This window comes from Anabrus simplex, chromosome 6, assembly GCF_040414725.1.
Source record: "Anabrus simplex isolate iqAnaSimp1 chromosome 6, ASM4041472v1, whole genome shotgun sequence".
NCBI classification, from domain to species: Eukaryota; Metazoa; Arthropoda; class Insecta; order Orthoptera; family Tettigoniidae; genus Anabrus; species Anabrus simplex.
Window position 1 is genome coordinate 97,135,469 of NC_090270.1, and position 59,253 is coordinate 97,194,721.

The 59,253-nt window shown below is 39.2% G+C and overlaps 1 protein-coding gene across 1 annotated transcript; it reads left to right on the top strand.

The window, feature by feature from the left end:
- Window positions 1-9,819: 9,819 nt before the first annotated feature.
- LOC136875471 (large ribosomal subunit protein mL62) lies at window positions 9,820-49,854 on the top strand. Its single transcript, XM_067149014.2, has 5 exons — window positions 9,820-10,099; window positions 10,176-10,221; window positions 21,212-21,354; window positions 32,554-32,723; window positions 49,667-49,854. The coding sequence occupies exons 1-5, from the start codon at window positions 9,950-9,952 to the stop codon at window positions 49,755-49,757; spliced, it is 600 nt and encodes a 199-aa protein (XP_067005115.2). The 5' UTR covers window positions 9,820-9,949; the 3' UTR covers window positions 49,758-49,854.
- Window positions 49,855-59,253: the final 9,399 nt, after the last annotated feature.

Consider the following 59,253-nt stretch of genomic DNA (forward strand, 5'->3'; position numbering starts at 1 on the left):
GTGACACCATCAGCATGTTAAATGTCAAAAACTGTTTCATTTAACATTGTGTCCACACTTAATAAACATGTTAAACTTGACATTCTTTGTTTATATACAGGTAGTTCATCATATCAATTTATGGTAATACATTTAGATGGTGTCTAGTATTTTTAAATAAGGACAATGGACTCAGATGAAGAGGAATTGGCCTTTGTTATTGCCACTGTTGCTTCTTGTTATGATTTAGAAATGCAGTTTTATTAGACACATTTTCTCCCCTCACTCTGCTCATTGCTTCAAAAGCAAACCACTTTGAAGTATAAACTTCGTCCGCTCCCGACTACCGAATGTTCTGAACTTTCTGCAATTCTCGACTGTACTGGGAGCGGAGGGACGCTAGTTTTTTTTTTCGATTTACTCGCGGGAACAATTATAGATATTTTCGAGTTCCTGGAAACTGTCGGCTTTCTTCGCTTTATATCTGTATTCCTCTGATGAGACATCCCACAAATAAGGCCTTTCTATTATATCATTAATTAAGTCCAGAGTAATCTCCTTGCTCTACTCCATTTCTGACTATACATTTTTTAGTATAGTGCAGAGAGAACGACACACGTGCGTGTACTGTATTTGTAGCTTATAACAAAGAGAAGGAGTGTTGCGGAGTGTTGTAATTATAATCCTACTACATGAGGAGCACGTCGTTTGCGTCGTTTAGGTTATGTGTTGGCATGGAAACGGCAAGGAATTTGCCGAAGCTGTGCCAACATCTCACGAACAACGAATTGACTTGACATGTTTTCCACTTGGAGCGGAAAACACGCCAACATGTTAAAAGTGTTAACCACAACATTCTCAGTTAACATGCAAAGTCAATTGGAAGGCACAATCACAATATACATGTTAATTGTAACATGTTAAATTTAACATGTTGGTGTTAAATGTTTATCAGTGGAGACCGGCCTTTAGGCGTCAGGCCTCAGAACTTGTAAATAGACTTTAAATCTTCAAATGAAATAAGTGTTAGTCGATTAATAAACACAAACTTGGACATCATCGTTTCATTTGGAATAAGGTATATACTCAGACTCGTGGAGAACCTGTGAGGACCTAGCTTAACTCAACAAGCTAACCACGAACTTGTTAAGCGACAAGCTGAACTGGGGGCCTGTGGCCGGGATTCGATACACGATCGCCACAAGATCTACGTGCTAGTTGGATAAAGTATTCAGACAACGATCCATAATCGCTTTTCGCTACTTGTCCGACAAGCCAGTATCTTCCCGCAAACTACTGAAGTCATCTATTCCATTTGAACCAGCCAGCTAGAAGGAAGTGGAACTAACTACCTCACTAGGGGCCTTTCGACCACAACCGACTACGCCAGCTTGAAGGAAGGAAGCTAGCCGACAACGCTCCAGAAGCGCCTTTCGACAGCAGCCAACCGCCATCGCTGTGCGTGCGTACCGACAACTCCGCAGAGGGGCCTTTCGATAGCACGACAACGCAGAAGGAAGACCAACAGACTACACAGCTCAAGGAGAATGCAGTCCATGCTGATCATCATTTCCTGCCTGTGAGTTACCTTTAAAGTACCTATTTGTAATGCCTGAATATTGCCAGTAATAACATCACACACGCAGAGGAGTCTAACGAATGTGACTATGTGCCACCAGTATATTTTCAGGAGGCACAGTCATTAGACTGTACTCAGGAAACTCGACACCGCGAATACGAGTTCGAATACGACACAATCGATTCATCACTACCTCAGAATAATTATGAAAACCAAGAACAAAGCCAGGATTTTCACTTGGTCCCGTCATCTCAAGCGAAGACCTAAATAACATAAGGAACGCTCCCAAACTGCCGTTTATCACTCTATTCGGATTCAAAATCTTGATAGACAGTGGTGCTTGTCATTCAATAATGAAATCATCAATAGCACATGAATACTTTGCAGAATATTTGTTCCGAGAACCATTCTGCATACAATCTGTTCATTCGGAAACAATGGGTGAAGGAAACATACAATTCCCTGTTTTTTCAGAATATGAAATTGACACGCCCGTAGATTTTCGAGTCATGAAATGGCACGAATATTTCGACGCGCTAATCGGAACAGCTGATTTTGTTAAACTAGGTGCAAAAATAGATTGTAAATCAAACCTGGTTACATTAGACAACAAAGACATACCATTCTATTTTCACTCGAACAACAAGCAAGTGAATTTGCAACCTTCATCAGACATGCAGAAGATTGCGATCCCTGTCAATATCGAACAAGGAGATGTATATATTCCAAGGTTTGAACATGAAGGGATATATTTTGCATGCAGAAAACTACCAGGTCATGTACCCTACTGAAGTACAGTTAAAACAAGAATTTAACAAACCATTGTTAGTTGAACCTTTAGAGAACATTACAATACAGCCACTGGAAATAAATTCTATCTCAGACCACGATACCCAAGAATATCTCCGCACACAACATATGAACGATCTAGAGAGAAGGGTCATATCAGAAATATGTTCTGAATTCTCGGATGTATTCTATTATCCCGGGTGCGATTTAAGATTCACTAACGCCGTAAAGCATTTTATTCGAACTACTGGTGAGGAACCGGTATATCAAAGAAATTACCGATATCCTCCCGCACTAAAGAAGGTATTAAGCGAAGAAGTTAAAAAAACTTACTAGCCAGGGAATAGTCACCAACAGCGAATCTCCATATTGTAATCCCGTGTGGGCCGTGTCCAAGAAGCCAGATGCTTCTGGACAGAAGAAATAAAGATTAGTCATAGATTTCAGCCAGCTGAATAAGAAAACCATTGAAGACAAATACACTCTCCCTAAAATAGAAGAAATTCTAGACAACCTAGGTCACTGCCAGAATTTCTCGACTTTAGATTGTGCCCAAGGATTCCATCAAATTGAAATGGATCCTAGATCTATAGAAAAATTGCTTTTACTATAGATAATCGGCATCGAATGTACCGCAGAATGCCATTCGGTCTCAAAAACGCTCCGGCCACCTTTCAGCGCGTAATGGACAATGGCCTACGCCCATTTCTTTTCAAATTCTGTCTGGTATATATGGATGACATCATCATATATAGCAAATCCGTAGAGGAACATAAACAACACCTGACCCTTGTAATGCAGAAATTACGAGAAGTAAATCTGAAAATACAGCCCGATAAGACTGACGCTTCACGACCAATAATCAAAGGTACCCAACACCTATGCTAGGGGTATCTACCATCAGAGGGAATGTAAATACACACGCAGAGGAGTCTATCGAATGTGACTATGTGCCACCAGAATATTTTCAGGAGGCACAGTCATTAGACTATACTCAGGAAACTCAACCCCACGAATACGAGTTCGAATACGACACTAAATCACACCTCCTCGTCTCCAAAAATTAATGAATATATTAAGAGACAAGGAAACCAGACGAAAATCTTAAATGAGAATAAATCTGACCCAGCAAACCCCATTTTCAAACACTTCTATCAAATAGGTAAAAAGGTATATGTCCTAGACACTCTAACCAGAAATCGGAAGTCCAAGAACATATATAATGAAGGCACAATAACCAAAATAGAAAAAACCGAGTATATTGTAAAATGAAAAATGGCAAGACCTATGTCAGAAATTTCCATGACATTAAACCTAGAAGGAAATCTCTTCCCTTTCCAGATTCCTACCAGGATATGCCACCATCTACACCGAACCCAGGATTTTATGCCGACCCCTTGGGATCTGTTTTGGTAATCGATAAGTACCATAAATTCATGGTTCATTTCAATCTTTACCTTAAAAAATTCATATAAAATTATTGATGATACTGTCTCTAGTCTTGTATTAAAAAGCAATAATACTTTTCCTCACTTTATATATGAGTTAACTGAAATAGCCAATGATACCAAAAAAGAATTAAATAAGCTAATACCTAATTCTTTGGAATGCCGTAATGCGTTTGCAAGCACTGAAGAAAATATGGGTGATTTAAGAAATGTACACATTTTGTTGAAACAATATGATGATGCAAATTTGCTTTACCCTGCATTATGGCAAGTATTGCTTATAGGGAAAGTTTGAATCTTTTTGAGGCTAAAATTATAGATTTTCTTTCTGTTAGTAGGTTTCAAGTTAAAACAGTGGCGGCTCGTTTGGGAGGCGCTAAGTCGCGCGCCCCCCACAGGGTTCCATTAAATTTGGGAATTTTAATCTTAAATGTTAACAAGCGAAATATTTTACTGTAAGATTATTTTTTTATTATCAAGGGTGCGAGTTGTACTGTACTGCGGCCCGATGCGCTGCTGGCCCTGCGCAAGAAGGCGCTCTCTAATAGCGGACCAAATACTCCGAGTCTCGCTTGACTGGCCTTGAGGGAGCCATTCAGGGGCACAGTAGAAATGTGCTGTCCTAACGGAGATTCCGGCGCGTTTCTGCCGCGGCCTATCGTTGCAGAAAACCTACCTGAAACTTTGGTGGTTTGATTTCTATTTTACAGGGGTCAGTTTGTGCCATTTCTCTCCTAAAACTAGGAACTATTTTACTGAGGCACTTACCTGAGTTAAATGTGCCGGTATATATTTAAAATAGTCTTGTATTTTTTCAGGGGCGGCCGTACCTTATGTGCTGAAGTGCAGTAGCACACTGTCTGTTGGAAAAATAAATTAGTTTAAAACTATTATCTACAATCAAATACAGAGCATTGAAAAAGACGTCAGCCAAAGAATAAGAAATTATTGAACCCCTCACAACCAGGTAACTACTGGTGCGCTCCACGCCAGGTGCTATGTGGTCACAGGTCAGCGAGAGCTAAGCTTTTAGCCAGAAACCAGGAGCTCTGCCTTTTGCGCATGCGTGCCCAACGTTTTCGATACAGAGAGATCGGCTGTGGAAACAACAGCCGCCAAGACATCACTTCACAGCGATTCTTTCGTTTGACCACAGACAGGCAGCACTAGCACTAGTCACACTTGCATTACGACCAATATGAGAAGGTGGCAGCTGGCACCCTCTTTACTCAGCGATAGTATCTATGAGGGGATTGCTCAATGCAAACAGGAAAACAAAATACTGTCGAGCTGTTCCCGCCAGGTCTTTTAATACCAAAGAGGATAGAATACCACCGACTTGCCTATTCCATAGCCACATTTATAAATCGATGAACTATAAAAATTGTACTTTTTATGTTGTCAAAATAAGGACATGATATTGTTATTTTCTTTAATTAAAAATGTCTAGTTTATAAATGTCACTATAAAAACATAACATGTAATTTTGCATTACGCCGTTGCTGGTTTTATTTCAATGATGTTGGTGGCATTGGGAAGTTCTGTTTTTGCGCGCTCACACCAAGTGTTTGAGTTCGTGAATATTTTGCCATTGCAGGTGTTATTGTGTGTTTAATTATATAGTTTTATAGTTTTTCTATGAGGAATGTGTATATGTGTTGGGGTTGTTTGCGTGTTTGTTCAGTGTGGAAAACTAAGTGGAGAGCCTCTTGAAAACCTCATACCGGTATGTTTCTAAATATTTTTAATTTCTGGAGTGCGGATGGGTTACAGCACACAGCCGATTTTCTGCACCTGCCGCCACTGTATTTTTTAGGATTATTAACTACGAAACGAGTAACGACTGTAAGTACTGTCTCCCCGCACTTCACTCATGTTGGCCATACTCACTGGAGAGCGTGACGTTTTGCTTTGTGTTAATGAATGATCTCCTGAGGTGACTGTGAAAAGGTGAAATTAGGAGAAAGGTTGTGATTTATATGTAGGCGTAGTGTTATGTTTGCACTTCGTACAGTTTGATTTCCGTCGAACATATTAAAGAACTAACGTTTTCTTCTCTTTCTATCGAGAAGAAAGTCGAACAGAAGGAGTGTGGTAGACCGACACCAGACCTCTCGTTGAAAAGACCGGAGACCAAGAAAAATGAAAATGGGGCTTCCCAAAGACAAATTAATTCTCCTTACGGATATAACAAGAACCCGCGGATATGTGGAAGTGATACCTCAGAAACCTTTTACTGCTTTCCTTGCCTGCTATTCTCCCGTTCTAGGAAAGGAGATAAATGGATCACCACAGGGGTGATATCAATAGTACCATGGATTTTGAAATGCTTGGTAAAATCAATGCCGTGTCTTGTTTAAGTGAGGTGGTGGTGGTGATTATTGTTTTAAGAGAAAGTACAACTGGGCAACCATCCTCTATATAACACTAATCAGAGAGAAAAAATGGAAGGGGTCCGATACTTCGAAAAATGAAGATATCGGCCAAAGAAAGATAAGGGCCACGAAGGGCGTGAAAATTAAAGACTCCCTAGCCCTCGCAAACCTAATAGCGTCGGGGTCGGAAAAGAACAAGAGTTGACCAAGGGAGGTCGGATAGGATAGATGAAAGTAGGAGGCTGGCACAAGTAAGTGGAAGCAATGCCAGGACTCAGCTGAGTGCCTCGTGGTCGCCAACCCACGCTCCAAAGTTCAGAGCCCCTACGGTCCCTTTTAGTTGCCTCTTACGACAGGCAGGGGATACCGTGGGTGTTATTCTTCTGCCCCACCCACAGGGGGATTGTTTAAGTGATCACTACAGCGAAACTATTCGTAAACATAATTCGCTCGTGGACAAGAAAAGGCAAATAATAATAATAATAATATTAATAATAATAATAATAATCACAATCAAAATAATTACATATGCATTGCTACCGTAAGTGTTCGAAGTGTATATCTTGATAACATGGTTTTAAGAACTTGAGATATTTGTGGAATTATGAAACTAAGGCCCCACCACTGCTGATATCCACGAGCCGCCACTGAGTTAAAAGGAAAATTGTCCAGCTCTTAAATGTAAATTCACTGAATCATGTGTGTAAGGAATGTGCCGATATTTTTGTTGACAAGTGTTTTAATATGATGATACAATGCTTTTAAATGAGAAAAAAAGAAGAATCTAGCCGTGAACGTTCAGGCAGGAATTCTAAAGCTAAAAAGTAATGCATAGATGAAAGATCAAGCCCTTTCACAGCAGCCCGTTTCACATCTCGATTATATGTCTAATTTCAGTCTTTAAATAAAAACCTGTTAAATAATTCTTCATTCATTTATCCAAAATTGTTTTAACAACTTTGAAGTTAATATCTTAGTAACTCTTTCTAAACGTAATTTATTTATCCATTTCCGTATATACATTTCCATTGATATTTGAATTTAGAGCGAATTTTCAGGTCAAGCCACTAGGAGCGCCACTTGAGAATTGTCTCCCACTTTAACAAGGCTAAATCCGGAATTGTCGCATATTGTCTCTACTGTATTTGGTTTAATCAAACCGTCGCCTACGTTATAATACAAGGCCTGGAAGTAGAGCCCGTAAAACGCTATGGAAGTGGTTACACTGATGTTCAATGCTGGGCCGCTAGGATTGCTATCTTGCCCCCTGTCTACCAGGCTCGCGCCTTTAAACGTGTTCATTAACTGAGTTGGTTGTGAATGTATTATGTATTTGCCTGATGTTAAGCATTCGCAGTTCCAGTCATGGTTTATTCACGAAAAATTAAAGGTAGTGGAATTTCGTTTCACAAGTTTCTAGTGAATGTTCAATGTTCGAAACATTATACAGAGGAAGTATTACGTATGAGATACGACTTCAAGCTGATCGAAGTAGGCCTCTGTTCCTACGTTTTGATACGAGTTACGTCATAAGAATCAGACGATCCCAAAATTTGTCACTGGACTTTTTTAAAACTATGCTACCGTGACCGGCAATCATTTGAGAGGTATCTTCAAACTCAGAAATCTTAAATTAGGAAACCAACGAGGAAAATCATTTGCCCAACAAATTTCACGAAAATGAATGTAACAAGAGCTAAAAATATTGTATTTTCCCCTGAAACAATCTCTGGTTTGAAAAGCATGGAGGTGGTTTTATCCCGAGAGCATAAAATACAGTTTAAAAGAAGCCATTTGTTTTATGGAGCATTTTATTAAATTGTTCAATGCGCATAACGTCTGCAACACCTCACATGGGACATATTCAGGAACGAGAACAAACGAGCACCTTTTAACCGGGCGAGTTGGTCGTACGGTTAGGGGCGCGCGGCTGTGAGCTTGCATCCGGGAGATAGTGGGTTCGAATCCCACTGTCGGCAGCGCTGAAGTTGGTTTTCCGTGGTTTCCGATTTTGACGCCAGGCAAATGCTGGGGCTGTACCTTAATTAAGGCCATGGCCGCTTCCTTCCAACTCCTAGGCCTTTCCTATCCCATCGTCGCCATAATACCTATCTGTGTCGGTGCGATGTAAAGTCAGTAGCAAAAAAGAGCATCTTTTAATACTGAAGATGAACTCCTCAGTTGGTTAATTAATGATTTCCTGTCATATATTAAGAAACTTAAAATGCATTCAGAGAAAAAAAGAATCGTGAGAGAAATGTATCAGGCACTTGTCTTGACTACCCAGTCCACTGTGGCCTGCGTAAAGTATCTCATAATTATACATCTGTTTAATGCATTGACGAGGTAGCCTACCTAACGAGCTATGACATCGAGCTCTTCTTCAGCTACCTAAGACGCCAAGCGGAATACAATGACATTATGGTTCGTGTGGCAAAAGAAAAAACAGACTGTAAAGGCTGCTTAGAACATATCTGTTCTCCAGCTACTCAAAGTCCAACATTGTGTCTTATTCGTTTTCAAGATCGAGGAGCCCTCAGATACCGATAGTGTCGTCTGTGGCACTTCTGCAGTGAACGACGGAATTTTTCAATTCCGCTACGCGGTACTTGTCCCCAAGAGTGTTAGGTACTAAAGGTGTGTATTTATTTTTTCGAAAGACATGTTCAACAGTGAAATTAAGTGTGGAAAGTGTAAAGGCGACATACCACCTCTTTTTCTAATATGAACATTTCTGAGACCTCTGTTAGACAACATTGTTTTGAGCCACACAAGTAGAAGAGAGAAAGTTTTGAAGCCAACCGCTTTATAAATAAAGTACTGTCAATACTAGCAAAAACATTCAGTTCTTTTTATTTAGGATATACTTTACTTATTGACATACATGGCCATGCGAATACAGGGGACAAGACCGCGATCCTAGCGGCTGAATGTTGAACTAGGAAGCAACCCGTTTCCACGAGTGCATTTCAAGGCCTTGTATTATAGCGTAGGCAACGAATCAAACCCACAGATCACACCTAGAACAACACATCGGTATCGGCGGTTAACTGCTGCACTATACAATAAAATAAGCTTATTATATATTAAGCCAGTTTAAATATGGGTCGCGCAGGTCAAAAGTTTAGGAAGTACTATAAAAATATCTTTGTAACTGGTAGATTATGTATGCAAACACAATATTTACTTACATTTTCTTGTCACAAGGGAAACGGAAGAAAGACCGCGAATCCTTCTGCACTTCATAGTTATTGCAGCCAAACACAGCGCATATCTTTCCACTCATATTGACAGGAGATATAAGGGAATGACACACGCTACTATTTACTTATGTCATCTTAATGCAAACGCATAAATAACGCCAAAAACTTCGCAAACAAATACACGTTCTCTTATGACAGAATCAGTAACTCCAATTTACTCCGCTAGATAGGGTTTGTAATCGCTGTTCCTGGATTTCTCGCAGACTATCGCGTATTGTCTCTACTGTATTTGATATTATTAGACCAATGTGCATCAATTACTTCATAACAACATGTATTATACTTATCACTTATTATTTCCCCAAAAACATAAAGTAGGGAATTTAATATGGTTGTAAGTGAAAGTTGCAATTTATGTTCAAACTTTCACAATTGGCAACCTTGCTTACTTCGCTTGGACCCTTGCAGGAAACCATAACCCCAACCATATTGACATGAAAACATGAAGAATACAGTATTTTGTAAATAGTGCGGTTGTTCCATAACTTCAGCACATTCTCTCTGAACATTAGGACCATGAACACTTTACGACATGTATATTTTCGTGCAGTCTCCACAAGCAGGATCGTTAGTTTATGTAATACCAGACACTCCTCATACAACAGTTCTCTTAGTTTAAAGAATTTATACCCTAGTAGCAGTTTATTAATCACGACGCCTTCAAAGGTTAGTATAATTCCCATGAGGGTAGTTGAGGAATATTAATGACAAGTGTTAGCTGACTTTCTCTTCTTTCTTCTAGGTTCCAGAATCTTCAGGTGGAAACTATTCAGGATACATACCTATAGGTAAAATACTTGAATTTTACAAATAAACAAGATGAAGTAGGCTAACACAGTATAATACGCGAACCGATTCAGCACTAGGGAGCTCAGGTATCAAGAAAAGGTTCGCGCACTATAAGGTTACGGGTGCACACCATGACAATTTGAAACTACGTGATTTTCTTACTTTCAGCTCAGGTGGCAGCCTTGTGGCATACACATCTCCGTCAGAGACATTATAAATCTTAGTCTTCATAACAGCCTACCCAAGTTGACCATTAGCAGTATAGAAAATCATGGGAATTATGACATTTACAGTGTCTCTGTTTGTATTCTTCTATTTAAGCAAGAATACTTCTAGGGGTTAGCGGTTGCAGTGCAGGTTTCAGCCTACAAGTGGCCGCGGCTGGTCTGGTCGACAGCTCTGCACTCCGACCGACCAAGTGAGCAGAGGAGTTGTGACCATAGCTTTACGCCTTTGCATTCGGTAGACAGACAGGAGCTAGTCCCCATAAGCGGCTGTCAGCTGACAAACCTGTTATGCTGGCATAGCTATGCGCACCTTGGGTGGCGGATAGGGGCGTCCTAACCAGCTTGCCGGCAGACTTGAGCGAAATAAAATAGTTCTTGTGGACCAAACACACATCCCCCTGTGGGTGGGGGATGCAGACGAAGAATACACCCACGATATCCCCTGTCTGTCATAAGAGGCGACCAAGGTATGATCAAATTAGAACCATGAGACTGCTTGTAATTAGTACCAACGCACAGGTAACAACATGGATCGCCTTTACTTGCGAGTAGTACCACTATGTTATGTACAAAATTGGTTTGTGATTGGTAGCAACAGAGTGTGAATCAGGATGGGGTTTACAGTACCCATGATTAGTACCACTACATGAGGAACAGCATGGGCTTACGTTGCCTGTAAATAGCACCATTATGTGAGAAATACCACGGTTCTGGGCTGGGCATTGCCTGTGATTAGTACCCACTGTGAGGAACACCACGGGATAGTATGAGTCCCTGCGTTTAGTGCACCTATGTGAGGAACACCATAGGTTTGCGTTGCCTGTAATTGGTGCCGCAAGGTGAGAAACACCATAGGTTTGCATTACATGTGCGGGTTACATTACCTGTGAGTAGTACCATAATGTTTGGAATACCGCAAGTCTGCGCTACTTTTGATTAGTACCGCAACATAACAAATACCATAGTTCTACTGTACTAGTGTTTTGCACCAGTATGAGGGGCCGATGACCTGGATTTTGGACCTTTTTAGACAACAAGCATCATCGATTCAGGTTTGTGCTTTAGAAGCAGTCCGTTGGTTTGTAATACTATTGTTTCACAATAATTTCTGGGAATGTGGTGATCGGGACCACTGATTGATTTAAATTCATATTCATTCATCCATACGTCATCACGTTTTGAATTCTGTTCAGATGATTTTGGACCTTTAAATTGTCATTACATTTCGACATTTCGTACCATTAGGGGCCGATGATCTAGATGTTAGGCCCCTTTGAACAACAAACATCATCATCAACATCGGAACATTTTCACCGTGTGACGTCTCCCTGGTCTGAGGGATGGCGTTACCATCTAGAAGGCCCACTCTCCCCTAGGGACGGAATGAAAATGTTTTAGTTGTAGTAGTAGTAGCAGTAGTAGTAGTAGTAGTAGTAGTAGTAGTAGTAGTAGTAGTGTGGGTTGATGGGTCCCAAACAAGTGTAAAGGAAGGATTTATCCTCTGTGTTACTTCAGGTATCGTTTTACGTCACGCTCTTATCATACATGAAATTTTGTGATTTTTGGGCAGGGGGTCTAAATGTTCACGTAGCGTTTGAAATGCAGTGATAGGATATTTTTCGCCTTGAAAATTTTGTGCTTATCTTCTTGGAATTCAAACCACAGCTGCCTTTACTATAGCTCATTCCACGTTAAGAAAACAGTATTGCTCTTATGGTCTTACAAGGAGTGAACACACTCCCTCAGAGACACCCATAATTCCTCGTGATTAAGGGACATTTTCCTGTAATTTGTAATGTATTATGAAAGACAGATAAAAAGGATGAGGCATTTTTGCCCTGAGTTATTAAAATAACTCCATAACATTTCCTTTTTCATAAATATATTTCTTAGGGAGGAAGCACAATGGCAGGAACAGCCACCGCTTCGTTGCCTCCTTCTGTGTTGCCCTGGTACAAGCATCGTGTAGTCCCTCACTCTGTGAACCGCCGGCAGTTCACTTCTGTAGTGAAGTTATCTACAGTATTTGTTTGTTGCGTGTGTGTTTTTTCAGGCTTTAAATCGGCGCGTAGTTGTTTTGTGTTGAGTGAGAGTTGGCTGTATATTGCGTAGTATTTGTGTGTGTTCTATTATTTTCGTACTGTACAGAAGTTGTTACTGAAGAGTTTGGTGTTGTGGTGTGCAGCGATACATCATGGCATAACTTGTGCTTGGTTTTTTTATTTAGCTGTTCTTTCTTAAGCGCATTTTAATTTTACCAGTCTTCTTTTACGAGCGCATTTAATTTTTACTATTGTTTTTTTGTGAGCGATACGACAGCACAGTAGTACCATGCGTTGCCTGGGAAAATTTATTAAATGCAATTAAATGTATCCCTCACCCCTCGATTCCATAAAAAATATTATTTTTCTTATTTCTCCCCAATTTGCATTACAATTCAATGCTGAGGTTTTTTTATGTGTCGTATTTTACCTCTGATTCTGTACAAACCAAAAATAGCCCCTGTAAACACCTCGTGCCGTTTAGTTCATAAAAGTAATTTTCAACTTAGTTTCTTCCACTTTTTATCTTGAACTCAAATATCGAATTTCGCAAATTTATGTGCCGCCGTTTTCCTTTGATTGTGTTGAGCGGAGCCATTCGATATGACAACCCTGTTGTCATAAGAGCAATACTTTTTTCTTAATGTGGAATGAACTATAGGTAGTTACATGTCACTGAACTCGTTCACCTTCGTATACTTGTCTTTAGAAATGGAGAATGTGCCATGCAATTTTTAGTGTAGGGAAGATTTTCCCACGGTAAGTCTTGGGACTAGTTTCTGCCACTTAGTGACCATCTTCAGCCAAATGAAAATTAAACAATTTATGTGATAACTAAAGCATATGTATATCAGACAAAGACTATGTTATAGGAATAATTATAACATTAATATATATATATATATATATATATATGTTAATAAATATACAGGAAAGAAATTAAAAAGGAGTAAAAATTATTTGAGACTCACCTCTAATATCTGATGTAGAACAAGCACTGACTTGCTGGTGGAAGCAGGCAGGCCATGTAAACAGAGGAGTGGACAGGGATATTTTTTCATTCCTAATTCTGGCTATCGTTTCCAGATTTACTCCTTTGCCTGAGGTCCTAAGTCAAAGACATCATATTGTGACAAGAAGATCATAACCTTTGACTTACTTGACTTAATTCCTGTTGTTCCTTGTGGAACATAGGGCATCAACAAAGCATCTCCATCTGATCCTGTTGCCAGCCAACCTCTTCACCTCTCTACAGATCTTCGCCACATTTGTTTGGGCCTTCCTCTCCTTTTACCCTGCAGGTTCCAATCCAGTGCCTCTCTCTCAATGACTTCATTCCCTTTCCTCAACGTATGCCCTATCCATTTCCGCCGCTTAATCTGTATGGCCATCTCGGTTCCACCCATCCTTCTCCATAGTTCATGATTGGAGATTACTTCCGGCCAGTAGATGTTTAGAATCTTCCTTAAACTGCGGTTCACAAAGGTCTGCAACTTGGAGGTAATCACTTTAGTCACTTTCCAGGTCTCGGACCCATATAGTAGAACAGCCTTTACATTACTTTGGAAAATGCGAAGTTTGGTCCTGATAGATATTTTGTTATTCTTCCATACCGGATAGAGCCGAACAAAGGCACCATTTGCTTTTTGTATACGTTGAGAAACATCCTGTACTGCTCCTCCATCTTTGGTAACTACACTGCCCAAGTAGGTGAAACTATCCACATCCTCTGTAGGTTCATCACGGAAGACAAATGGGTCTAGTTTGTTGGTGTTCATCCTTAGGGCCTTGGTCTTCTTTGAGTTGATCGTTAGTCCAACCTTTTTTCCTTCTTTTACCAAATCTTCAATCTTTGATTGCATTTCACCATGTGCCTCAGACAGGAGACACGCATCGTCAGCGAAGTCTAGGTCTTCTAACCTATTAGCCAATCCCCACTGGATACCACGTTTCACATTTCGCATTACATTCCGCATTACCGCATCAATCACCACCAGGAACATGGTTAGCGAGAGGATACAACCTTGACGTACTCCTGAACTACAGATATAGGCTCAGATACACGGCCCTCGTGTATGACTCTGCATGTATAATCACGGTATGTTTTCTGAATGAGGTTGGTAATTTGTGATGGCACTCCATACCACTTCACTTCCTTCCACATAGCTTCTCTGTTGATCGAATCAAAAGCTTTTTCGAAATCGATGAACACTGCATAGAGGCGAGATGACCACTCAGCACACTGCTCCAGTATTATCCTCAAGGTGTTTATTTGGTCTACACATGAGCGATTCGATTGAAAGCCTGCCTGTTCCCGTTGGAGCCTCAAGTTGATATACTCCTTCTGTTCAACAGAACCCTGGTGAAGGCTTTGCTAGGGATTGAAAGAAGCGTAATGCCCCTCCAGTTCTTACAGTTTGACGTATCGCCCTTCTTTGGCAACTTCACCAGCAACCCACATTTCCAATCTGTCGGCATTTCTCCATTAACTCATATCTTCTCAAATAGCGGCTGCAACATATTGGCAGTGGTATCCATATCGACCTTCATGACGTCTGCTGGAATATTGTTAACACCTGTTGCCTTACCAATATGCAACTCTCGCAATGCCTTCTTGATTTCCTCCACTGTTGGAATGCAGACTTTAATCCTCGGGTCAGGCTGGGTTTCTTCTTCGCTTTCTCCTGCATTTACATGCTCCTCCAAGGAGTGGTTTAACACTGCAGAGAAATGTTCCTGCCATTGCTTCAGTTGATCCTCGGAGTTTGTTAGGAGGACACCATCTTTGTTTCTGACTGGGCGGTTTTTCTGCATCTGCTTCCTTGCCAGAACTCTGGTGATGGTATAGAGTTCTCTAAGATTTCCCTTTCTGGCTGCCTCCTCTGCTTGTTGAGATAGGTCATCTATCCATTTCCTTTGATCTCTCCTCACACTTCTCTTTACTTCCTTGTCCTTTGCAGCATATTTGGATTGCAATTCTGCCTTCCTTGCTCATGTCTTACATGCATTCATTACTTCCTTTATCTCTTTCCTTTGTCTGATAATTTCCCATGTCTGGTCAGTCATACAGTCTTTTTTCCTCCTGTCCTTAAAACCCAGGATATTTTCACTTACTTCAGTAAATACAGATCTAGTCTTCACCCATTTTTCCTCAATAGTTTCATCCTCCACCTCAGTGAGTGCTTGGAATTGATATCCTGAAGGCTTCTTTCACATTTCTGTCATCCCTTAGCTTTCCAACATCATATCGCTTCCTTATCTACTCTATCCTTTTCTTTTGTGCCTGGATCTTCATTCTAAAGGTAGCCACAACAAGATGGTGATCACTACCAATGTCTGCACCTCTCTTGTTCCTCACATCCAACAATGAACTCCTCCACCTTCATCCAATAGCCACATGATGTATCTGGTTTTCTGTCCTATGATCCGGTGATACCCATGTCACCTTATGGCAGTCTTTATGTGGAAGTCCACAAACAGCTGTCCATTCTCATTTCGTTCCCCTAAACCATGCCTTCCCATAATATGTTCAAGTCCTTCGTTGTCCTGTCCCACTTTTGCATTCAAATCTCCTCGAACTAGGATGATATCCTTCCTTTTCTGTTTCTTAACCGTTCTATTAAGATGTCCATAGAACGCCTGTTTGTCTTCCTCCTGCGCCGACTCCGTAGGTGCATAGCATACTATCAACACAATGTTTCTAATATTGGTCTTAAAACGTGTCACTATTATCCTTTCCGTCACTGGGTACCATTCCATAAGGCTCCTCTTGGCCTCCTTATACATTAATGTACCCACACCTCCATAACTCGCTCCATCGCCCTCGGGTCTTCCAGAGTATACAAATGTAGCTCCCTCATGGGTTGCCAATTCCCCAAATTCACTCCATCTTGCCTCACTCAAACCTAGGATGTTCAGGCCATAGCTCCTCATACATGCCACTGCCTGTCGTAGCCTTCCACTTTCCCGCAGAGTCCTCACATTCCATAGCCCAGTTTTCGTTAGCCTTTTCAAGCCAAAGGTCGTCATCTTTGGATCAGTTCGGTTTCTCATTGTTGATGTTTCTGTAATAAGGTAATTTAAGGTTGTGCGAGTTATTGGCCCACAGCACCCGAGCTTGGTGGTGGGGCTGCCACCTATGCCTCCAAGCCTGCTGTTTTCTGTTGGGGTAGTCTCCCTTAGCCTTTGAAGATCCCTCTTCACCACAAGGCAGTGGTTTTCCTCTTTATTTTACCCCAAGAGGAAGGGTTGCCTCCTCCGCCAACTTTGCCATACCAAAGGTCTCCTTCTCCGCCTCAGTTGCCGTTAAGGACTTCACCAGAGCCCCGTTAGCCGTTACTTTTCAGGGTTCATGTAAGGCCTTCACAGCTACCGTAGCGGTCCTGGGGCACACAAGGTCCCTGCTGTACTTCACCCTTGCAGGCTATCCCCTACTTCGTACTGTTGCCCGTCCCTCACGACGTGGACGAGGGGTTGGACTTATGGGGGACATCATAACCTTAATTTTTGTTATATATATTTTAATGTTATAATTATTCCTACAATGTTGTCCTTGTTTGGTATACATATGTTTTAGTGATCACATAACTTGTTTAATTTTTATTTGGTTGAAGATGACCACTAAGTGGCTGTAACTAGTCCCAAGACTTACATAATATCATTTACTTGATAAATTGTATTAAAATTGTATTATAATTGCACTTCAATAAGGAACAAAAATGAAAAATTTATAGCTCATAATAATCCCCGTGGAATTTTGCTGTCCATGATTTCGATACCCAGGTGGCATTCTGTCAGTGCATCCTACAGCATGTGGACACCAATCCTTCTTTTCTAGCGACTCTTTTTATTTACAGACGAAGCACGATTCCACAACAATGGAATCGTTAATTGTCATAATATGCATTACTGGAGTGTGGATATTCCCCATTGGGTGTGACAGATAGCTTTTGAGGTACAGTGGGGCGTGAATGTATGGTGTGGAATCATGGGTGATCACCTCATTGGTCCCCGTTTCTTTGGGGGCCATCTGCCCTGCCAATGCTATCTGCGGTTTCTCCAAGATGAATTAGCACCGTTTTTGGAACATGTGCCACTCCTTGACTGCTGCAGGATGTGGTTTCAACATTACGGAGCTCCACCGCACGCTGCGGTGGTCGTCCAGAACCATCTCAATGCGACGTATCCTGATATATGGATAGGAAGGGGAGGACCTGTCTCCTGACTCGCCAGATCGCCCGATCTTACACCTCTGGATTTTTTTTCTATGGGGCCATGTAAAACAACTGGTGTATGCACAGGAGCTGGCCAGTCTTGTCACCTTAGATGGCTCATCACCGAGGCATGCCGATCCGTTTCACTAGAGATGTTGCAACGGGCCAGACGGTCCTTACAACATTGCACGCAACTCTGTAACGGCCAAGGAGGTCGTCAGTTCAAGCAGGTGCTGCGTTAAATGACGTGGATAACTGAAATCCTGTCACATGTTTCCCAGCCTCTATCATCCCAGCTCCATACTAACGGCCCTTTTCAGGGCTAAATAAACAAATCAGTGTGTGAAAAATACTGGTATCAAGTATACAACCTTGCCACATCCCAGGCAACTGACTTTAAAAAAATATTGTGTGTGTTTTTTTACATTTAAATTTTGAATGCACATGTAGTACTGTCTTCAGTTAAACATATGGTACCGGGCGAGTTGGCCGTGCGCGTAGAGGCGCGCGGCTGTGAGCTTGCATCTGGGAGATAGTAGGTTCGAATCCCACTATTGTCAGCCCTGAAGATGGTTTTCCGTGGTTTCCCATTTTCACACCAGGCAAATGCTGGGGCTGTACCTTAATTAAGGCCATGGCCGCTTCCTTCCAACTCCTAGGCCTTTCCTATCCCATCGTCGCCATAAGACCTATCTGTGTCGGTGCGACGTAAAGCCCCTAGCAAAAAAAAAAAAAAACATATGGTTACATGAGATATTCAAAATGTTCACCGTTGGCTGCCAGACACATAGCAGAACAATGAGCGGTCGCTGCAACTACGTCCGTCAAGGTTTGAATGGGGATCTCTGCACATGCCGCTGTAATCTCCTGGCGAAGGGCCTCCAGCGTGCGTGGCTTACGTCGATAGACTTGATTTTTCACAGTTCCCCACAAGTAAAAGTCCATAGGGGGTAAGATCTGGCGACCGTGGGAGGGAACTCAATGGGCCCTCGTCGTCCAATCCAATGTCCCGGCAGATTGTCATCCAGGAAAGCTCGTACTGCTGCATGGTAGTGTGGTGGTGCCCCGTCCTGTTGGTAGAAGACTTCATCATCAGCTCCATAAAGCACACGTACAGCTGGTAAAATTAATGTGCGTAACATTTCCAAGTACACTGCTCCAGTGACGGTACCATCAAAGAAAAAGGGTCCTAGTAAGCCCCTCGACAATAGTCCACACCAGACATTAACCCCTGGTAGATTGACCACCTTGTCCACATGAACATGCGGATTTTCTGGAGCCCGGTAGACATACTTATGTTGATTCACTGTTCCATTAAGTTTAAACTGGGCTTCATCAGACCACACTAACTTTGTCAGAAATTGTTCATCTTGGGTTACCATTTGCTGATACCATTCGCAAAATTGCATTCGATGATCGGGATTGTCCTTATTAAGCGCATGCAGTAATCGTGGGATGTAAACCTTCCACTTAGCTGTTTTCAAAATTCATCGTACACTTGTACTGCTAATCCCCACTTCCCGTGCACATTGCGTAGCAGACATCTGTGGGGAATTAGCAAAACTTTCCAACACGTGAGCCGACGAAGCAGGACTGGTAGCTGTGCACGTTCTTCCCGATCTTCCTTTGTGAATACCACAAATCATTCCATGTGACTCAAACTTCCCAGTAATGTGTTTAATTGTTAAGCGTGTTGGGAGTTCTGTTTCAAACTCCCTCCTCCACTGATGTTGCACTTCAACAGCATTATCAAACCTGATAAACCACTTCAGAATGTACTTTTGTTGCTCGAACGTCAAGCGCACTTCAGCCTTGTTGTTTTCCCACTATCGTGATGCAAGTACCGACATCTGTTGAGCGAAAGACCATACTACAACATTTTAAAACAATGATAACAGTTGACAGTGTCCATATCCCGATATTGTCTAACAAAGAATGTATACATTTTTCTGGCGGACTCTGTACTGTATGGGACTTAACCTTCTAACCCTTGAGCACCGTCAACTATCGCACATCCTACTGCGCCCTGACCATGTGAGCTACTGCGACACTTGACCTACAGCGTCCACTTCCCAGCCTACACAGTAGCGTGCTCCCGGTCTGTGCGTCCACCTCCTGTTTTAAAGTACGTGTTCTGCGTATCTGTACTCGTTTTACGGGTTCATTCGAGGTATCCATAATGAATTAATAGTGGCGCTTAAGATTCCTGTTGTCTTCTAGCCTCTAAACACACCTCTTGTTATATTACCCCGATTTAGGGCAAGGGACAGATGTCTTTCAGAATTGTAGTTAATCTGAAGGAATGCAAAAAACTGGATTGCCAGGGGCTGGTGGATCACCCGGTTTGTTGTAAACAGATAGAGAATTGCCACAATTGTTCAATACATTTTCTCTGCTATCAATATGAAGTTGCAGAATTCTTTGTCACAGTGATGACATTTTGCTTACTAGTATTATTTCTATTATTATTTCCCAAAACACAATACGTTTTAAGGAGCACTCAAAAGAGGTTTTTTTTTTTTGTTTTTTTTTGCATGTGAGCAAGATCACCTATTTAATACATGAAATTGTACATTGGATAATAATATGGACCATAAGTACACTAACACTATAGTACTGCATTTACGAAGTAAGTACATGATAATGGTTATACATGTCATTGTAGTGATGTCTATGTTCATTGTTTAGCAATAAAAAAAGTTAAATCTAATTTTCCTTCTAGTTCATCTTCTAATCTTTTTCTAGTGGTTTATAACTGCTATTTCAGTTTTCTAAGTTTAATGACATCTGCTGAATAAGATTCATACTAGTCTTTGCAGCATTTATAATTTCGTCGTTGCCGGGATGAAACCTCCTATGTGATAATATTTTTGGAGATATACTGACCCGCAGCACATACGTTATGAAGAGCGAGAATGCCTTGACCATATTCACACAATATTGCACCTTAAATGACAGAACCTTACCGGCCAGAGTTCTAAGCTAAAATATTTCACATAGGAGGTTTTGTCCCGGCAGCGATGATTTTCTTGATCAAATAAATCTGCAGCATCGTATATAGCACAATGGTTTTCAATCTCTTTAAAGACACTTTGTCTTTAAAGCATCTCTTGTATCAACTTTGGTATCTGAATATAGATGTATAAAATAATAAAAAATTTGTATGATCACAACTATGGTATTAGTAAAATGTTGACAGTCAGAAATATCCCTCTTTTACCACTGTTGAGACAGACATTTTAAAAAAATATAGCTTTTATCAGCATAGGATTCTAGTATTCTAGCCTGTGGGAGCATGAAACTTGTAGATTGTTTAAAAAGGAATAAACTTCCAGTTTTTGTATTTGTTGTTGAAGAGGATAATCATGATTCATATTTACAGTAAAAATACTTTTTTCAATTTGTGTCATTTTTTCTTAATATAGTTTAGTTATCATTTTTAACTGGAAGATGGCTGGAAGTTTGCTTGATTGAATATAGAATTAAATGATTTATTATGTTTTGCAGATCAGTTACAGATCACTTACAGTCGAAGTAGTGGCCCAGGAGGACAAAATGTGAATGTTGTTAATAGTAAGGTTGATCTCCGCTTCCATGTTGAGTCTGCCAGTTGGATTAGCAGTGATATCAAAGCAAAGTTATTGGAAAAGGTAAAAATTGCATCTAGATTAATATTTTACTTAATTCACTTGATATGGTGACAGAGTTTGTTTAGTGGTATTAAGGTTCACTATTTACTAGCATTTCCTAGAACTCCCTCTATAGATCAGTGGTAGAGTTTCGGCCGCTGGATCCTAAGATTGCCGGTTCAAATCTGGTAGAGGTAGTTGGATTTTTGAAGGGCGCAAAGAAGTGCATTCAACACTGTGTCGTACAATGTCAGCATTGGAAAGTGCGACCTGCCAGTTTCCCTTTTCTCCGCAAGTTTGCTCACACCTGTTGTCACACTTATTACTAATTAAAGACCTTTCTTTGTTTCCTACTTCAATTTCTCACAAAAAAATATGACTGGCAGAAAAAGAACAAGAGATGTGGAGTGAAATGTTGCAACTGTACAAGGATATGCCATGTCTTTGTAATACAATTCAAATTTTTACTCTCCATTACGTATTTAATTCAAACCACATGAACAGAAACGTGAAATCAACCCTGCTTATTCCGTATTAGTTGGGCTGAGTGGCTCAGACGGTTGAGGTGCTGGCCTTCTGATCCCAGCTTGGCAGGCTCGATCCTGGCTGAGTCCGGTGGGATTTGAATGTGCTCAGATATGTCAACGCCGTGTCGGTAGATTTATTGGCACGTAAAAGAAGTCCTGCGGAACAAAATTCTGGCATCTCAGCATCTCCAAAAACTGTAAGAAAGTAGTTAAGTGGGATGTAAAATTATTATTATTATTATTATTATTATTATTATTATTATTATTATTATTATTATTATTAATTCTGTACTAGATGCAATACCAGTTTGCATTGAGCCCGACTAACTTTGCATAGCTTTCACATCTTCATTGTATTGACTGCCATTGCTACCCTCCTTGCATGGATGGTGTGGAGGCTTCTACCGTTTTAACAATTGATAATATTAAGGGGCCTGAGCCAGGGTTTATGATGGTGCACTCAATCATAATAGCACATAACAGAGTCGATACAAATTTTTACATTTTAATAATTATAATTTCATAGTGTCCACTAACATTCAAAATGTATAGGCCAACACAGAAAAAAATAATTATGAGTTACACTTTCATTATACAACAGTGTAACATCAAGGGAATCCAATGTAATCGGCAAACAATATCATCACCGGATAAGTGCATTGAGAGTTTCCTCTTGAAAACCGATAATGTACGAGCCAGTCGTATCTCTTTTGGTAGGGCATTGAATACATTTTAAGAGTAATGCCATATGGATTTTCTGTCATATTTCGTTTAATGTATTGATTTCAATGTGGATTTTATCAATACCTCTGGTGTTATATGAATTAATGTCCGCATTAGTTATACATAGCGAATTGGAGTGAACTGTTCTCTCTTATCTTCCAAATCATGATCGATGATGCTTTTTGTTGTTTCTCAAGTGAAAGCATGTCTCAGTACTACAGTAGTACTGTTGGTATCAGTGTAGGAACTTAAAAGGGTTTTTTAAAGCTCTTTTGTGCAAAATTTTAACAGATTCAAATAGATCTCTAATACAGCATGCTCATATATGTATTGTGTTAGTAATATGGCTTTCGATAAGGTCATAATATATTGTTTTTAATAACTTATTTAATTTGTATTTTAGTCTTTTGTTAAGAACTCCAGTAGTACCCCCCGTCCCCGCCCCCATATTGCAGTTATTTGCTCATTCCATGAAAATGATTCATCAATCAATAATCTTAAAAGTTTGTTAGCGTGAACTGTCGGAGCCAAGTAGTCAAATAACTGCATGCACCCTAATTTATGGAATATCATGTAATTGGTCTGTCTTAAGTTAACTAATTTTCTCTGAGCCATGACTGTAACAAGGAAATATCAGACCGCATCATTGTTTCAAGGTTATCAAAATAAAATACATTGTTATTGTCAGCAAATAAAGACAGTCGCCTATGAAGTTTCAGTGACCCAATCTTTTATGAAAATAAGAAACAGAATAGGTCCCAGAACTGGGTCCTGAGGCACTCTTATTATAACAAGACACAAATTATTCTCTTTCATTAAGGTTATTGATGAACCAGTTCAATGCTAACCGATGAACTTAAGCTGCAATTAGCTTTTTAATTAATCAAGTATCCTCAACGTATCAAATGCCTTTTTTAAGTCAATGAACAGTCTTTAGGCTAATTTTCTTCATCTAATGATTCCTGAAGTTTAACAACAATGTCTTCAATTGCATTATTTGTGCTTGAATTGGGCAAAAATCCATATTGATATTAATGAAAATATCCATGTCTGAGCAAGAAGCTAAGTGGCCTAAATTCAGCAGATTGCCTTATTTATGGAGGTTTTTGTTATGACAATGGACATACATTGTAGAGTTGGACAGCATGGGGAAACAAATGTGTGATTATAATGTCCTCAGCAGTTTGAGAGGAAAAAAGAGTATGAAACTATATAGTAGATTGGTAGCTGCACCAGGGTTAGGTAGGTAAGTTAATTAAGAGCACCACAATTTAAGTTGAGGATATAAATGGAAATTGGCAAGTTATCCAACTAGAATGTAGTCAGTTCAGATAGAGGAACAAATGACAGTAACATAACTATAGTGTTTTACCATCTTCAGTTTCCACATGTCGTAGACAATATGGTGATTCTTGAATTTCTCCACTTATTTATGTGACTACTGTTGAGATATACAGTGATATATACATATTTTTTCAGGTAGCAGGTAGGGACCCTCTTCGGAGGCAGCCCTACCCAGGGAGTGGCGCCCCTGCCTATGTGAGTCCCAGAGCACACTGACCCGGTTTGTAACATCTGGTATGGGTCCCAGCTCAGGGTTACGAGTGAAGACCTCAACGGCATCTACGGCGGAGAAGGTGGACTTCGGTAGGGCGGAGATGGCGGAAGGGGCATACCCGTAGCGTCTGTACTCCAGAGGAGCGGCTACGAAAGGCGTCTGTCTCCATGTTAGGGGCGGCCTAATTTTGAACCTGGCAGTAGGTATAAAATGCCTTTGGGTGTGGCGAGCCCATCGTAACAATAGCCTATATGGACAAAGCAGATATGGTGCCTCGGAAAAGGTTAAGGCGTCCCCTGCTAAAAGCGACTCACAGCTCTTCAGGTGCTGGGGGAACTGTGAAAAATGGGCAACCAGCACCAAACTACATCAAAATTGCAACAGTTAATGTACTGACACTGACGGGAAAGACAGAAGAACTGGTTGACTTCATGATAGAAAAAGATATAGCCATACTTGGACTGTGCGAGACCAAGAAGAGGGGTACAGGGGAGATCCCTCTGAGAGAAGGATACAGGCTGTATTACAGCGGAGGACCTGAAGCAAAAAATGGAGTGGCCATCATACTTAGAAGAGAAATCCAAGAATATCTGGAATATACAAAGTACGTCAGTGATAGGATGATGATGATGATGAGACTCCAGTTTGAAAATGGCGTTAAAGATCTAGTTCAGTTGTATGCCTCACAAACTGGTTGCATTGAACATCAAGAGGACTTCTTAGAGGAAGTGGAGAGACAGATAGAAGATAAGGAAGTACTATTGATGGGAGATCTAAATGCACAAGTTGGAATGGAAAGACAAGGAAAGGAAGATGTTGTAGGGCCCTTTGGATATGGAAATGTAAATCCAGAAGGTGAGTTGTTGGTGGATTTTTGCATGAGGAATCAAATGATTGTTGGAAACACCTGGTTTAGGAAGAAGAACAGTCAGAAGATTACAAGGTATGGCTGGGGAGACAGACGAACAAGGACCATGATTGATTATATAATCATAGAGAAAGAACACCGGAAGAACCTTGTAGATGTAACAGCCATGCCTGAAGAAGCCTTTGGTGGAGATCATAGAGTTGTGATAGGAAAATTCAAAGTTGGAAAGATTGAAAAACCCTAATTAAGAAGAGAGAAAAGAATTAAAGTATGGAAGTTGAAGGAGAAAAGCATACAAGAAGAATTTCAAAGGGAAATAATACCCTTGGTACCCAGGACAGAGGTAGGGAATGTTGAAGAGGAATGGAAAAGATTTAAGGAAGCACTGGTTGGATGTGCAGAAAAGGTGTGTGGTAGAACATCAGGAAATGTGAAAGACAAAGAAACACACTGGTGGACTGATAGGGTAAAGATTAAAGTGAAGGAAAAGAAAATGGCATGGAAAGCATGGAAAACATCTAAGACTGAAGAAAGTAGAAGAAAATATGTGGAGGCAAAGAATTTGGCCAAGAAAGTAGTGGAGGAAGAAAAGAGGAAAAGCTGGGCCTTATTCACACAGACATTGAGAGATGATATGCAGGGCAGCAAGAAATTACTGTATGGTATCTTAAGAAACAAAAAGAGAGATCAAGTAAACACCAGATTTGTGAAGGATGAAGGTGGCATAATTTTAACAAAGCCAGAAGAAATAAGAAATAGATGGAGAGAGTATTTTCAGAAGCTGCTGAACATAAGAACGGATGACAGTCATTCAATGGATGACCAGGAAAGGCAATTAGTTGACGAAGAAATGGATAAAGAAATTACAATGAATGAAATTGAAATGGCAGTAAGAAAGATGAAGAATGGAAAAACTGCTGGAATAGATGAAATTTCAGTGGAGATCATAAAGGCAGCTGGAGCTGTAGGCCTGCAGTGGACATATCGGGTTCTCAGGAATGTCTCGGAGAATAAGGAGGTCCCTGAGGATTGGCAAAAAGGAATCATCATCCCAATTTTCAAGAAAGGTGATAAGAAAGATTTGAAGAACTACAGGGGAATTACTCTAATATCCCATGTTGCTAAGATAATGGAAAGGATACTGGAAAGTAGAATAAGGTTGAGGGTTGAGAAGCAGATACAGGAAAATCAGTTTGGTTTCAGAAGTGGAAGGTCAACAATAGAACCCATTTTCATTATGAGACAACTAATGGAAAAGCATTGGGAGTACGGGAATGATATGGTGATGACATTCATTGATATTGAAAAGGCATATGACAGTGTCCCTAGGACGAAAGTTTGGGACAGTCTGGTGCAAAAAGGAATTGGACAGGGATTAATAAAAATGATCGTGGCATTGTATAAGGAATGTTGTAGTTGCGTGCAAACACAAGTTGGCAGGACAAGTTGGTTCAAAATAACTAGTGGGCTGAGACAGGGAAGTGTTCTATCACCAATCCTCTTTACAATAGTAATGGATGACATCATGAGAACAGCAAAAGCAGCATATGGAGGAAGAGAAATGAACATGATGTTATTTGCAGATGATATTGTGATTTGGGGAGAAGACGACAGGAAGGTTCAAGAACAGTTGAATGTGGTGAATGGGAAGATTGAAGAATGTGGATTGAAAATAAGTGTAGAAAAGAGTAAAACTCTTGTTATGACTAGAGGGGAGAAAGAAGGGAAAGGTCAGATTAGACTTGCAGACAAGCCCCTGGAAGTAGTGGAAACGTTTAAATACCTGGGGAGTGAATTAATGGAGAATGCTCGACTGGATGCTGAGATTAGTAAAAGGATTCAAGCTGGAAGTTGTTTCTATCATAGTGTAAGAAATATGTTATGGGACAAAGATGTGCCAATGGAAGCAAAGGATACTATGTACAAGATGTATTACGTACCCATAACAACTTACGGAGCAGAAACTTGGACAATGAAAAAGAAGGATGAGAGTCGAATACAGGCAGCCGAAATGAAATTCTTGAGGAGTATGATACAGAAGAGTAGAAGAGACAAAATAAGGAATGAGAAAATCCGGGAAGAAATTGGAGTGGAAAAAATGAATGATAGAATAGAGAAGAGCCGACTAAGATGGTTTGGGCACATAAAGCGAATGAGCGACGAAAGAATGCCAAAAAAGGTGATGGAAATGCAAATCCAAGGAAGGAGAGGCCATGGACGACCACGATTGAGATGGAAGGATACCATCCAACGCAGCATTATAGAAAGAAACCTGGACTGGGACACAGTGTTGGAGGAGGAGTGGTGGAAAGACCGAAGAAAGTGGAGAGGAACCATATTTGCCCCTACCTGGCTACAGCTGGATAAAGGGAAATGATGATGATGATGATGATGATGATGATGATGATGATATACATATTTGTGAATTCATCCTAGTTTCAGACCTTTTGCATGTTGAATTATTTACAGAGTAGAACTTATCTCCAATTAACTCTGATTTTCTACTGTAATATGGTCATCATATTCGGAGTTAATTTCCACTGTCTGTAGTATAATGGCTAGTGCTACTAGCTGCCATCCTTGGAGACTCAGCTACAATCCCCAGTACTGCCAAAGATTTAAGAATGGCAGAAGTGCTGGTATGTGGTTAAAAAAGGTTTATGCTGCTCACCTCCATTGATTTGACTTTACTATGTCACATGATTAATATGACTGTAGTAGTTCAGCAACCTATGGCATGTAATTAGCTCAATATTTCCACAGTGAAGTCTGAACTTATCTATTTGAGAAAAGTGGAATTACTATTTCCCTGTCCGGCTCCATGGCTAAATGGTTAGTGTGCTGGCCTTTGGTCACAGGGGTCCCGGGTTCGATTCCCGGCAGGGTCGGGAATTTTAACCATCTTTGGTTAATTTCTCTGGCACGGGGACTGGGTGTATGTGTCGTCTTCATCAACATTTCATCCTCATCATGGCGTGCAGGTTGCGTAAGGGCGTCAAATCGAAAGACCTGCAACTTTACATGTAATAAATATCATTTTTGGTCCGTATTGATGATATTAGATTGAAATAATAACATTAAGTTATTTATTAGACCACCTAATCAATACAAAATCGTCTTGGATGATTTACATAAATTTGTTAGCTAATAGTGGGACATGTTTCGCCTTCCCTGAAGGCATCATCAGCCACAGTCTTAATCTTAAATTAAAAATAAGCGTCTAAATAACATGTAGTGATGAAATGAATTTTAAAATCTTGAAGAGATTTGAAGTAAAATAACATTAAAAATAACAATGATGGTTTGAAAATACAATGTGATGAGATACAATAGTGGAAGTATTAACAAAATTAACATTAGAAGGCTGCTAAAATAAGTACAATGGATAAAACAACAGATTGTTATATACCAAGTAGTAAGATTGCATAAAAGTAAAGTTGATAGTCATGGCGGTTATAATTAGACGATGGCGAAAAATCTTATATAATCAAAGTAAAGAGGAGAGAATAAAAGTCAAAGTTAGTCGAGAGATCCGAAGTTCATTATGATCTTGAAGATAAAAGACGAAAGTCAGATGCATATGGTGAAGTTGTAGAACACGTTGAGGATATGAAGTTGGTGAATAGAAGTTGAAGAACAGTTTCAAATAGGATCACTATGGACCATCTCAAAATTTGAAGTGATGTTCAAATGTTGTAAATTGTGAGTTTGTAGATATTCTAGTTGAAAAAGCATATACAAGTGGAATCTGTAAATGGAAGCAAGAAACGTAGAGTTAATTGTGTGAAAAGATATTTGAAAAATATTGAAGTAGAATCGTATGCACTTACCATTTGACGGTGACAAAGATAGCTTGTAATATTATGAGTTAAAAGTATTTGCAACAGTAGACTTCTTGCTACGTGTGTTATAACTGAAGTTTTGTGCTGGAGGGGGATCTGTTTGCGTTGACGTAACTAATGGAGGGGGGCTGCTATTGGTGGGAGGGAAGGAAGAGAGTGTATTACTGCGCGTGTTGTAACGGTGTAAGGCTATTGGAGGGAGCGATGTTCCGGTGGGTGTGACTATGGGTTTATTGGTTGTATTTGAATTAGAGGTACTAGCGGCGGGGGGGAAGGGAGGGGGGTATATTAGCTGTAGGGGAGGTGGGAACTCTAATTGATGTGAGGTTGAAGATTTTTAAGAATTTGTTGGTGAGGGAAGTTGATTCTCGTAATAAAATAAGAATCTGTTCATACAAGGGGCTTTTTTTATCAATAGTGTCATTTAGATTTTTATCTTTATTAAAATGTTGGTCGAGGAAAATAAATAAGTTTTCATATTCTGTCATGAGTTTGCTTTTATCGACTCTTTTTAGGATATGGAGGTCTTGTTCTATTGTGGTGAATTTATGCCCGGTGTCCCTCATATGGTTGGCCATTGCGGAGAATTTGTTGTGTCTTTGGGCATTGTAATGCTCGGCGTATCTGGTAGAGAAGCTGCGGCCAGTTTGGCCAACATAAGAAAAATTACATGTAGAGCATTTCAATCTGTATATTCCTGATCCAGAGTAACTATTGTCTGTGATGTTGATAGAGTTGTGATTGAAGAATAAATTACGATTACGATTAGTGGATTTAACACGAATATGATTGATAAAATCATCAATAAAACCAAACTGAAACTAGCTACCAATTTAACTCCATTAAAACCCGTCAAACCTAAATACGCTAAATTCACGTTCACTAACCATAGCATTTACCCGATAACCAATTCATTAATGAAGCACGAAATAAAAATAGCCTACACAACAAAAAACACTAATCGTAATTTATTCTTCAATCACAACTCTATCAACATCACAGACAATAGTTACTCTGGATCAGGAATATACAGATTGAAATGCTCTACATGTAATTTTTCTTATGTTGGCCAAACTGGCCGCAGCTTCTCTACCAGATACGCCGAGCATTACAATGCCCAAAGACACAACAAATTCTCCGCAATGGCCAACCATATGAGGGACACCGGGCATAAATTCACCACAATAGAACAAGACCTCCATATCCTAAAAAGAGTCGATAAAAGCAAACTCATGACAGAATATGAAAACTTATTTATTTTCCTCGACCAACATTTTAATAAAGATAAAAATCTAAATGACACTATTGATAAAAAAAGCCCCTTGTATGAACAGATTCTTATTTTATTACAAGAATCAACTTCCCTCACCAACAAATTCTTAAAAATCTTCAACCTCACATCAATTAGAGTTCCCACCTCCCCTACAGCTAATATACCCCCCTCCCTTCCCCCCGCCGCTAGTACCTCTAATTCAAATACAACCAATAAACCCATAGCCACACCCACCGGAACATCGCTCCCTCCAATAGCCTTACACCGTTACAACACGCGCAGTAATACACTCTCTTCCTTCCCTCCCACCAATAGCAGCCCCCCTCCATTAGTTACGTCAACGCAAACAGATCCCCCTCCAGCACAAAACTTCAGTTATAACACACGTAGCAAGAAGTCTACTGTTGCAAATACTTCTAACTCATAATATTACAAGCTATCTTTGTCACCGTCAAATGGTAAGTGCATACGATTCTACTTCAATATTTTTCAAATATCTTTTCACACAATTAACTCTACGTTTCTTGCTTCCATTTACAGATTCCACTTGTATATGCTTTTTCAACTAGAATATCTACAAACTCACAATTTACAACATTTGAACATCACTTCAAATTTTGAGATGGTCCATAGTGATCCTATTTAAAACTGTTCTTCAACTTCTATTCACCAACTTCATATCCTCAACGTGTTCTACAACTTCACCATATGCATCTGACTTTCGTCTTTTATCTTCAAGATCATGATGAACTTCGGATCTCTCGACTAACTTTGACTTTTATTCTCTCCTCTTTACTTTGATTATATAAGATTTTTCGCCATCGTCTAATTATAACCGCCATGACTATCAACTTTACTTTTATGCAATCTTACTACTTGGTATATAACAATCTGTTGTTTTATCCATTGTACTTATTTTAGCAGCCTTCTAATGTTAATTTTGTTAATACTTCCACTATTGTATCTCATCACATTGTATTTTCAAACCATCATTGTTATTTTTAATGTTATTTTACTTCAAATCTCTTCAAGATTTTAAAATTCATTTCATCACTACATGTTATTTAGACGCTTATTTTTAATTTAAGATTAAGACTGTGGCTGATGATGCCTTCAGGGAAGGCGAAACATGTCCCACTATTAGCTAACAAATTTATGTAAATCATCCAAGACGATTTTGTATTGATTAGGTGGTCTAATAAATAACTTAATGTTATTATTTCAAGACCTGCAACTGGCGAGCCGAACATGTCCTCGGACACTCCTGGCACTAAAAGCCATATGCCATTTCATTTACTATTTCCTTTTGATTACACCAATAAACGTGATTTTTGCGACTCAGTTCTCCCCAAGTACGAATTTTTCCTTTTGTCCTAAAATGAAGAAAAATAGGTGGTATAACAGTCCTGATTTGCTTTTGCGGTCAGGACATTGATTTTTCATGATTTTTTTTTTTCAGATTTTTTACCCAAAGTTTGTGCCGGATGACCAGTTAAAGTACTGTCCAGCCTAGGAGGCCCGAGGGAGTTCCACTACTGTAGAAAAGGCATGGTAGAACTGGCGTGAAGTTGAAAAAAAAAAAAAAAACCTTTTATAATTTTTTTGAAAGGAAGGACAACAATCAAAGAATATGAGGGGAGATAATATTTGGAGACTCCTTTGTGAAAGTTTACTGGAATACAAATGAAAGTCAAAGCCACATAAATCTCTATAATTTTTGAAGCCACAGCGACATTTAACTTCTTCCAAATGATTTTCCAATTTTATTTTCTTTCGCTTTTCTTTATTTTGCAATCCTAACTTATTTTTATATACACAAGTACTTTAAGTGCATATACGTCAAATTTTATTAAAATCTGTCCAATCTGTCTAATCTTTAAACATGTTAATGAGTTTTAAGAATAAACAAGAACTCTGTAGTTTAATGAAAAAGACTAGTCTGGTCCATTATCTGAAACTGCCAATACATTAGTAGTTGTTAATTACAACTTATTTTACCCATCCATTAACATTTTAAGGTAGTATATGTCTTTGTTTCACAGAAAATATACTAAAAATTCAAAAACTGTGTTTTGTAAAAAAAGTTATAAAAAATTATCTTTTGCTCTACCATGCCTTTTCTAGTGCAGGGTCTCTCCTGCGCCTCCTAGGCTGGAAAGAACTTCAATTGGTCATCCAGAGCAAACTTTGGGTTAAAAGTGGGGGGGTGAAAAAATAAATGCATGGACCACAAAAGCAAATCATGTCAACTAAACCATTGATTTTTCTTCATTTTAGGCCACAAAAGCAACAAACCAGTCTCATGTAGTGAGAACCGAGTCACAAAACGTAAAATTTTGTTGCCCAGAGTTGTTTAGGCCTAGTGATTTCAGACTTTTTAAGAATTCTTTCTCTTAACTCTTACAGTGATATCTTCTTACATGTTCTAGTATAAAACAAAGATAACAAAGGATGGTTTCTTTGTTATTCGCTCGGAAAAGACCCGTTCTCAACAGTTGAACCTGGCAGATGCTATGGAAAGGTTACGAAGCACTATATGGAAGTTACTAGAGCCTGAGCCAAGTATTACTCCTGAAACTGAAGAAATGTTACGACGCAGGTATGAAAGTAATTATTAATGGTTAATATCAGGGGCACACTGGCACTGTGATCAAGCTACTTCTCACAACTGGTGTATCTATAAACTCAGATTTTGGTTCCTGAGCTTTCTTTTTGTGTATTCAGTTCAAAATGCACCTTCTTAGTAAATTTAGTGTTTTACAGCATACTTTTTGTTTTTAACGTGTTTCACACAAGAACCACACCTTTTCTAGCCAGTTGGGCTGAATGGTGGAGATGATGGATGCTGACTTTCTGATACCAAGATGACACGTTCAATCCCAACTCAGTCCAGTGGTATTTGAAGATCCTTAAATATGTCAGTCTTGTGCTGGTACATTTACTGGCACATAAAAAACTCCTGAGGGATAACATTTCTGGCACTTCATGCCTCAGAAGACTATTAAAATAGTGGGGGATGAACCAATAACATTTTTACTTTCCAACCTGTCAGTATATTACAAAATTCACTACATATTTACTGTATTTTGAACCTTTCCTGCAACAGCTTCCAATTCTTTAGTTAGTGTTAATACAAAAAATATTGTATTAAAATAGAATGCAGTACCTTAGAAGGTTATATTGCCAGTAGTTATTCTTGTGATGACCTGTCAGTACTCACACTGAACAATGTGCCTCATGTTTTTGCTTTTGATGCCTGTCATCCCATAGTGGTTAGGAATATCAAGCGGTTTGAGAAGATGGAATGTCAAGGCCCGGTCAGTTTTACAGCCCTTGGGCTAAGATTTTGGCACTAATATGATCTTGCCAACCAAGGGAAGAGGAAGGATTGCTACAACTATCAAGGTAACTCATTAATCAGTTTACCAGGCAAGGTGTTCACTGGCATTTTGGAAGGAGGGCTGCGATCAGTGATTGAGAGTAAGTTGTATGAAAACCAATGTGGTTTCAGACCACAGAGGAGCTATCTGGACCAGAGTTTCAGTGTGTGCCAGGTAATTGAAATGCTTCTCAGAACAATGAAGTCATTCACATGGATCAAGCACATCTTCCAGTGCAGACCTCTCATCACAGACTTCACCAGCCTTTCGAAAGTTGCCAGGGCATTGCGCAATCTGAATGGCATGACCTTGAGTTGCCAGAGACCATGTCCAGCTGAGAATGCAGTCTTCTCTCGGTCCTGAGGACGAATCTCTACTTGCCAGTAAATGCACTTCAGATCCAGTGGAAGAACAACTTCGACTGTGATATTGTATCCAGAGTGTCGTGAGTTTGGAGTACTGGGTACCTGTCTTTGTAACATCATTCACTCTCCTGTAGTTGACACAGAATAGAGTTGAGCCATCCTTTCCTTTATCAACTCTACCAGAGAGCTCCAAGGACTTTCCGAGTGTTCTATTACTTATAAGCTATAAATTTAATTTCTGTTCCATATTGAAGTGCTATTATAAGAAATGAAATCCAATACAATATATCAAGTAAATAGTCGTGGGACTATTTTTAGTCGCTTAGTGACCATCTTCAGCCAAAATAAAAATTAAACAGATCATGTGATAACTAAAACATATGTATATAAGATAAAGACAATGTTGCAGGAATAATTATAGTATTAAAATACATGTAACCAAAAACATTATGGTTGTGATCTTCTTGTCATAATATGTTGGCTTTAAGTTCGGTTAGGACCTCAGGCAATGAAGAAAATCTGGAAATGATAGCCAGAATTAGAAATGAATAAACAAACAGAAAAGAAATTAAAAGGGAAAAATATGATTTATGAGACTCACCTCTCGAGTGAAATATACAGTACATCCAATGTCTGATGTAGAACAAAACACTGATATGATAGAGGAAGTAGGCAGGCCATGGAAACAAAGGAGTAGATAGGGAGAGGAGGGGAAGGGTATAAAGAAGGGAGCGGAAGGGGGAGAGGAGGAGGGGAAAGGTGTCTAATTTGGGGCTGAAGAATGTGGTAAGAAAGACTGCTACTGAGAGGGGAATTTAAAGAGATTATAAAAGAAAGAATTTTTTTATCTGAGACATGATTGTTAAAGACGCAAATTAAAAGGTCAAATAAGATGTTTGATTTCTCGGAAATTCATTTAGATTGAAGGATTGAAAAAACTGTTCCAGATGGATAAAACAGTTTTCCATAATATTGATCAGGGGGGCCTTTATATATATACTGTAACTTTGAGAATTTTCATGTCTTGGTCGATATTAGTGAACTTATGGTTAGTATCATGCTCCATAGAGCATCTTAACGCCCTGAAATACAGAGTGCGCGCAAATGATTGGAGCGGTTTCAAAAATTTCCTGTTTGTTTATTATTTGTTGTAACATTACAAAATTATATAGACCGATAGAAAAATTCACAAAGTTTTTTTACGAGCCTACAAGTGCTCGATATGTGCTCCACGAGTGACTCTTCACACATCAACTCTATAGTCAAGTTCGTCCCACACCCGACGTAACATGTCGCTGTCAATTTGACCAAAGGCATTGATGATGTGGGCCCGCAGTTCTGTTGGATCAGCCGGTAATGGTGGCGTAAAAACTGCGTTTTCAGAAAGTCGCGAACATCAACATGGAAATGAGGTGGAGCAACATCCTGTTGGTAGATGAAGTTCATGCTATTGGTCTCCAACTGTGGTATGAGCCGATTCTCCAGCATATCGAGGTAGACGTGCCCTGTAATGGATTTTTTAGCGAAGAAGAAGGGACCGTAAACTTTAAATTTCAAGATGGCACAGAAAACATTGAGCTTGGGAGAGTCATGAACATGCTGCACACAGGTACAGCGGTTTTCAGTCCCCCAAATTCGTACATTGTGCCTGTTAACTTTACCACTCAGAAAAAATTCTGCCTCATCATTGAAGACAAGGTTGTCACAAAATTCATCATCTTCCATATGCTCCTGAAAACTTGTACAAAACTCAAAACGGTTCACTTTGTCAGCCGGCGACAATGCTTGGAGCAGATGCAAACGGTAAGGGCGCATCTGCAATCTTTATTTACGACTTTCCAAATGGTCGAACGAGGCATGTTCATTTCCCTGCGCTCTCGAAAAGTGACTTTTGTGGGCTACGTTCAAAACTGCGTCGCACACGCTCAACTGTTTCTTCTGGCACACTTGGCCGGCCTGTTGATTTTCCCTTGCACAGACATCGCGTGGTTTTGAACTGTTGATACCATCGGCGAATGGAGTTGGCACTGGGTGGATCTTTCCGATACTTTGTTCTAAAATTTCGTCTCGCACGTTTGTCACAGATTGGCTGGAATGAAATTTAAGAACGGCATACGCTTTTTCACTGTTAGTCACCATCTTTGCAACTGTTGGAGTAAAGAAAGCAAAATGTGTGCCGGATGTTGCAACTGTAGCGCTCTTACGGGCATTGGGGGAAGCACAATGTATGAAGGGCTATTCAAACAAAACAAAACTTTGAGGGATACTTGCCTTACAACATCAAACATCAAACACCATCACCATATCTCTAATAATACGGCTAGAAATAATTTACAAAACCGCTCAAATCATTTGTGCGTTCACTAATATCGACCAAGATATGGAAATTCTCAAAGTTATATAAAAAGGCCCATTGCTCAATATTATGGAAAATTGTTTTATCCATCTGGAACAGTTTTTCAATCCTAACTTCAATCTAAATGAAATTTCAGAGAAATCAAACGTTTTATTTGACCTTTTAATTCCTATCTTCAGTAATCATGTTTCAGATAAAATAAATTCTTTCTGTTATAATCTCTTTAAATTCTCCTCTCAGCAACAGCCTTTCTTTCCACATCCCTCAGCCCCACCGTAGACACCCCTTTGTAACTTTCTTTGATGATTACTAAAAAATAAAATCATGAATAAAAATATATAAATAAAATTACTCAAAAACTTAATAAAATTAATAAGCATAATTAACCGAAATGTCCGTAGTATGGGCGCCAGAGTTCACCAGAATGGATCCCTCGAATTTAGATAAGAGCATGATAAACTTTATATCCCAGGGCGTGTACATAATGCTGCGTACTGGTACATCTGCTGCAGGCCTTACCTAACCTCCTGAAAACGACTAATTAGGTAGGAACTGCACCTAGGTTCATCAATAACACTGATTCTAAAATAGCTAACTATATTCTTAACAAATTCCGTGCAAGAGCACCTCATCAACATACAACATTATACATATAATACACACATAAAATATTGCTGGAAGACTCCATATTTACAACAACAACAACAAAAATAATGAAAATCGTGGGAAAACGAAAGCGAGAACTAAGTTACCATTTGTAAATAGTCCGATGAACAATGTACATGTATGAAGATAAATACCCTTCACTGTCTCTGTATCAATTCGACTTACCGATTCTCATAATCGGCAGTTATCACATCACACAGATACTGTACCTTGTACTACTGTGTTCACATATTTTAACACTTGTTGTAAAGATATATACACACGTCTGTCGATCCTCAACATATAAATTTATGGAAAGTCTGAGATAGCTTTCACCAACATATAATGCTAGGCCGCCACAAGTGCTACAATACTTAATGCGCAAGCACTCTCCACAATCAGCCACTTTCCACAAACATAACAAGACTACGCTCCACGAACGTTTGAAGTCCAGTCCATTGCAGCCGTGTCACTCCAGTACCGTGTATCAGCACCACTTCCTTCCCGTACAGTGCGTCAGTTGTCGTTCCTTCATACAGTGTTACTGCTTGTAGTTGTGGTAGTTCCTTCTCGTTCCTTTACAATCACCTCTACAATCACCCTTACAATGTTTCTTACAATATTTTTCACAATGTCCTGGTTGCCGCCGTATGATCAACCTTTATAGACATCAACATCCCCCTCCTCTCAGATGAGACATCTTGATTGGTGCTTGCCCACCAATCATGAGTGAACCTCTTGTCAAGACCAAGCCCTGAACTACTTCTTCCTCCCAAGACAATAACAAACTCTGGGGTATATTCCATGAATCACCAAACTTTCCTAATACAACAACAAGCTCATCTCATCAGGCTGGGATATATACATGACTCATGAATTTCCTGACACAAGTACATCACAACAAACTCTGGGGCAGCCATATGACTCATTCAAATTACCAGAGTTATTAAAGCAATGTTTTCCCACTCGTGCAAAACAAATTACTCATACCTACATATGTGGATATCTTCCAGCTTACCAATATAAATGGCAAAATATACAAAAAAATACCGATAATAATAATAATAATAATAATAATAATAATAATAATAATAATAATAAATCGAATACAGACAATAATATCTCTAACTTCTACATATAATTCGGGGGTGTGATATATGTACTATCACACCTTCTCTCCTTCTCCCCTCCCCCTCCCAGCCCCCCGCCCTTCTCTTCCTCTCCCTTCTTTATGCCTCCTCCCCTTGTCTCCCTATCTACTCCTTTGTTTCCATGGCCTGCCTGCTTCCTCTAGCATGTCAGTGTTTTGTTCCACATCAGACATTAGATGTACTGTATATTTCACTCTAGAGGTGAGTCTCATAAAAAAAATTCTCCTTTTTAATTTCTTTTCTGTTTGTTTATTTATTCCTAATTCTGGCTATCATTTCCAGATTTACTTCATTGCCTGAGGTCCTAACTCAACTTAAAGACAACACCATATTATGACGAGAAGATCACAACCATAATTTTTGTTGTTAGGGTACATTTATTTTAATGTTAAAATTATTCCTGCAATATTGTCTATCTTATATACATACGTTTTAGTTATCACATGATCTGTTTAATTTTTATTTGGACTGAAGATGGCCACCAAGTGGCTGAAACTAGTCCCAAGACTAATGTAATACTATTTACTTGATAAATTGTATTGCAAAGGTGGACCCTTACAATAAAAATTCTTTCAAGGTCCACCTATTCAGTACAGTGACATTTTATTGTGATTGAATCACATGTCAAATGGTACTAGTTTTGGCATCTATATGCCCTCATCAGCCTTAAATACAAATTAAACAATTATATACATATGCCTACAACATCTAAAACACATTTTAACACATTCTAAAATACATTTCTGTAATGATACATGAGATAAGTTAAAATTATGTTACAATTGATTGCTGTAATATAAAATTCTTAAAATTCCGACAATTCGCTATATAGTCCAGTCTGTGTATATCTGGAATAAGTGAATTTGTGCTGTTTTTTGCTGTCTATATGGGTGACACTTATTCACTTGATAATAGGTGGTTCCAGAAAAGTTTAATTTGATCATGTAAGATTGTGATATAAATAGAGATGAATTCCCACTTCAGTTTAAACCTGAAGAAGAAATTAGCCAAGTTAGATGTTGGAAGCAATGTATGGAAGTTACTAAAATCATTAGAATCATTAAATGATGATTGACTCACCTTGAACAGCATGTTAAACGTGTTTGTTACACAGATGGAGCCGGACGATGTGTGTGTGATAGCTAAGGTAGGCAGCGGTAAAGGAGATCAGGGGGAAGGAAGGAGGCGGGGCATCTGCGGGGGAATGGAACTGGGGGGGAGGGCGGAAGGATGGGGTAGTGAGGGTAATTGACGAGGGTGTGTATTACGGATTACTTGGAAAATTGAACTGCTTTTCGATAGTTTGGTATTTTTAAGCCAATTGATTAAAGGATCGAAAAGGATATTGGGTTTCATGTAAATTTTGTTTAAATTATAATTGGGGTTGAAGTATTGATGACAGTTAATGTAACAACTTTCAATAATATTCATGATGGGTCCCTTATTTGCTGTTTGAAGAACTTCCATATCTTGTTTGATGTTAGTAAGTTTGTGATTAGTGTATGCATATGTTGACCCACGGCGGAAAACTTATTGTGCCTCATCGCATTGACATGTTCTGAATATCTAATCACAAAATTACATCCTGTTTAACCCATGTAAGAGCTGCTGCATTCATTATATTTTAGTCTGTATGTTCCAGATTTGGAAATTTTACACAGCTCTGCATCAGTCAATACCCCCAGTATTTACTCCACCCCTCGTGCAGTCAAAAATCAAAAGCAGGAAAGAGAGACACTCTGAAAATCGAAATGTGGAACGTCAGAAGTTTACTTGATGTGACATAATGGTAGGCCTGAGAGAAGAACAGTTCTTGTTACCCAAGAGATCTCTAGACTCAACATTGATGTTTCTGCATTGAATGTTAATAATGTTATTGACTTTATGTCCCACTAACTACTTCTATGGTTTTCAGAGATACCGAGGTGCCGGAATTTAGTCACGCATGCGTTCTTTTACGTACAGTATCATTAAATCTACTGACACGAGGCTGGTGGTTTTGAGCACCTTCAAATACCACTGGACTGAACCAGGATCAAACCTGCCAGCTTGAGGTCAGAAAGCCAGCACCTCAACTGTGTGATCCACTCAGCCCGGCTTGCTTTGAATGAAACCAGACTGTCTCCTGAAGGCAAAATTACTGAATTTGGTTCAGAAAGGAAAAGGAGGAGCAAGAACGTGGGATTTGCTGTGAAGACTAAACTGGTTATTGATCACCAACTTACTCCCGTTGCAATGAGCGAAAGACTTATGACTCATCGCATTCCACCCTTGGAAGGTTCTTTTATGACTCATCTCTGCTTATGCTCCAACCTTGATGATGATGTAAAGTATGAGTTCTAAGCATAACCATCATCAAGGTACCGTCTGCAGATAAGCTCTTACTCCTTGGTGATTTCAATGCCAGAGTTGGGAGAGATAATCGGCTATGGAAAAATGTGATGGATAAACAAGGACTTGGCAATTGTCAATACTTGTACATTACAGTACCTTTCAAAAGGCACGAAATGTCAACTGCGGAGCAGTCATTGCATCATGTAGTTGCTGCTCATTTCACTAACATCTAACTTCTGACCCACGTGCAGGAATAGCTCTGTTTACTGCTGTGTGACAGTGTTGTTGTGTGCTAATGAATTTGCTTATTATGAGTTTCTTTCATGTTAATATTTAGTATGCTTTCTCATGCATGTGCTAGGAATGTAGAAACATTGGTCGTTATCATCATCTCAGATGGGCAGGACATGTGCGCCATATGAATGACACCAGACTACCACGCCAGATCCTCTGTGATGAACTTGGCTCTGGTTCAAGACCACGCGGTGCTCCCCTGATACGTTTCAAAGACCAACTGAAACAAACCTTAAAGACGGCAGAAATAAACCCACAAACCTGGGAAACATTTGCCAAGGACTGTTTACTTTGACGGCAAAGTCTCTGTGCCTCAGTTCAACACTTCGAACAAGAATGCCGCAGACATGAATATATTAAAAATCAGATCAAAAATTAGATGTATGGCTTTTCAGGCGTTTGCTCTATTAACCAGCATTTCATCTTAGGTCTGACACTAGACTCTTGAGAGTGGGATGTGTCAGACCCTACCCACTGACACTGGGGTGTATGCAGGTGAACTTATCAGAAGCCTATTTAACAGGCACAGTCTGATAACTGCATTTGGGAGATAAAACTCCACAATGGAATTAATGCCTGCCTAGCAATTCTGAATGGAAATTCTAAGTTCCCATGGAGGGAATTGGATATTTTTCCACCAATAGAGCATATAAATAATTAGATGTATGGCTTTTCAGGCGTTTGCTCTATTAACCACTGTTAATATATTAATCGACAGGAATGCAAACTTTGCCAAACACAGCCAAGATCTCCCCCGTCCCTCAGCTGTGTGATGTGTGGACGTATGTTCTACGTAAGAATTGGGCTGTGCAGTCTCCAAAAGTTTAAACACAAACTGCTGTGAATTGAAGTGAGCCATTAGCCAGGAAATCTGTAAACTCGGAAACGAGTAATTGCCGACAACAATGAATATTTAGTATAGCATTGTTAATGAAGTTGGTAGTCAGCCTTTGGTTTGTTGTGGTGGTGGTGGTGTTGGTAGCGATTATTGTTTTAATAAGGCAGTACAACTGGGCAACCATCCTCTGTTAACACGAATCAGAGAAGAAAAAAAAATGGAAGGGGTCTGATACTTCAAAGAAATTAAGGTATCTGACAAAGAAAGACAAGGGCCATGAATGGCATGAAACCTCACCTAATATCATCAGGGTCAGAAAAGAACAAGAGTTGACCATGGGAGGTCAGATAGAATAGATGAAAGTTGAAGCAATGCCAGGATTCAGCCAAGGGGCCCATGGTCACCAAACCATGCTCACAAGTTAATAGCCTCTGGAGCCCCTTTCCATTGCCTCTTATGTCAAGCATGGGATACCATGGGTGTTATTCTAGAGCCCCCACCCACAGGGGGACTTGGTTGCTCAGGATTTATAGTTCTGTTTTTATGAGTTTTGACTTCACAGTTACCGGAAGTCAGACAGTGGTGCCAAATTCTTACGAGTACAAACAGCTGATTCACGATGAAATGTATATACTTGAATATAAGTCAAGAATCAATTATTCTTTGTAGCAACATACATAACTCACATAAGATGAACAGTAACACACAACACATTTAAGATAAAAAAATAGATCAGTGCTCCAGCAGATAAAATGCAAGAAAATGAAATTTCTGCTCACCATCTAGAAGAGCTTGCTTTTGCTGATAGATTCAGTTTCTGCTAAGGAAGGAAAAAATCCTGCATTGGGAATACACCGCTCATTTCTGAGTCACTATCGACATTGTCATCGTCTGTTGAGGTTTCACTCTTGCTTGACGCTAACAAGATATTAGTCTTCAACATAATCATCGGTGATATGTTCCTTCTCCCAACCTTCACTTGATGTGGATTTTTTGCGTCTCACAACCTTGCTCCAGTCTTCCGTACTTACAAAAGAAGTCTTTCAACTTTCAGCTATATAGTCCTTCACTTGGGCCCAAATCAGTTCTATGGCATTAAAATGGCAGTGGTATGGTGGAAAGCCAACTACTTTATGCCCATGCCTCCTAGCTATTCTGTCCACCCTCTAAACTGGGCACTGGGGCTTGTTTTATTTCACAAGATGCATGAGATCCCCCTTCCTCATGTAATTGCAAACCAGAATATTGTGCTCCTTCAACCACTCAATGAACTCATTCTTTCTAGCCACCATTGTTGGTGCTTTGTCAAGAGTGACAGTGGTAGGGGGCATTGTCCATGATTATTATGCTCTTTTCAAGCAAATTGCTCAGCAATCTTTCCTTAAACCATTTCTGGAATGTGCCACTATAATTTCCTTGTGGTAATCTCCGGTTTTCTTAGACCGGAATACATACAAGCAGTTTGGCACAAAACTGTGCATAGTACTGGCGTGAATCATTATGATTCTGCCTCCCTTCCCAACAGGTAATGGCATAATGCCTTGTATTGAATTATCTGTCCAGCCTTTGCACCGGGAATGAGGAGCATTAATCAGTGTTACGTCCCATCATATAATAGAATCAAAATTCTCGCCAATAATCTCTCTCAGAAATCTGCATCGCTGCATCACGATAGCACTTCTCTCCATCAGCACTCTTCTTCTGTTAACCTTCCTCTACCTTAAACCCAGAATTTTAACTACTTTTCTGAAGGAAGATTTGTTCCCACTGAAAAGGTCACTTTTGTGAAGAGAGTGAAGCAATTTCTCAAGAATAGGGTCTTCTTTTGTATGGCAATAGGCGTAAATATGCCGACGAATTGCATCTTGTTGAAAAGAATCTAATTCCATTACCGATTTAGGCTTACTCCTCTTCTTCCCTGGAATTTCAAGTTTTGACTGCCCCGCTGTCTGTTCCTCGTTAAGGTACTTCTCCTTCTCTATGCTTATAACTGTGCTCCTGTTAATCTTGGTTGCATCAGCTGTTCGCTCAACTGCTTTTGAAACAGGCAAAAGAGGCACACCATTATCTTTCTCCCTCTCAAAATACTCCCTAACATTGCAAATAATTTCCTGAGCCTGGCTCCTTAGTGGAGTACCGCATCTGAAGGACGTTCTTCTCTTGGGAGCATCCTTAGATGTAGGTATCGACATAACAAAATATAGAATTCATACATGGGCATAAAATTAACCTGCTATATAAATACCAAACGAAATAGTAAACTAAGCTACCAAATAAACTAGAGCATTAATGTACCACTATTCTCTGCATATTACATGCTGTACTATTAAAAATACTAAACAATACATTTATAAACACTACTCTATGAAATATAAATGAAACAAATACCTAGCACAGAAACCGTGAAAGGAACTGAGCACAATACAACACTATATAGCTGATAGCATATGGTTACAGTTAGCAACAGATCGACAACACTGGTAACCAGAACTGGAGTCTAACTTGCTCTATCAGAGCGATCGTCTGCCTATGATTGGCTGTTTATTCATTCACTTAGCCTCCGCCTAAAGGCAGCGCTAGAATGTCAAGTCGTATCTCATAAGAACTGAGCTATAGTATTAACTGTTGTAAGTGCAACACTTCAGAGGCTTTCACTTCAAAACCTCAACTTCCATTCATGGTTCGGTCAATCTTATTATCATACAAAACCGTGCGAGTTAGGATGACATGTAAATAATTAGGCCTACAACTATTGTCATCACTTTATAACTTGTGCTGTGATCACTGCTTGTACTACAAAACCTCAATTTTCATTAACTATTCATCCTATCTTATTACCATGCAGAATATTTTAACCTGAGTTGGCATGCTAATTAGGCCTATAAAACTAGTGTCGTCACTTCTGACTTAACCAGTACTTGCACTTAACACAACCTCAATTTTTATGCACATTTGTTCAGTCTTATCATCTTACAAAATATTTAATGGTATATGTATGTCCAACCGTTACTCCGTTTCTTTCTGGGGTCAGGTATGAAGGGAGGCGAACCTTTGTATCAAGTTTTTACGATCGGATACCCTTCCTGATATCTTCATCAGAGGAGTTAATGAAATTTAATGAATGACATGATAAATGACAGTAGGAAGGGAGAGGGTGAAACCCATTGCTGGCACATAGCCTACTCGTGTCGAATAGCACAAAGGGTCCTCCTCATGGCTTAACGTCCCCATCCGATGGATGAATCGCCATCAACAGCTTCGTATGCCCTCGCTTCATATGAATGCTGCGGAGAGATTTGGAATAGAATCGAGGCTTTTGGCACGCAGTCTAGTGATTAGAAAACACAAAATATTTAATAATATTCAGTATTAAATAATTCTTCAGGGAAGGGAAGCATTTTATATGTAGTTACTCATATGAGCAACGATAAAAGGTTTCGTAGAAGGCGAGTTGCTATGTTTTGAATCTAACTCCACAAAAGACGTATCACAAGGAAATGAATGGTGACTTACCATACTTGCTTGCATATAACTCGCCACTGCGTATATCTCGCACCCCATTTTTCACAATTGAAATTGCAGGAGAAAAATGCCCGCGCATACCTTGCATTTATTTCTGATGTCATAAAGACATACGGTACATACACTAAATAAAGTTTGTGTATTTTGTGGACATGCCTACATTAAATATCGGGACTGTACCAGTTGCTGTTACGGTACTTTGTACGTGACAATACAAGAAGAAGCTGCATTTCTTTCTACCTGCAGAACAGTTGAGGCTAGCTGTTGTAACAAAAATACCTAACTCGCAGACCCCCGCATCAAGGCCGCATTCCTAGCCAGTCAATCACACTCTGCCATCCCTCTCACTCTTCCGTCTTTGTCAATATGCTTATAGCTACCTGTCCAGCAGAGCTAATCACGTGAACTGGGAGTGTTTCCCTGTCCAGGCAGGCAAGTGATCATGGTATTAGGTATCGTCCACCTGTTGTATTGTCGACAAGTACCAGTATTCTGTCTTCGCTTTTCATTCTTGTTTTTCAGTTAAGTTTCCTTGTGTAGGTCGATCTTTAAGTTATGGAGAAAAGTGGGAATTATATGGCTGGGTTTAAACTCAATGATAAAGTATGCTGAACATAGTAACAAAGCTGCCGGTCAAGAATTCAGTGTCATTGAGTTTAATATTCGCTACTGTCGTAAACAGAAAGCTGTGCTAGAAACCACCAACGGAACACGTAAGGCATTTAGAGGGCCAAAAACTGGTTTCCTGAGCTGGGAGACGAGTTGCCTCATTACATTACAGAGTTGCAAAATGAAGGCTTTAGTATCTCACGCGAGATGCTACATTGTTGACAAACTTAACCATAATAGGTATTTTATTTGATCCTGTATTGACTTTTCTAAATCTATTAAAGGGACTATTTAAAATAGTTTATGTTGGGTCCACCTTGTCAATACACTTTAAATGATTGAAAATTATTTTATTAATCGTACATGTTTCAGGAACAATATGCATTCCCTTCATCAGTGAAGTCAAATCAAGGAATAAAAACAATATAACACCATCTTTTGTCTAACCCACAATTTAAAGAAGTATTAGATCCTAATTTACCACATCAATGATTAAAATAAACATTAGTGAAATATTATGAAAATCATCATTACATAAAATTTTTTATATTTTGATGATGATGAATGAGAATGCCTAAATAAACTTGATCTTAAGTTTTTCCTTTTTCTTTTTCTTCCTTAATTGATTAAACACTAGTTTATACAAAGGGTCCTCATCTGCAAGTCTTTCATTTAAACTTGATTCAAAGTTTTTTTAAGCAAGATAAATTTTTAAACTTTCTAAAACATTCATGAATTTTCCCTTTTTGGGCGAGTTTATTAATTCCATGTCATTAGAAATGGGTGTATTTTTATGATTCTTTTTAACCATATGCTCTCCCATTGCCGAATATCTTTTATGTTTGACTGCATTAACGTGTTATTTATACCTTTAGCCAAATTTCTTCCAGACTTTTCTATGTATCTGAATTGAAAATTATTTTATTAGTATTAATATCAGTTTTGTATGCTATATTGATGTTCCTTTTTCTGAAAATTTTAGCCAGTTGTTAAGAGTGCTTATTTTGAAAAGTTAGAACTGCACATTTCGTTTTCTCCTTTCGATCTTTAACTAAAGTTGTTTTTGGTTCATTTTTCATTTTATCATTCTGTTAATAAATTTTCTGGAGTATCTGTTGTTACAAGCAATTTGGTGGATCATATTTCTCTCTCTATTATAATTCTTCTTAGACATGAGATATGTCTATTAATTAAGCTGTAAAATGTTGCCTTTTTATGTTGACCTGGACGATTGGAGTCGTTTCTGATAATAGTATCTAATTGAGTAGCCTTTCTGAAAATTTGAAAATCAAAATGACCAGAATTTCTAGTAATTATTAAATCTAAATAACTCAAAGTTCCGTCATTCTCAGATTCCATTTCAAAGCGTGCAAACTAGCGATTAAAGGAGGAATTAGCTGTTCAGATCAAAAATTAGATGTATGGCTTTTCAGGCGTTTGCTCTATTTACCAGCGTTTCGTCTTTTGACCTGATTTTTTATATGCTCTATTGGTGGAAAAATATCTAATTCCCTCCATGGGAACTTAGAATTTCCATTCGGAATAGCTAGGCAGGCATTAATTCCATTGTGGAGTTTTATCTCCGATATGCAGTTATCAGACTGTGCCTCATAAATAGGCTTCTGATAAGTTCACCTGCATACACCCAGCGTCAGTGGGTAGGATCTGACACATCCCACTCTGAAGAGTCTAGTGTCAGACCTAAGACCTGATTTTTTATATGCTCTATTGGTGGAAAAATATCTAATTCCCTCCATGGGAACTTAGAATTTCCATTCGGAATTGCTAGGCAGGCATTAATTCCATTGTGGAGTTTTATCTCCCGTATGCAGTTATCAGACTGTGCCTCATAAATAGGCTTCTGATAAGTTCACCTGCATACACCCAGCGTCAGTGTGTAGGGTCTGACACATCCCACTCTGAAGAGTCTAGTGTCAGACCTAAGATGAAATGCTGGTTAATAGAGCAAACGCCTGAAAAGCCATACATCTAATTTTTGACCTGATTTTTGGCAACTGCTATCGTCCACATTATTTACGTATTTATTGCAAAAATATGTTCCCCTCTTTCATTTCTAATTTTCTTTACGGAACAGCAGTTAACGGGCATTACTAATCTTCTCCAACATAGCCTTCGAATGTCGAAGAGAGAGTTTGCAAGTGAACATAGTGAGAAAACTATACCAAAGGTCGCATTTTATGGCAAACGTTTCAGTTTTCCTCTTCAAACACCGTCACCTAATCTAACTTAACTGTACTATATGTATGAAGAAGACATATTTCAAGCACCAGTAGAGAAATGATAACCTTCTCGCTATTAATTTACATTGATAATAGTCTTTCCGAACTTTAACCACGCGCGAGAAAAAATAAACTAACCTCTGAAATCAATTATGCACTCTGCCATATCTTGAGGTGAATCCCATTCTTACTTAATTGCAGTATTTAGCATTAAAATTAAGCGATTGTTTATTCAGCCTTTATTTTTAACATGTTAACAACTGCTATTCGACACGTTTTGTACTCATTTATTACGAAAACATGTTTTTCATTTAAAATTTTCTTTACGGAACAGCAGTCGATGGGTATCGCTAATAGACTCCAACATCGCCTTCGAATGTCGACGATAGAGCTCGCTAGTGGACACAGTGAGGAAACGATACCGAAGACGATCGATTGTATGAAACGTAATTGCTGGACTGCATAAATATTGGTAACGGAAAAAATCATGCACGCTTAATCATAATGACGGATGCGTCAGTGATAGGACTCTCATTGTAACGGAAGTATAATACACCGTCTAATATAGAAATTTGGAAGGGACAGACAAAAGCTATCGTAATAGCGGGGTTCTCGTTATATGCCGTACTAGCTATAGCGGACTTCTGCTGTATAACAAGTTCCAACTTGTAAGTTTGAGAAGTTAATAGAGCAAACGCCTGAAAAGCCATACGTCCAATTTTTGATCTGATTTTTGATATGCTCTATTGGTGGAAAAATATCTAATTCCCTTCATGGGAATTTAGTATTACCATTTGGAATTGCTAGGCGGGCATTAATTCCATTGTGGAGTTTTATCTCCCGTATGCAGTTATCAGACTGTGCCACATAAGAGGCTTCTGATAAGTTCACCTGCATACACCCCAGCATCAGTGGGTAGGGTCTGACACATCCCACTCTGACGAGTCTAGTGTCAGACCTAAGACGAAATGCTGGTTAATAGAGCAAACACCTGAAAAGCCATACGTCCAATTTTTGATCTGAAGTTCCACCTTTCCACCACTTTAAAATCTTACGATTTTTCTTCAATTAAAGTAACATTAATTTATTTTTAAATTAATCAGTACATGTTTAGTTTTTCATGGAAAACATCTTCAGCCGTAATCTTGATTTACAATTAAAATATGCACGAAAACAGGTGTCATTATAGACTTGTATGCAAGTCACTAGATAACCTTGGCAACAGTGTAATTTCTCTGACCCACTTGATTTATTGGCCATGAGTATAATGAATATGAACACCTAAGCACTGCAGAATTTGGGGTTTGTACTGGAATGGAAGCTATGTTTTCTTTGATATTTCTTGTTTTCATGCATCTTTCTTTCCAGAAGCACTCTATAAATGTTGATTTATCATTACTTTTAAAGTTTACAACAAGCCTTGCAAACTGGCACATTTCCAGGCTTGGCATTTCTGAGAGTGCTTATTAAAAATAAGTTTTAAGTTGTGCAGTTAAGCTGCATAGATAAACTGCGACTTTTCTAAGTGTGTAAACATACTATTTGGAAGTCTGATATGTAGACCTCATTTCTGACATTCTCTCTTGGAGGGGGAAAGAGAGTGAGTATATATGTCAAACTACTAGAATGTATCAATATATTTTGCCCCTTTTTTCTGTTATTTTTAAACTGGGCTTAATCCTTAGTTTTTCTTGAAGTCCCTTAAACTGAAATGGTGTTAAATCTTAAGTGCATGTGGATAAATTAAAATTAAGTGCAAAATTTGTTTGAATTGGAATGAAAATTCTTTTCCAATATTGTCTTTCTAGGAAAGAGAAGGCTGTTCGCATGAGGCTTGTAGAGAAAAGAATGAAATCGCAGAAGAAAGAAGATCGTAAAGCACCTGTGGTTGACATTTAAAATATGTATTTGAAAGCTTAAGTACAATATAATTTTTTGTAAACAAAATTAATTAATAACAATAAATTGTGTGTTCATACCTGAAGTACAAATTAAATTCTGTGTTACAGTAAAACCTTGTTCATTCGAAATGTCTAATTCAAAGTACTCTTTAAGTACTGGGGATGAAAGATATGATTTTACATATAATTTGAATTGCTCAATTTAAAATATGGATTAATAATAATTTGAAATATTGTGCTGATCCTGTAAGTGGGAATTGGTAATTTTAATTCACAATTGTCAGTATACTACTATTTTCTCATGTAATTATCGTCGCATTGAAGACCCCTGAGTGTCTTAGAAGAATACTTCCTTTTGGCCATTTTTAACTCAAAGCATTTAATAAAATGAACAGGTTAGCCAACACAGAACTTATATATCTTCACACAAAGTTTATTTCCTTATAAAGTGTGAACAGAATGACGGATCAGTGCGCAATCACTTGACACGACTTCTGTAACGTGCTGCAGAGAACAAGCGTACTAATCTTTTCTTTTTATTGAATAGCTTTGTGTTAAAAAATTCTTCTAAGGCAGTCATCGCAAAACTAAAAATTATAAAAGCACAAAAGAACAAAGCAGAAATCGCGAAGGAATTCAGCATTCCACTCTCCACAGTTCAGACGTATTTATTTATTTATTTACTATTTGCTTTACGTTGCACCAACACAGATAGGTACAGCCCCAGCATTTGCCTGGTGTGAAAATGGGAAACCACAGAAAACCATCTTCAGAGCTGCCGACAGTGGGATTCGAACCCACTATCTCCCGGATGCAAGCTCACAGCTGAGTGACTCTAACCGCACGGCCAACTTACCTGGTCAGATGTATTTTCAACATCGCAAGAGTATTGCAGCACAAGCTATACAAGGACAGAACATAGATAAACAGATGACGTTCGAGGTACCAAGCATTCAGATTTAGAGGACAAACTATTGGAGTGGTTTTGGCATGTCAAATGTAACAACATTAGCAACATCGCTATTACACCAGGTTGAGTACACAGACACATCCTCAAGGTAGCGGGGAATAAAAGACACCATTCTAGAAAGAGGTCGTGAGGCAAGCTGCCCAATTAGAAGACTGCTTTTCCACCCAATACAACAGTGAAGTTACCTTGAAACAACAGTAAATCAAACAGCTCCTAACAGCCCTCTAGTGCAGTTTAAATGAAGCCTTCAAGGAAGATTTTCAACACACCATACAAACACTAAACACTTGAGGACTACAATACAAATCGACTTTTATTGTATATAAGTTCAAGTCATTCAGTGATCATATAGAAGAGCCTCACAATAGACTTTTAAAAGACGTTTTCAAAAATGTTTAATTGGAAGAATAAATTTTATCACATTGTAGACACGGATTTTAATTTTAAGTATACTCCGTCTATCCTTTCTTATCCAACCCTTAACCCCCTCTCCTCATTTCCTCGTTCAGTATTAAATAGTAATAGTTTTTAAAGTTCCCATAGGAAAAAATGATCAAGGTTTTTATCATGCTTTCTATTCATGTATTATCATCTAAGGTTTTTTGGACTCAGCTGAAGATGACCACTAAGTGGTCGAAACATGTACTGTGATGATTAATGTTTTTATAATTTTGCCAAAGGCATGTAATAAAGTATCGATTAGGTGGTAATTTAATCTCATAAGTTGATTTAACTCACCGATGCGTTCTTGAAGTGGACAGCTTGCTATACAGAATTAGTCAAGCTTTATTTGCCGAACTAGATTAACTGGAGGTAAATAAGTCCCCTGGACAAGTAATAGCTCAGAGCTATGATGGTTTGAATGTGATAAGCGGGCAACACACAGGTGTGCAGGCAAAAAAAAAAAAAAAAAAAAAAAAAAAAAAAAAAAAAAAAAAAAAGGGCAGTGTACAAAAATGTGCACTTTGATCATTGTTATGCCCATCAACTGAACTTGATTATTGAGCGCTGTGCAACACAACAAGCAAGTGAAAGGTTTCTGAAATAGCAATTTAGAAGGATTATGCACGGTTTTCTCCAAATCTTCCAAACAGATAGTCGTACTACATGAGATCGTTTAGAAACGAGTCCCGAAAATTTCCACAACTAGATGGAATTTTAGGGCAGGATGCATAAGAACTGTTTTTGTCTTAAAAATCGAACCGAGCAAAGATTTCGGATGACTGTAATGGTTATTCTTGTTGTCTTAGAGAAATGTCGTCACATATCAACTGAAAGCGCGTGGAATAGTTTGAGTCTAAAAGCTCATTCTGTATAATTTTAGATAGTCCCAGAAAAACATGACTGATAGCTTTTTCAATGTGCCCCTTTAAAGTAACTTGACCATTAAATTATCCACCCCACGAAAAATTCCAGGATTATCGGATTAATTGGTTTTATTGTGTCCTCGCAGTGCAAACTCAGATTTTCCACAAAACTTAATGCAGTCAATCAGTTTACTGGGTATGTAATGTTTTTTCGATAGTCCTCATTGAACTGTTTAATTTTCAACCTATACGTACTAGGCCTATCTAACTGGCACCTGATGTCTACCTTACCAAGCATCGCAAATTGAATACTATTCTTTATATGTTTTTTAAAAGTTATTTAAGAGTTTTAGGTCCATAACACCAATTAATGTCCACGCGATATCACGAGAATTTATAGCCAAACCCGTAGGGCAGAAGAACGCATTTCTTATCTCACATCCACACAACCAGTCTGCATACTTGTACGATGTGCGATTTACTTTTGTAATGATTCTGAACCTGCGTAAGATTTAAATCGGGTTTCGGAGGTCCTAGCCTTTTCATTTCTAATCTACTGTCAAAAGAAAGACGTCCGCTCTTGAAAATAGCGTCCACAGAATTCATTCTCAAAAGCAGGAATAATTAATCACCCTATGATGTAAGCTTTGTCAGAATAAATATGAAAATTAAAAAAAGGAAAGACATTTAAGATTTAATCACTGTGAGCACAACTCACCAGTTTCAACTCTAGAGCACAGCAGCAATATTATTATTATTATCATCAATAAACACAGATAAAGAAATCGCAAGGATATCACTATCACCACAAGTACTTCCAAATCACAATCGTACCGGTAAATTAACATACACTACTTTCAAAGCTTAATAGCGTACAGAATAATCACCATGAAGCACGAAGATTACAGACAAAGAGTACAACTACGGACCACTCACTCATTCAAGCCTTCCGCGCGAAAATGAACTCGCTCACTACTGCCATCCCTCACGAAACGCGGGATGCAAATATAATTAAAAATAGGGCAAACAAGGTCATGAATTATTATTTAATGTCATTACATGCAGCCATGCTCGTAGAGGGGTTTTTGAAGATGCCTTTACTTTTGCGGACTCTGCCTTGTCCCGCACACTTCGTCCCTTCGAAACTGTCCACAGGCGTGCTTCCCCCATACATCTCTTTCCCCCTCACTATCACTATATGTCGCTATATCCTAGGACGTGCGCGTGCGTTTTGTATTCAGGAATCATTCAAGGCAAATATTTTCGCACTGCAAGTTGTGTGGTTAAGCTTATTTTTAATATGTATAACTTTTGCTTTCTCAACGATGCATGTGTTTCTACATTCGTCCCTGTTTTTATCTCCTCGTAAGATGTGTATTATTTAATGTAACACCTTGTGTAAAAAATTGGGTTAAATGAAGGAGTTATATCATGTTCAAGATCATGCTTTCACGTCTCTGCACAATATTTAAAATGAAATTTACCGTTGGTCTTTATAGCTATTGTTGAGAGTGAAGGAGAATTTCCTGTTGTGTATGTTTATCAGGAGCTCAAGGGAGACTTCATTAGTTAGTCGGAACATAGAAAAAATGATGAACTCTTCTCAGAAGAACTCTTAAGGTTTCACTTTACTTTGTCCTGCCTGCTGGCTCTTCAGAAATGTGTGCGCGTGTGTTTTATATTCAGGAATCATTCAAGAAGAATACTTTCGCACTGCAAGATGTGTGGTTAAGGTTATTTTTAATATGTATAACTTTTGCTTTCTCAACGATTCATTTGTTTCTATATTCGTCCCTGTTTTTATCTCTTTGTAAGATGTGTATTGTTTAATGTAACGCCTTGTGTAATATAAATGCCTACATGCTGGCCTATTTCCCACATTTTGGCTGATGATGACGCCAAACAGCGTCGAAACTAGTTCCAAGTGCAAATACATGTTATAAATAAACTATAACATTTTTGTATTGAAAAGGTGGACCCTTTTAAGTTTTCCTATCTTCCATATCCTAGGACGTAAGCTCAATAGTCCATGACGTTCTTTCAACCTGAAAACATTTACCAGCGAACTGTGCGCTAAAAGTCATTCACGTAAGTTTAATATTGCCTAACAGTCTTCCTTTACAGTTTTACGATGAATTGTACTTGTCTTAGTGTTATTTGAGTCCAGTTTCTTACTTCAAATATTGAGAGAAAGTAAAAAAAAGCTTTTGGTTTTCTAGGGGGGGGCACCACCTGAGAGTTCTTACAGGCCAGCCGCTACTGATACAGACTGATGTGTTTGAAAAGGTAAATGGCCAATCAAAACAGATTCTTCTTCTGTTAGATCAGTGTGCTGCACATGAGCATAACTTGACTAAACAATCTACACCTTGAAACTTTCAGGATGGGTGTGTAACTAACGATGATGATGATGATGATGATGATAATGATGACAAAGAGTGGAAACAACTGCAAGAAACATCTGTGTTTGAACTCAGTTTACAAGAGTATATCGACTGGAAAAGTTGACAGACACTGACTAACCTGAGGATCAGCTAATGACCAGTGGCGTAAGCTGGGATCAAGACATGGGCTACCACTAAACTTAGGTTACCTCTTTTCGATGGTTGGTTTAGTGAACGTCAAGCCTTCAGCGTTTTGAGCTGCAGCCAATTGCCAGTGGAGAAGCCTGCTGTGTTGTCAAGGCTGCTTCACAAGTTACAGCCCTGGCTTCTGTCACTGCCAATGCTCAACCCCTGATCGGTGGAGATGGTAGCCTAAGGTTTAACAAATTATAGACCGACTTAGTGGCTTTGGTCCAATGGCCCCGGTTCATTTTCAGAATCAACCCCTGCATACCTTTAATTCCCCTGGATTGGGGACTAAGTGATTATGACGTCTTCACCATTCATTTCATCCTCATTAGGTGACCACCAAGGCTATACAGATACCATGCCCCATTATTATTATTATTATTATTATTATTATTATTATTATTATTATTATTATTATTAAATAAAAATGTTGATTTTTACAGTGGTTGTAGCCATCGTTTACTGGTTAATTAGCTTCCTCGGGAGATCAGTGGTGGTGTCCAACCAATGATCACGGGTTCAATTCCAACCAAGAAAAGAAAACACTAGACCTGAAAGATGGCATTTCATTTTAGCAGATCTATCAATAAAAATAAAACTATATTACTCCAATAACAGCAGCCCTGCAGTCTTTTGCTGCAAGGATGTAGAAGTAAATGGGAATGAAATACCCGCACTCTGTTATCTATATCATTAGATCAGAAGTATGAGGTGAGCCGATGAGTAATGCATGGTTGATAGTTAGGAGTAGCGATCTGACGGACCGAAGCCTAGCACATCTATCCTGCACCGGTCCCCGCTCCTATCCGATATCCAGCAGCAAGCCGAGTATGGCGGGTCGAGGGGAGAGGGGCGAGAGTCTGGGCTGCAATATGTCTCCGATGCCTTGCTCTCAGAAATATGTGCGACGTTTTTTTCTCACTGCTTTCAAGTTTTGTAAACTGAACAAGGTTTCAGATGCTTGCATTATAACGTGCATTAGAATTCCATCGTTCTCAATTGAGATTTGGGCTTCACTGATAGCCTTGGTAGCCCTCAGTATACGCCACTGCTATTAACAGAAATTACTGCTGCAGATAATGAGGAACAGGAAAATGGGGCCAACTCTGTTGCTGAAGAAAGAAGCTCCTGCTGGACTGTGTTGTCAGAGCTAGTGATGCTGATGAAGCAGTAATTAAATCAATGGACCAAATTCAAAAGTTTGTAAGAAGTATTTGATGGAAGAGACTGACACAGCTTCATCTGTAACTTTTTTTTTAATCAGTAGGTCTGACTGATTTAGTTTGCATGCTGCTTGCCTCGATTACAAGAACAAAAAATTTCTTCTTATGGTCCTCTTCCTGTGTTTTTTCACATTTTGTTGATTATTGTTTATGTTCCGTTATTATGTTGGTGCAATACTAGGGTTCAATGTCTTTACCTTTGTGGGTGGGGGATGCAGACGAAGAATTCACCCATGGTATCCCCTGCCTGTCGTAAGAGGCAACTAAAAGGGGCGACCAAGGGATGATTATATAGGACCATGACACTGCTTGTGATTAGTACCACCATGCGGGGAACACCATGGGTTGCTTTTACTTGCGCGTAGTACCACTATGTTAGGTACCAAATAGGTTTGTGATTAGTAGCAAACGAGGGCTCAATGGTTTTACACTACCTGTGATTAATAGCACTATATGAGTGGCACCATGGGATGAGGGAACCATGGTTCTCGCTTGCCTATGATTAGTACCCACTATATGATGAACACCACGGGATAATATGAGTCTCTGTGGGTACCCTTATGTGATGAACACCATAGGTTTGCGTTGCCTGTAAATGGCGCCGCAATGTGCGAAACAGCGTAGGTCTGTAATACATGTGCAAATTTCATTACCTGTGAGTAGTACCATAATGTGTGGAATACCGCGAGTCTACGCTACTCTTGATTAGTACCGCAACATGACAAATACCATGGTTCTACATTCCTAGCAATAAGTACCATCGTGAGTGGCCGCTGACTTGGATTTTGGACCCCTTTTGACTACAAGTATCATCGACTGAGTATTGTGCTATAGAAGCAGTCCCTTGGTCAGTACTACTATTGTTATACGCCAGCTTCTGTGCATGTGAGGCACTGTGGGTCGGTTCCACTGATTGTTTTAAATTCATATCCATCCATTCATTCTTCGTCCTCATGTTTTGAATTCTGGTCAGTGGAGGATTTTGGACTTTTAATTTGTCATTACATTTCATCTCATTTCGTACCATTAGGGACTGATGACCTAGATGTTAGGCCCCTTTAAACAGCAAGCATCATCATTATCGGCACACTGGACATTGGAGGGGAGCCAAACTTCTTCTCTGTTATAATATAGTGGTCTTCACCATTCCTTATCACATTTAAAGATCACATTTCAACAGTCCTCAAAAAAAATGCTTTTAACCCTTCTCATAGGCTGTTTACATTCTTACTTACAACTGTCCACTGATCATAATAACATTTTGAAAAATCATTTCAACCATATGGTAAGTTATTGCCTTGTCAAACTTTTACAACTTTCCTTTCTATCAAATTAACTATGTCGAAAACAGATTTCTTATCACTTATACCATTATTAATCAGTTAAGTTTCTCTATACAGCTCGTCTGGTTTTATAAGCACTAAGTCTAGAATATTTTTCACTCTAGTAGGTTGCATCACTTTCGGATTCAGCTTTTGTTCCCAGTTTAAGTTCTTCACCATTTGTTGGTCATATACCGCCTGGAAGCCATAATCGCAAGGTGTCAAGTCTGTATGGTCTGATATCATAGTTAGCCATTTTGATTCCTGCTGGTTGAAAAATTTTGACCATCGGAATGTTGGCTGGTGAGGCAGAAGAGGTGATGATATAAATTTATAATCACTACATTGCATGCCAAAAGCCTGGATTCAGTTTCAAACCTCTCCACAGTGTTCATATGGAGTAAGGACATATGACACTGTTAATGGTGATTCATATGTCAGATAGGGATGTTAAGCCATGAACAGATCTCTTGGTGCTGTTCGACAGGAGTAAGCAATGTAGCTGCACCAGGTTTTACCCTCTCCCTTCCAACTATCATATATCACATCATTAATGCTTTCTGTTATTTGCATTAGTGTTGGCTACTGAGTGTATGTTTCAAAGCAATACATCAATTCATTCAAGTGTCCGAGTGAATCGATTCACAGGAACGGCGAGCTCTCGGCACACGATTTAGTTGACTTGCAGCAGATAGTGCTGAGTGGCTTACTCATGGATCAGTGAGAGAAAAAAAAAAACAAACACTCTCTCTCTCTCTCTCTCTCTCTCTCTGTGTGGGTGGGGGACGCAGATGAAGAATATACCCACAGTGTCCCCTGTCTGTCGTAAGGGGCGACCAAGGGATGAACGAATTAGAACCATGAGACTACTTGTAATTAGTAACACCACGCAGGGAACAACATGGGTCGCTTTTACTTGCGTGTAGTACCACTATGTTAGGTACACAATAGGTTTGTGATTGGTAGCGACAGTGTGTGCTTCCGGCTGGGTTTTACAGTACCTGTGTTTAGTACCACTATATGAACTACATCATGGGTTTGCCTTGCCTATGATTAGTACCCACTTATGTGCAGAACACCATAGGTTTGCGTTGCCCGTAAATTGCATCGCAATGTGAGAAACACCATAGGTCTGTGTTACGTGTGTACATTACATTACCTGTGAGTACTACCATAATGTGTGGAATACCACGAGTCTGCGCTACTTTTGATTAGTACCACAACATGACAAATATCATGGTTCTACATTCCTAGCAAGTGCCATTATGAGGGGCCGATGACCTGGATTTTTTTACCCCTTTAGACTACAAGCATCATCGACTGAGTATTGTGCTATAGAAGCAGTCCCTTGGTCAGTACTACTATTGTTATACGCCAGCTTCTGTGCATGTGAGGCACTGTGGGTCGGTTCCACTGATTGTTTTAAATTCATATCCATCCATTCATTCTTCGTCCTCACGTTTTGAATTCTGGTCAGTGGAGGATTTTGGACTTTTAGTTTGTCATTACATTTCATCTTATTTCGTACCATTAGGGACATGACCTAGATGTTAGGCCCCTTTAAACAGCAAGCATCATCATTATCGGCACACTGGACATTGGAGGGGAGCTAAACTACCGCTGCGGGCGAGACATACAAAGCCATGGCACACTGAAAGAATCATATTTAATCGCAGCTCAGTTAGACACAACACACACTCGATTCGTATCAGCACAGTGGACATTGGCGGGGAGCCGAACTTCCGCTGCATCGAGACATACAGAGCCATGGCACACTGAAAGAATCGTACGCTAAGACGGGCTCTCACGCTCAGGCTCATTTGAAAATAATACCCATTTGCATTCACTGTCCTCTTCTTACACGGAGGCTTAAATAATACATGGATTTGCAGTGTTAAAGAGGTAGTCAAAACATAATTCCAAACTAGCTACTAAATAGGTAGGCTATTAGGTTCTTCTATTTATTACTTTAATGAATCAGTATTATAACTTAGTTGACATTCGACAATGAATTCAACTCAACTCTCTAGCCTACCTTATGGCTGTAAGTCATGCTCGTGACCACTTGAAATTGTCTGTTTTATATTGGGAAGAACTGC

What these genes read in the sequence shown, in the direction of transcription:
- LOC136875471 (XM_067149014.2), top strand. Translation starts at nt 9,950, where the DNA reads ATGAACACTTTACGACATGTATATTTTCGTGCAGTCTCCACAAGCAGG. An exon ending in AAGCAAAGTTATTGGAAAAG is followed by an intron (nt 21,355 to 32,553) that starts GTAAAAATTGCA and finishes TACATGTTCTAG; the next exon opens with TATAAAACAAAGATAACAAA. An exon ending in GAAGAAATGTTACGACGCAG is followed by an intron (nt 32,724 to 49,666) that starts GTATGAAAGTAA and finishes TTGTCTTTCTAG; the next exon opens with GAAAGAGAAGGCTGTTCGCA.